General features: G+C 35.3%; 1 long non-coding RNA gene across 1 annotated transcript; it reads left to right on the top strand.

Moving 5' to 3' along the window:
* The first annotated feature begins 7203 nt into the window (after positions 1 to 7203).
* LOC134475446 (uncharacterized) lies at positions 7204 to 37141 on the top strand. The gene is made up of 4 exons (XR_010046573.1): positions 7204 to 8698; positions 31772 to 33456; positions 33611 to 33663; positions 34941 to 37141. It is a non-coding gene; the product is annotated as an uncharacterized LOC134475446 (long non-coding RNA).
* Positions 37142 to 60948: the final 23807 nt, after the last annotated feature.

The raw sequence follows: 60948 nt of genomic DNA, 5'->3' as shown, positions 1-60948 counted from the left end.
CAAAGAACCTGGAAAACACCTCTAGCAGGAGAACTCAGCACCCTAGAACCCAGTAAAATATCTTTAAAAAGCACTCAGGAGGTAAGGCCTTTGGACACAGTCTTATTTCTGTCTCTCTAAAATCTACAGCTGAGATATTCTTTCTCCGATGGGAAAGCTCCAATCCCTTTATCATCCTTTTCTCTCTTAGAACAGGCTTTCATCCATCAGAACGTTTGAGTCACTTTTTGTTACTGGAGAGAAACAGGAAACTAGAGGGTGGTAAATATTAATGGAAGCTAGAGAACTTAGGAAGTTTGCTCATGGTTCCAGGAACAGTTTCCTTGTGTGTTCCACCATGTGGGATGGCAGAGAGGAAACACATGGCCTCAGTATTTTACCAGGCAGTGGGAGGCCCAAAGATTCACCACAAGTTTATTTCCTCTTTTCTTTCTTCCCCTTTCCATTTTGGTCACTCAGTGTGAGTACAAGCTGGCCCCTGATTGAATTGCAAAAGGGAGCATTTTAGGCTCTTTTAGGCTCAAATGGGTTTTTGCAAATCATGCTGTTTCCATGTGTGTGACCTAGAGTTCAATATGGCTTTTTGTGCTCATGTTTCTGTTCTCTGCCATACTTTTCTCAGCTTTCTCAATCTTCTGAGAGAAGTTACTACTGTAACTTGATTTCCCACTTGATGATTTACCTATTTTTGTACTAAAACACTTATCTCTTTTCTCCCAATTGGCCTTTTATCTTGGGTGTATTTGGTGAGTCACTTCCTCAGGACCCTGATGCATCCCAGTCCACTTTTCTGCCACATTTGCAGCCATTTTGCCTTCTCATTTGAGTTAGTCATATGTGTCTGCTGCAATTGGTTACCATTTCAGTTCATGTTGTGATTTAGTCATCTGGGTCTGCTGTTTTTGTTGGCTACTTTGGTTCATCCTGTGGGTTTTCTACATGGATTCTTCTATATTTGTGAGCCAATTTAGTTTGTAACATCAGTCAGCCACATGTTTCCACCATGTTTGTTTGCCATTTTCTTTTCTTTTTTTAAACTGTCCTCATGGCCATCAGGAAATGTCACCTTTGTAGATAAGAGCTAGGCCTCTGATTTTAGGGAACATATTTGCCTTCTCTCCTCTTCTGATTTGGGTTAGTTTTTTTCCCTGTTTATTTTCTATGACAGAAATTTAATTTAGAAACATGTTCCTGATTACCTGAGAAGAACAATAGAACAACTGATAACAATGTCAATTCAAGTGCCTGTGAGTATGCAAAAGTATAGCCATTTTTGCATTTAGAAATTTATAAGGTTTAAGTTATTTATTTATTTATCTTTTTGATACAGGGTCTCACTATGTATTTCAGGCTGGTTTTGAGCTCACTTTGTAGCCCAGGCTGGTCTTGAACTTAAGGATCCTCCTGCCTCAGCCTTCTGATAAATTGTGTGTGTGTGTGTGTGTGTGTGTTTTAAATAAACAGGTTTCTATCACCACTCTCTTAAAGAGTACCAGAGTTTTGACTGAGGTAAATGCAAGGTACATTGTTTCTCAAATAGCTAAGGGAACTGCCAGGTGGCCTTACAACCTGATCTAAGGGAAGCCCCCAGAGGGCTTGGCCCTCATTTTTTAAACTTGCTGTTTCTAAGAGAGACCAAGAGAGGGCTCCACTTGATCTCCTGGGCTCAAGTATCTAAAATGTCCCAGAGGAGATTCCTCCCTAATCTCTTGGGAGTTTCTAGGGTAAGGCCCAATGGAGCTCCACCTTTCTCACTAAGAACTCAGTGAAGTATGAAAGCCATTCTAAGAGGGAAGTTTATGGTAGTGAATTCTGACATCAGCAAAACAGATCAAGCTCAAATAAATAACCTAATGATATACCTCAGGGTCCTAGAAAAAACAAGAAGAATCCAAATCCAAAGCTAGAAAAAATTAAAAAAAAAACTATAAAAATCAGAGCAGAAATAAATGAAATTGAAACTGTAAGGCAATGCAATGAATCAAAGTGTTAGTTATTTGAAATAATAAACAAAATAGATAAAACCTTAGCCAATCTTACCAAAATAAGGGAAGAAAAGACTCCAATCCATATAATTAAAAATGAAAATGATGAAATCACAACAGATTCTGCTGAAACCCAAAAGATCATCAACAATTACTTTGAAAACCTGTACTTTAATAAAATGGAAACTTCAGAAGAAATTAATAGATTCTTAGATACATGTGAACTACCAAAGCTGAACAAACTCTATAATGAAGTCAAAAGAAAAGCAGTACACCCAGTCATTCCTGGAAGCAAGAATTACCCTGATACCAAAACCAGAAAAGGACCCTACCACAAAAGAAATCTACAAGTTAGTATCTTCAATGATTGTAGATAACAAAACCCCTCAATAAGATACTGACAAGCAGAATGCAGCAAATTGAAAATACCATATACTTTGGGACCAAGTACAATTCATTCCAGGGACAGAGGGATGATTTGGCATATGCAAATCAAAAAAGAATATGCTACATAAACAGAAACTGGGACAAAAATCACATGATCATTTCAATAGATGTAGGAATAGTATTCAGCAAAATCCAACCTGTATTCATGATAACAATCTTGAAGAAACTAGGTATAGAATGTCTTTATCTCAATTTGATAAAAAGCATCTAAGACAAACCAAATGTCACCATCATAATAAATGAAGAGACTTGAAAGCTTTCTTTATAAACTCAGGAACAAGATGAGGCTGTCCACCATCATCACTCTTTTTCAATATAGCTCTCAAAATATTATCCAAAGCAATTTGACAAGCAAAAGGAGCCAAACATGTTCACTAAAAGAGAGGTGACCTGTTTAACAACTGGTGCTGGGACAACTTGATTTCTACATGCCATAGATTGAACTGAGAACCATATGTCTCACTAAACTGAAATCAAAATGGTTAAAAAATCTAAGTATTTAAAAAATACTTAATGTGCTGTAAGGCAAAATAGATAAAACACAAAGATATAAGCATACACAAAGTCTTTCTGAAAAGAACTCTGGTTGGACAGGAATAAAACTAAGAATTAACTAAGAGTATCACATCAAGTTAAAAAGTTTTTGCATAGCAAAGGAAACTACCAATAGTGAAACAACAACCTTCAGAATGAGAAAATATTTTGCAAGTTACTCATCAGACAAAAGGTTTATGTGTGGAATATATAAGTAACTAAAAAAAATTAGACCACCCAAATTTAAAGACCCAATCAAAAATGGGCATCTAAAATGAGACACTTCTCAGATGAATAAAAGTAAAGGGTCAATGCATGAAAAAAGGTTCACTAGGACCCGGGATTTAGCTCAGGGACATAAGTGCCTGCCTGGCAAGTGCAAGGTCATGAGTTTGATCCCCCACACCAAAAAAAAAAAAAAAAAAAAAAAAAAAAAGGTTCATCATTACTGGCCATTCATGAAATGCAAATTAAAACAACACTGAGATCACATCTAACTCCAGAAATAATAGCTGTCATCAAAGCAACCAACGACAAATGCTTGGAGAGGCTATGGGGAAAAAGGAAGACTTTTTCACTGTTGAAGAGAATGGAAACTGGTACAATTACCATAAAAATCAGTATTGAGAGTGATCAAAGGACTAAAACTAGTAGAAGTTCCATTTGACCAAGCTTTTCCCCTTCTAAGTATCATCATGAACTAAAGGCATTATATCATAGTGATGTGCACATACGCATATTGATAACAGAACAATTTATAATAACTAGATCTTGAAAGCAACTTATATGTACATAAGTATATGAATAAAAATGTATTTATAAGTAATGGAGTACTATTCTGTAACAAGGAGAAATGTGAATCATTTTTAGGTATATGAATGCATCTTGAGATGATAATGTGAAGGGAAGTAAATAAGGCACAGAAGCTTGAATATTGCATGGTTTCTTTTGTATGAGAAGCTCAACAGATAAAGTGAAAGTAAAAGACACACAATAACAAAAAAATACTATTGTAATTCACCATGCACAATTTATCTAAAAGTTTTTCTTGATTTAGTATAATATTCTTCTATGTTTTTTATGATTTTTGTTTGTTACTCTGGCTGCTACTCTTGTGTTAATGATAATTAACTTGATAAACATTCACACAATTGGATGAGTGTAATTCTTAGATCATGGCTTGCCACATAATTTGAATATTTTGCAGGATAGTTATATTTCTAAGAATATGAATGATGCTCTATTTAAAAGAAAAATAAAGTATAAAATAATGGAATTTAGATAGAAGCAATAAAATAAGGTAGAAATGAGACAAAATATATCTTTCCATTTCTTTTTCTGTTTTATAATCTTTAAATACTGTGTTTAAACACTGTTCAAACACTGTGTTGGAGCTCTGTGTGTAGGCATGTTAATGAATTAAGGAATGCCTGTGTTTATCTCCCCTACATTTACCTTGCATATTCCATCCCCTGAACCCCATCCCACTTCAAGATGAAAGATATTGAGATAAGAGTAGATGAAGGAATTTTCAGAGTTAATAGAGGCAATGAGTTGCCAGGTTTTTACAATGCTCAGTTCCAGATCCTATACAGGACATTTAAAGTCTTCAGCTATTGTCCTAAACCTGTAGTCATCTCCAATTCCAGGAAAAGCAGAGCCTACAGTAGATCACCCCATGATGATGTCACTGCCTCCAAGCAGGAGAACTTACCCCACAATAGAAACTGAGGCACCTCTCCATACATAAACAAGAACGGTATCTCACAGGAAAAAAACATTTTCCTCAAACTTAAGGTCTCCTTTAGTGCTATAAAATCATGCCTGAGATAATCAATCCAACTCTGCCTCACATCAGCTAATTCATAAATATTGACTTAATGCTTTTGTAAGCCAGCCAGTCTGAATCCTTGCATCAGAATGAGTCTCTTCTGGTTATTCAAACTGGAATCCTTTTCCTGTTCTCCCTCACTTTCCAACTCTGCCCAATAAATCTGCTTATGCTTCTAAAAGTGTGTTGTTAGGAAGTGGGACTTAGAGGCAAGTCACTGGGGCATGACTACATCTTCTCTTCCCTCCTTGCTTCCTAGTCACTACATTGTGAATAATCTTTATTTTCCCAGGCATTTCTGCCATACCCTTCTGTCTTGGAATCAGTCAATCATGAACAAAAAGTGTGAACCAAAATAAAACTCTCCTCCTTTAAGATGTGGGTGTTGGGCATTTTGTCACATTGATGAAAAAACACTCACTAAAGCTAAGATACTCACTTTCAATCAAATGTAAACATTTCTCACCTCATCCTTGTGTACTTCATTGTATTTTCCAAAGTGCTGTCACATACAGCACCTACTATTTCTTACCAGTAATTAATTTCATTTTACAGCTGGTGCAGATGCACAGAGAAATGTAGTAGTCTGCCAAAGATCACAGCACCTTGGAGGTTATGTTTAATCTTCAATCACCTCCCAGTTTATTATGTTTATTGCACATGTTCCCATTTGACCAGCAAATCCTAGCTAATATGTCAGAGTGGCTACATCGTGTTTGACATTTTTCATAACCCCTAAATTACTAACCCATTTAATACTTGTGACAATCCTGGATGGCAGATATTATCATCATTACAAGGTAAGGAAGCAGACACAAGAGTAAATGGTTTGGTCAAACTCAAAATGGAGAAAATATTTGAATAGAAGTAAAGTGGTTCTGGAGAATATGTCAACCAACTATGCTATGCTAACCTCTCAGAGTTTAGTTCCTTTCTTTAAGAAAACGTTTTGGAATAGTAGTCTGGAATTTAGACAACTGGCATCTAGGTCCTGCCACCAGAATTAAAACATGTTACATGATATTACACACTCTGGCCTTTTTCCTCTTCTGTGACATCTTGGAGCAACTAAACAAGCTGCAAGTAGCTTGCTGGCTATCCATACTGAATGATGGCCAATTGCTGCTTGAGACAAAAGTAGCATTCTTAAATTTTTAAATATGTGGGAAGTGTTTTGGAAATAACTGTGGTCTATGGACTTTATTGGAGAAGAATCCAGAATAACTACTCAAGTCTTGTATTGTCCCTTGTCCACTCTTTAGTCATGCATATTTCCAATTTCAGTCCCTGAAAACATAAAATGGCCAACCTTATCCTTCTGGAAGAAGCATAACTCTGCTAGGGAGCCAATAGTCCTTTGGCACAAAAAGAATCTTGAAAGGTGAACCAGATACATTACAATGATGTTCCATGATACTGTAGTTCCGTTTCAGTCCCTGCAATCTTCACATTCAATTGGAACTGGTAATTTTTTTTGGCCAACAGAAATTCCAGAATTATGTCACTTCCTCTGCATACTTAATGATTTCCAAAGAACATTGTGTAGTCTAGCCCTAGCTTTTGGGAGCTCTCTTCCCAATATCATGAAGTAAAATCTGTATCTTGGGTGGAATTGTTTGTGGAAGATTCATAATATTTTTATGTTTAGGCTCAGCCAAACCATTGGAAACCTTGGTAGTAAAGGTCATGTACATAATATTTTCAAATTACTTCTGCATTTTTGAAGGCTAGCATGTAATGTTATGACTGTACCAGTCCAGAAAAAATAATGCTGCATTTCTTTAAATCTCTATCTAATCCCTATCTCATTAAGGGCCAAGGAATTTTCCCACATTACAAAAAGCATGTGAGTGCCCTGGAAACTGGGCAATAATATAATTTTTTAAAAATGGAATTCCTGCATTGTATTGTTTAGCAATTATTAAAGACAATCTTTGATTGTAGATCTCCCAGCCACACAGAGTCTCTTTTCTGAACTTTAGTATGGAAAGTTTCATACCCTGGCTTAGGTTAGTAGGAAGATTATGGGTAGGCTACCTTGAAGAAGATAGAAATGGAAAAAGTTTGAGGAGAACAGAGATCAGAATTAGGAGGGAGATGAGGCTGTTTTTCCTGAAATTAAGGGCTATTTAAGGCCTTGGGTTTCCAAACACACAGGCTTCCTCTCCTCTCTCTCATTATAGTTACACAATTTTAGCTATGGTTTTCCACACTGGCAGAAAATTAACAACTCATCTTACACTTGATTATATCTGTGTTTGGTGACCTCTTCAGTGGGAAGGGGCTGACAGTCCTTGAATTGGGCAACATGGGGGAAAGAAGTAATTATTATACTCACTTCACAAGGAATGATAATAATTGGAACTCAGGATTCAACAGAAAGTTTAGTATAAAACATCTTTTTCCTGTGCTTTAGCCTGCTCCTTAGGTACTTGGGCTTGCTTCTTAGCTGCTTTGGCCTGCCTTTTTTCTGCTACCTTGGAATGAACAGTTCTTCTGTAGACTCTCCCACCATAGTCTTTCTGTCTTGAAACTAGCTGATGAAATCTAAAACCCGAGACAAAATAATCTCTTTCTCTTTAAATTGTACGTGTCAGATATTTTGTCTCAGTGACAGCAAAGTCATTTATATACCTCCATTATGTATTCAAACTCTGAGACAGCTCTTCAGGTTTCTGCAAATGCCCTTCTGATCTTCTTTCTAAAAGAGAAAACAGGAATTAAATTTTATTTCCTTCTCCACCCAATGAAGTTTAAGTACTTCTGGAAAACCTAATGCTCCTTCGGCCAGAAACTTCCAGGTATGAAGGAAGCAATTTTACTGGTGTTATATAATCATAGCCCCACAAAGTGGGAGGAGGAAAATAAGATCTCAGAAGCTTCTGAAATGTCTTAAAGGAGGTCTTTTTTGTGATGATTATCACAACTGAGGCAGCATTCTACCTTAATAATACACCAATGTGATTACTGCTCTGGAACCTCTCAACTGTATCATACCTTTCCTTCCTTCCATGACCTTTCTTCTTCCTTCCTGTCAGACAACAATTTCTTTAACAAATCCTTGGGATTGAAAAACAGTCTTGGTCTCTTGATATTTTAAGGTCCCATTTGTATTGGAATGGGTAAAGTTCCAACTGTTTTTCAATGACAGGGATGGAAGCAAGGATAGGCTTAAATAAAAGACACAAGACCTGGGGCCGAATCTCAGTGTTAAAGCATTTGTTAGCATGTGTAGTGTTCTGAGTTTTACCTCCACATGCTGGAGGTACTCTATACCCTATTTCTGTGGATTGTAATATGAGACATGTTTTTTTTTTTTTTTGTCTTTTTCATTTTTATCGGTACCAGGGATCGAACTCACGACTGCCTGCTTGTAAGGCAGGTGCTTATGCCCCTGAGCTAAATCCCCAGCCCTGAGACATGTTTTTAAGGATGGTTAGGTGTGCCACTGTTTGCTCAGAAATTTCTGACCGATTAGGGGAAGTATTATCCACAGGCTTCAGAGTTCTGTCCTGTCCACAGAATACCATGTCACTAGGAAGTGAGTCATTGGTTGTCCATGGAGTCTAAGGCTTGGTCTTGACCTGCTTCTGGAGAAGTTGTTTATCATGTAACTTGGTTCCTCATTTTAAGCAGTCATGTTTTAGCTCACTTCTTGGGCATCTGTAAATTTTTACTGTTTTCTGGATATTCTTCTTAGCTTAAGGAGTAGATAATAAGCTATAGTCAGGTAAAGCTGCTTTCAGGAAACTGTCCAAGACCACTAGTTTTGCTTCTCATTACTTCTAGTTAGTGCATGCTTCTTGGGATTCTGCATTTTCTAGTCTGTTGTAGTCTTCACACTGGCACCATTAATGCCATCTTTGACTTCCTGAAGACACAGTTCAAGCTCCATATACAGGTAAGCACTGGGGGAATTATTGGTCACTATTCCCAGGGGGAAATAGTAGCTCCATTCAGCTGAATGGGGAGCTTGGCAGTATTGAGGGGATAGGACATAAAGACTCATAGTTATGCCCAACATGAAGCACAGGATCAGCACTGCAAATGGAATAAAACAATGTGACTAAGAAACTATGAAAAGGTTGTCTCCAAAGGATTAATTGGAACACAAAAGGAGGTAAGGAGTATGGCAGGCAATGTTGCCAACTTTGTGCATTTCTCCAGAGACCCAACATGGGCTCGCTTCTAGAGAAAGTTGAGGTCCAAGCCCTTAACTTAGAGGCTTGTGTTATAGTAGAAGTCACGGAAGAACATAAAAGGTGTGTGGAATGCAAGTGAGAGCATCATAGATGAATGTAAATTAACTGTTATTTTTCCCAGGACTCAGTGCACTGGTCTCACTAATACAGTAGGTATAAAAGAGGTAAAGCAAATCTCAGATTCTGCCCATATTACTAAGCATGTCTGTACGCACCATTGTCACCTTTGTATCTGTTAGGGCCCTGCATATTTACTCATTTATTTTTTATTTTTGTCTTTTTCCTTTTTATCGGTACCAGGGATCGAACTCGCAACTGCCTGCTTGCAAGGCAGGCGCTTATGCCGCTGAGCTAAGCCCTGCATATTTAGCCCTACTCACAATGATCTCTGCTTTGTAAACTTAGCCTACACCTACAGCTAAATGTGACCTATAAATTTTAAGATACAATGTGATCCAGGTGTGTAGAAGGGAGTGGGGAAGAGATACAGACATCGTGAGGAAAGAGGCATGTTCTCCTGGGAGTCAGTGAAACATATACTGGGAATTTATGAGACAGTTCTAGACTAAATTTTCCACTATCTTACTATATGACTTCAGGCTGAAAACTACCTTTACTGAGGCCTTCCTGTAAGTTAAAGAGGGTAGACTAGAAAACTAAGTTCAAGGATCCTTTATATATAACAACATCAGTACATTGTGAGAAGATTGCAAGATGTCTCTAGGTTCCAAGGTTACCTGGGGGCATAATTATATACTTGCTCCTCAAATCTTAGTTTCCTATGTATCTCCTCTACCTATGGGATGGTGCCCTAGCTGAGTCTGTATTTTATCTATTGTTCATTGTTTTCTTTTACTAATCAGATTTTATAGATACATTTTAGATATGCATAATGATCACATTAATTATAGAGAATTTGTATCTGTACATGATATAACTTGATTCTTTTCCTCCTATTCTCCTAGCTTCCCTTTGAACCCTCCTCCCTCTCCATTTACAAAAGTTTTGTTTCCATTTTTTTCCTGGTTTTCTTGTTTTTTTCCCTTTCATCTCCTTTCCTATGCCCCCTTTTTTGTTCCCTCCCTCATTTGAACATTTTCTTCTTGTTTCACAATCTGTAGTATTCATTGTGCTCCTTTGTTTACACTTTTGGTTTCTCAGCTCTATGAAGATCTGAGAAGCTATGCATTATTTACACATGTGTGTCTGATTTGTTTCATTCAAGAATATATTCTCAAGGTACATGCATTTACCTAGAAATGTCTTGAATGTATCTTTTATGGCAGAGCAGTACACCATTGTGTAAAACAACACACTTTCTTTTATCCATTCAGCTGTTGATGGGCTGTTTTCAAGATTTGGCTGTTATAAACTGTATCACTATAAACATAGGTATACATATAATGCTGTGGTTTGATGCATTTAATTGTTTCAGGAATACTAAAGAGGAGAAGAGCTGGTTCAAATTGAATCTGTGGTCCTGGTTTTTCGAGAATCTTCCACACTGATTTCCACAGCGGTTGCACCAGTTCACACTGCTAACAACAGTGGACAAGCATTCATTTTTCTCCAGAGCCTCACCAGCATTTGTTATTTGTTGATTTCTTGGTAATAACCATTCTTTCTGGGGTGAGATGGAATCAGTATTGTTTTAATTTGCATTTCTCAAATGACTGGTGATGTTAAACAGTTTTTTTATAAATTTATTTGCCAGCTGTATTTCTTCATCTGAGAATTATATGTTCATCTCAAATGCTCATTTTTTGATTGGGTCCTTAAATTTGGGAAGGGACTGAATTTTCTGAGTTCTTTATATGTTCTTGATACTAATTTTGTCTCTAAAAGCAGCTAGTAAAATTTTTTTCCCAGTCTGTGGGTTGTCTTTTCATTATGTTGGTGGTTTCTCTTGCTTTGTAAAATCTTTTTAATAAGATGAGATCCCAGTTTTTGATTCATTATGATAGTTCCTGTGTGACCAGGGCTTTGTTCATAAGATCTTGGCTACACAAATGTAGCCAAGGGTTCTACCAATTCTATCTTTTAGCATCTTTAATGATTTTGCTTTATTTAGATCTTTGATCTGTTTTGATTTCAGTTTAGTGCATGGTGAAATATATGAGTCTAATTTGAATCTTTGGCATGTTCAAAGCCACTTTTTTTCCGGTGCTATTTATTAAAGAGGTAGTCTTTCTTCCGGTGAATGTGTCTTGCACCTTTGTCAAAGGTGAGGTATGTCTGAAGCTGCTTCTGCATCTTCTAATTAGTTCCATTGGTCTTTGGGTCTAGCTTTTTTTTTATTTATTTTTTTTTGCCAGTACAATGCTATTGTTGTCACAGTAGCCTTGTAGCATAACTTCAAGTCAGGCATCGTATAGCCCCTTGTCTTGCCTTTGTTTCACAGAGTTGTTTATGCTGTTTAGATGTCTTCTGGTCACAAAATAATTTTAGTATTGCTTTCTTTTATTCTATAAGATATGCTATTGGTATTTTGATCAGAATTGCCTTAAATCCATATAAAAATTTTGGTATTATTACCATTTTTAGTCTATTGGTTCTTCCTATCCAAGAACAAGGGATATATTTCCATTTGTTTTTATTAAATAGAGGGAAAAAACAGAAAAAAACACAAAAGAGACAATTGACAAAAAACCCCAAACAATAACAATATAGGCTTTCAAAACAAGATGATAGGAATTTAATATTAGTTGTTTTATTGCATGTCATTATCTTCAAAAGAGTTGCTTAGATTATCAGATATAGACAAGCAAAATTGATGTAATTGTATAAGTATTAACCATTCTTTTCCAAAAACCAATAGAATTAGCAGTATAATCATCTTAACTATCTTATGTGTATATATGTATATATATACAATTTATATACATAATTTGTGCATAGGCATATGTTCAAATATATACAATTTATATACATAATTGGTGTATATACATATGTACAAATTTATATCTTATTCCTTTTACCTTCCTTTTTTCCTCCTTACCCCATCTCAGTTACTTTTTCCCTTTGAGCAGTTTCTTACACCTATACAATATTTATTGTAGATTTTGGATCTTATTTGCTCTTTCAGTTTCTTACACTAAGGAGACAACAAAGTATTTACAGATGTGAGTTTGATTTATTTCACTTATGAGTATGGGCATAAGTAGCATCCATTTACTTACAAAAGCCTCTATACAACACTTCTTTATAGCTGAGTAGCACTCCATTATATAAAAATACCACATCTTTTTTTATCCCTTCCTTGATTGATGGGCACTTGGGTTGTTTCCAAGATTTGGCTATTACAAATTGTTCTCCTATAAATATGGTTGCACATACATCTCTGTAGTATGATTTTTTGAATTCTAGGAAAATACTCAGAAACAGGAAAACTGGGTTAAATGGGACCTCTAATCCTAGCTCTTTGAGGAGCTTCCACACTGATTTCCACAGTGGTTCCACCAGTTTACATTACCACCAACAGTGAAGAAGAGTTCCTTTTACCCCACAACCCCTCTACATTTGTTATTGCTTGATTTCTTGATCTTGGCCATTCTTTCTGGAATGAGATGGAATCTCAGTGTTTTTTTTTAATTTCAATTTCTCTAATGACCAATGATGCTGAATACTTTTTTCACATATTTGCCACCTGTATTTCTTCATCTGAGAAGTGTATATTCATCTCAGATGCCCATTTTTGGATTAGATCTTTGAATTTTGAGGGCTTGACTTTTCAAAATTCTTTATATGTATATGTTCTAGATAGCAGTCCTTTGTCTGAGGAACAGTAGTTGGTCAAGGTATTTTCCCAAATGGTCCGTTTTCTTTTCACTCTATTGGAGATTTCTTTTGACACTAAGAAGCTTTTTAATAAGAAGAGATCCCAGTTGTTGATTCTTTGAAGGATTTCCCACATTGTTTGATTTTTATTCATGAATTCTCTGCCTACTTCTATGACTTCAAAACTGGTACCTACTTAGTCTTCCTGCAGATTCAATGTTTCTGTTTTTAAGATTTGGATCTTTGATTTATTGTGACTTTAGGTTAGTGAATGGTGATAGATAGGGGTCTAGTTTTAGTTTTTGGCATATGGAAAACCAGCTTTTTCAGCAATGCTTTTTAAAGAGGCTATTTTTCTTGTGAACATTTTTGGTCTCTTTATCAAAGATGGTGGCTGAATATGTTTGTAGTTGTGGCTATATCTTCTTGTATTCCAGTATCATGCTAATTTTACCACAGTAGCTCTGTAGTATAATTTCACATCAGGGATTTTGATGCCTCCTGCCTTGCCTTTGTTGCCTAGAATTGGCTTTTCTCTTCTAGGTCTCCTCTGCTGACAGATGAATTTTAAGAACAATTACTCTAGATCCATGAGATATTCTAATGGTATTTTGTTTGGAATTGTGTTAAATCTATATAACTATTTTGGCAGAATGGCCATCTTCACAATGTTTGTTCTTACTATTCATGAACAGGAATGTCTTTCCATTTTCTAAAATTCTCTTTGATTACTTTTTTAGAGTACTGTAATTTTAAATGTATCAATTTTTATTTCCCTTGTTATATTAATTCTTAAGTATTTAATTTTTTTGGATGCTATTGTGAAAGATGTGTTTTCCCTTATTTCTCTCTCAGCAAGTTTCTTGTTTGTGTATAGGAATGGTATTGATTTTTGAGTGTTAGCTTTGTACCCAGCTACACTGATGAATTAGGTCATTAAATCTAAGTCTTTCAATGGAGTTGGAAGAGATCTTCTATGTAGAGTATCATGTCATCTGCAAATAGTAATAATTTACCTTCTTCCTTTTCTATCTTTATTCCTTTTATTTTTCTCTTATGTCTAATTGCTATGGCTAATATTTCCAGCACTATATTGAAGAGAAATGATGCTGATAGAGATCCTTGTCTTGTTCCTGAATTTAGGATGAAAGTTTTCAGTATTTGCCTATTTAGTACAGTGCTGGCTGTTGGTTTATCATGTATGCCTTTTATCATATTGATATAAAGATGATCTAATTCCAATTTTCCATAGGAATTTTTTTTATCATAATGAGTGTTGGATTTTGACAAAAGCTTTTTCTGCATTTATTGAGATAATCATTGGATTCTTACCTTTGACTCTATTGATATGGTGTATGATAGACATTTGTATATGTTGAACCACCCCTGCATTCCTGGGATGAATCCCACTTGATCATGGTGTTTAATCTTGATGATTTGGTGCATTCTGTTTGCCTGTATTTTATTAAGGATGTTTGCATCTATGTTCATTAGGGAGATTTTACTGTAATTTTCCTTTTTGGTTGTTCTTTCTCTGGCATTGCTATTAGAGTAATACCTTCTTAGAGGAATGAGTTAGGGTGACTTGCTTCCCTTTCAATTTCATTGAAGTGTTTAAGCAGTGTTGGCATTAAATATTCCCTAAATTACTGTAGAATTCATCAGTGAATCCATCAGGATCTGGGCTTTTCTTTATTGGTAAGGTTGTCAGTTTCAAGTGAAATTGGGTTGTTCAGCCATTTTACATGCTTTTGATCCAGCTTTGGTAATTCATGTTTCTAGCAATCTGTCCATTCCTTCTGTGTTATCAAACCTATGAGAGCAAAGGTTTTTGAAGTAGAGATTGATGATATTCTATATTTCCATAGGATCTGTAGTGATTTTACCCTTTTCATTCTTTATTTGCATGGATTTAACTTTTCTCTTTCCTCTTTTTGTTAAGGTTGGCTAAGGCTTTATAAATTTCCTTTCTTTAAGAACCAACTCTTCAATTCATTAATTCTCTGTATTGTTTTCTTAGTTTTGGTTGTATTGATTTCTTCTATGATCTTTACAATTTCCTCTTTTCTTGGGATTTGGGTTTGACTTGCTCTTCTTTTTCTAGAAGTCTGGTGTGCAGCATTAGGTTATGTTCATTTAAATTTTCTGATTTGAGAGTGTACCAGTGTAATTTTTTCTCTGAGGCCTGCTTTCATTGTGTCCCACAGGTTCCAATAAGTTCTATGTGCATTTTTTTTCAATTCTAGATATTGTTTAATTTCTTCTGTGACCCATTGGTTGCTTAGGAGAGTGTTATTTAATTTCCATGTGCTTATGTGGTTCTTGTGATTTTTTTGTCATTAATTTCCAATTTTATTGATCTGTGATCAGATAATATACATGGGATTATTCCAGTGCCTTTGCATTTACTTAAGCACATTCTGAGGGCAAGTATGTTTTATTTTAGAGAGTGACTCATGTGGAGCATAATGCATATTCTGATGTTGAGTTGAACACTTTCTACATACGTACTACACCCATTTGTTCACAAGTTTAATTCAGTTTTGTCATTTCTTTGCTGATTTTTTGTTTAGTTGATCTGTCTCTGTGAAATGCAGGGGTGGTTCAACATATACAAATGTCTATACACGTGTGTTAATTTGCAACCTGTATTACTTCTTTATTGATTTTTCATGTATATTAAGACTTATCTTACATAATTGGGTGCTTCCAAGTTTAGCGCATATACATTTATGATTCTTTTTTTATGTTAAAAAGATTAAGATAAAAGAGGTCATAACAAAACAGATCAGAAGAGAACAATTTAAGCAACACAGTGTCTCACCACAAGACAACTCAACATAGCAGTAGCTACCATAATATCTCTTTCCTTGATATATTTGAGTATACCTTCATATACTATAGTATCAAACATAACAAAATAATACAAAACCATTCAAGAGAATGAAAGTATTACAGGGCATTCAGAACCAACTAACAGAAAATGAACAATAGTTACTATATTATCTCCTTGTCCATAAAAATTTTGTTTATATTATCACATATATTAAAATAAAAAGATGCAACATGATAGAACCAATGGAAACAGAAGAACAAAAGCATGGTAAGACATCAAAGCAAGATGATATTACATCATCAATGGCTGCCATAATGTCTTGTTTTCTTCAAAATAGCAGTTCATACCATCACAGAGAATAAAATCAAACAACCCAGAATAAAAATATTCCAACTAATAAATGAAAACATTATAAGGCAATATAATGGAGACTCATGATTACCATATACTTTTATGTATTCTTACCATTTCTTACACTAGGGAGACTATACGATATTTATACATGTGAGTTTGATTTACTTTGTTATGGCTATGGTCTCAAGCTGTGTCCATTTATTTATAAATATCTCAACGTGATCATTTTTTATAGCTGATTAGTACTCCATTGTATAAAAACCCATAACATTTAATCAATTCCTCAGTTGAGGGACACTTAGGTTGTTTCCAAGATGTGGCTATTACAAATTGTACTTCTACAAACATGGGGGCACATGTATCACTGTGTGCACAGTATGATGTTTTCAGGTCTTCTGGGAATATGCCTAGAAGTGAAATAGCTGGATCAAATGGGCCTGTCAATCTCAGCTTTTTGAGAAATCTCCAGACTGATTTTCACAATGGTTGCACCAGTCTATACTCAGACCAACAGTGCAGGAGAGTTCCTTTTTCCCAACAGCCTCTCCAGCACTTGTTGTTGGTAGTTTTCTTGACCCTGGCCATTCTTTCAGGAGTGAGATGGAATCTCAGAGTGGTTTTAATTTGCATTTCTCTAATGCCTAATGATGATGAACATTTTTTCATGTATTTATTTGGCTTTTGTATTTATTCATCTGAGAACTATATTCATCTCAGATGCCCATTTGTAGATTAGATCTTTAAATTTTGGGGGTCTGATTTTTTTAATTCTTTATATGTTTTAGACAGAAGTCTTGTCTGAGGCAAAGTTCACTAAAATTTTTTCCCAGTTTGTTTGTTTTCTTTTCACTGTGCTGGAAATTTCTTTTGATGTGCAGAAACTTTTTAATAAGATGTGATCCCAGTTATTGATACTGGGAAGTATGTCCCTTGTGAATTAATTCTTGTTCATGAATTTTCTACTTACCTCTATGTCTTCAAGGTTTTTACCCAATTTGTCTTCCAATAGATTTAGTGTTTCTGTTTTAATATTCAGATCTTTGATCCATTTAAATTTTAATTTAATACATGGGGATAGGCATGGGTCTACTTTTAGTTTTTGGCATACAGAGAGCCAGTTTTCCAGCACCATTTATTAAAGAGACTGTCATTCTTTCAGTGAACATGTATGGCCCCTTTATCAAAGATAAGTTGGTTAAGTTTGTGTATAGTTGTGGTTGTATCTTCTAATCTATTTCATTGATCTTCAGCTCTGTTTTGATTCCAGTACCGTGTTGATTTTACTATAATTGCTTTGTAGTATAACTTCAAGTCAGGGATTCTGATACCTCCCACCCTGCCTTTGCTGCTTAGAATTGTCTTTGCTATTCTAGGTCTCTTCTGGTTTCAGATGAATTTTAGGAGTGATTTCTCTAGATTTATGTCATAGTTTATGTCTGTGTCACCCAGGCCTCATGAGTTTGCATTATGTATTTGTGATTGGTTCATTGTCTAGTGCTTGGATTGATGGTGTCAGTGCTCCACTCACATAGGGGTGGAGCCAGGATATGATGTAATGGCAGGAAGTAGGTGTGTCTTGCTCTTTGCTGGTTCCAACTTGCTGTTTGCAGCCGCCATAAACTGCAGCCCAGCCATGCCCGCCTGTCTTGGAGCCAACTGAGTGTGGACTGAAACCTCCAAAAACTGTAAGAAATAAACGTTTCCTTTCCCAACTTGGGCATCAGGTATTTTGTCTCAGCGATGAGCGTATGGTAACTAAGACAATCTATGAGGTATGTTTTTGGTATTTTTATTGGGATTGTATTGAATCTGTATAACAGTTTTGGGAGAATGGCCATTTTCACAATATTTATTCTTCCTATCCATGAACAAAAATGTCTTTCCACTTTCTGAGATCCTGTTCAGTTTCTTTTTTCAAGGTATTATAATTTTCCCTGCATAAATCTTTCAGTTCTTTTGTGGGATTAATTCCTAAGTATTTTATTTTTCTTGGATGCTAGTGTAAAGGATGTGTCTTCTCTTATTTCTCTCTCAGTGATTTTTGTTGATAGTGTATAGGAATGTTATTGATTTTTGAGTACTGGTTTTGTATCCAGCTACATTGCTGAATTAATGGAGTTTTGGGGGTCTTCTATGTAGAGTATCAAGTCATCTGAAAATGATAATTTAACTTCCTCTTTTCCTATCTTTACACCTTTTATTTCTCTCTCGTCTAATTGCTCTGGCTAGTATTTTCAGTACTATACTGAATAGGAGTGGTGATAAGGGACATCTTTTTCTTGTGCCTGATTTTAAGGCGAAGGCCTTTAGTTTTTGGCCATGTAATATGATACTGGTTGTTGGTTTGTCATAGACGGGTTTTATCATATTGAGGTAAAGACCATCTATTCCAATTTTCTGTAAGGTTCTTATCACAAATGAATGTTGGACCTTATCAAAAGCTTTTTCTGCATCTATAGAAATGATCATGTGATTCTTATTATTGGGTTTATTGATATGGTGGTTTACATTTATTGATTTATGTATGCTGAGCCATCCCTGAATGCCTTGGGATGAATCCCATTTGGTCATGGTGTATAATCTTCTTGATGATTTGCTGCATCTTATTTTCCAATATTTTATTGAGTATTGTGTTCAAGAGAGACTGGCCTGTAGTTCTCTTGTTTAATTGAGTCTTTTTCTGGTTTTGGTATTAGAGTAATATTTGCTTCCAGGAATGACTTAGGAAGGATTGCTTCCCTTTCAATTTCATTGAAGAGTTTGAGGAGTGTGGGCCTTAAGTCTTCTTTATACTTCTTGTAGAATTCCGCAGTGAATCTGTCTGAGCCTGGGCTCTTCTTTGTAGGTAAGGACTTAATTTTGTTTTCAGTTTCATAAATAGAAATTGGATCATTCAGCAGTTTTACATCTTATTGACCTAGCTTTGGTACTTCATATGTTCCTAAGAATCTGTATATTTCTTCTGTGTTATAGAACCTATGATAGTAAAGGTATTTGAAATAATTGTTGATGATCTTCTGTATTTATACAGAGTCTGTAGTTATTTCACCTTTTTCATTCGTTATTGCATGAATTTGAGCCCCTCCATTTTTTAAGCTAGGGGCTTATCAACTTTATTTATTCTTTCAAAGAACCAACTCTTTGATTCATTGATTCTTTGGATTGTTTTCTTAGTCTCTATTGCATTAATTTCTGCTCTGATTTTTATAATTTCCTCTCTTCTTTTGGCTTTGGGTTTGAGTTACTCTTCTTTTTCTAGCTGACTGAGGTGTAGCATCAGGTTATTTATTTGTATTCTTTGTGTTTTCCTGATGTGGGAACTTAGTGCAATAAATTTTCCTCTGATGACCACTTTCATATCATTCCACAGATTCCAGTATGTTGTATTTGTACTTTTATTTGCTTGTAGGTATTGTTTAATTTCTTCTTTAATTTCCCCTGTGACCCACTGATTGCTCAAGAGTGTGTTATTCAATTTCCATATGTTCATGAGATTTTTGCAGTTTCTTTTATCATTATTTTCTAGTTTTATGGTGCTATGATGAAGTAATGTGCATGGGATAATTTCAACTCTTTTTTCATTTATTTAAATAAATTCTGTGGGCAAGTACATGGTCTATTTTAGAGAATATTCCATGTACTGCTGAGAAGAATGTGTATTCTGATGCTGTTGGATGGTATACTCTGTATATGTCTATCAAGTCCATTTCCTCACAGGTGTGATTCAGTTCTGTTTTTTCTTTGCTGATTTTCTGCCTGGTTGACTTGTCCTTTGGTGTCAATGGTGTGTTAAGGTCCCCTGTTATAATTGTGTCATTGCTTATTTGATATTTCATTTCTATTAATACTTATTTTATATAACTGGTTGCTCTTGAATTTGGTGCATATATATTTAAGATTGTTATTTCTTCCTCTTGAAGTTTTCCCCTAACCAGTATGTAATGACCTCCTTTATCTCTTCTGAGCATTCTTGGTTTGAAGTTCACATTGTCTGCAAACAGAATAGCTACCCCCACCTTTATTTGGGTTCTTGTTGCATGAAGTATTGTTTTCCATCCTTTGACTTTCAGTCTGTGTGTTTCCTTTTGGGTTAGATGGGTTCCTTGTAGATAGCATATGGTTTAATGTCATTTCTTGATCCATTCTGCCAGTCTGTTTCATTTAATTGATGAATTGAGACCATTTATATTAATGGTTATAACTGTTATATGTTGGTTTATTGTTTACATTTTATCTTTCTGCTGTTTCATCTTTATCTTTCCATTCTGTTTAATTGTCTCCTTTGCTTAGTGTTTTTTTTCCTGAGTGTATCTAAACTGTCTTTCAGTATTATTTGCAGGGATGGGCTGGTGATCCTGAATTTCTTTAGATGTTCTTTGTCATGGAAGTATCTTATTTCTCCATCTATTTTGAAGGACGGTTTTTCAGGATATGTCAGTCTAGGTTGGAAATCATTTTCCTTTAGGTCTGAAATACTTCTCTCTCAGTGACTTTGTTATTTTAGTACAGGAGTGCTACTGATTTATGAGTGTTAACGTTATATCCATCTATGCTTCTGAATTTAGTCATTATATCTAGAAGTCTTTGGATGGAGGTTTTGGGGTTCTCTATGCAGAATATCATGCAATCTTCAAATGATGATAATTTAACTTCTTTCTTTCCTATTCATATTCTTTTATTTCTTTATTTTGTTTAATTGCTCTTGCTAATATTTCTAGAAAAATATCAGATAAGATAGGTGGCAGTTGACATCTGTGTCTTCTTGATTTTAGAGGAAAAACTTTCAGTTTTTTTATCATTTAGTAGGATGGCAGCTATTGGTTTGTCACAGATAACTTATCAGATTGACATTAAGAATACCTATTTCAATTTTCTGTAGGTTTTTCAGGCATGAATAGGGATTGGACTCTGTCAAAAGGTTTTCTACATTTACTGAGATAATCGTAGATTTTGCCCTTGCCTTGGGTAACATGGTATACTATATTTATTAATTTATTAACTTATGCATGTTGATACACCCCTGCATTTCTCAGATGATTACTACTTGATCAAAATTGTGTAATCTTCTTGATGATTTGCTAGATTCTGTTTCTCAATGTCATATTGAGGATATTTGCATCTGTGTTCATTAGGGAGATTGGCCTGTGGTTCTCTTTCTTAGTTGGGTCCATCTCTGGCTTTGATTTCAGGATGTGGTATTGTACAAGAATAAATTTGGAAATGTTGTTTCCCCTTTGAATTACATTAAAGTTTTTGAGATGTAGGGGAACTGGATCTTCTTTAAATTTCTTATAGAATTCAGCAGTAAATCCATAGGACCTGCCGGTTTCTTGTTTTTTTTTTTTAATAATTATGTCTTCAATTTTATTGATTGATATTGGTTTATTTAGAGTATTTATATCTTCTTGATTCAGCTTTGTATTTCATATGTATCTAGAAATCTGTCCAGTTATTCTGTGTTTTCCATCTTATCAGAACACAATTTCTTCAAGTATATGTGTGTGTGTGTGTGTGTGTGTGTGTATATATATATATATATATATGTCATAGATTTGCAAATACAGAGGAATATGGTAACAGAAGAGCCACAAATTCTCACAGATCTCCCAAGGCAGAGCAAGAAATACCAAAGAAGAATGAAAACAAATACCAGGTAGCAGTACTCTTTGAAAAGTTCATATAAGGCATGAAGACATTAGCTGAGTTCTAAAGGAAATGAACCAAAAGATCATAACAATTTACTCAGTATACCCACAGAAAAAGTGGGGGAAATGATTAAAAACTAAATAAGCTAACAAAAACTGTTCGAAATTTGAATGACAGTGTCAACAAGGACATAGAATCCTAGAAAAGTTGTCAGAGGGAAATATGTGAAATGAACAAGTATGTAAAATTCATAAATTGAAAAAATGACCAATGTGAAGACAGACTGAAATTGAAAGCAAAATAGTGAATTATGATGAAGTACTCAAAGAAACCACAATTAAAAATAAGAAAACAAAAAGTATTATCCAATTAGATGGCAATAAACTCAGCAATCTGAAGCTCATTGGAATGAAACAAAAATTAGAAGATAACACAGATGGAGTTTGAAACATACTTATAGCAATCATAGAAGAAAATTTTCCAAATAGAACAGTTTAAAATACATGTAAGTAACAGTTATAGAACAGTAAGCAAGTCTGACAAAAGAAGTACACCAAGACATATCCTTACTAAATAACAAGATAGTCAGCAAAGACTAGAATTTTAAACGTGAAGAAAAAAATAACATATCTTTACATATACATCAATTTGAGTCATAGCAAACTTCTTAAAACAATTCCTAAAGGCCAGGAGATCTTGGAGTATAAAACTGCAAGCCCTGAGACCAAACAACTTCCAAAACTAACTTTCAAAATGGATGGAGAAATAAGGTACATCCATGAAAAAAAGTCAGGCTCAAAAGATGTATGAGTATTATACCAGAACTCCAGAAAATTCTTTGGAGCATCTTTTACAGAAAAAATGAAATTGATACAGATAAAAACTTGGAGGTAATTAAAAACCAAAAGGGAAAAGAACAAATGGCAACAAAGATCAGGAAAAGAAAAATCAAGAAGTTAACCAGCAGACAAAGAAGATAATAACAGTAAATAATCAAGATATTTCAGTAATATCTCTCAAAATTAATGATTTTAAATCTTCAATTAAAAGATACAGATTATCAGATTGAATCAAAAAGCAAAGTCCCAAAATCTGTTGCACTCAAGAAACTCATATAATCCAAAAAGATATTCACAGACAAAAAATTAAAGGATGCAACACAATAGGCATGGACTAGAACCCTAGAGATAAGCAGTAGAAGCAATTCTAATACCAGAAATGATAAACTTCAAGTTAAAGTGATTAGAAGAAACAAAAGTCACTATATACTAGTTAATATAACAATTCCAAAGGAGATACCAAATTAAACATATGTTCACTGAATACTAGAACATCTAGTTGCAAAAAACAAAAACAACTAAAAGTAAAAGATCAAATAAACATTAACACAATCATAGTAGGGAAGTTTAGCACCTCACTTTGACAAATAGATCAATAAAAATATATATAAAAGCTTGAATATACGGACTCAATAGATATTTATAGTATGCCAGCACTCCAAAATGTAGTATGCCCTTATTTCAGCAGCACATGGAACTTTTTCAAAAACATATCACATACTAGCCCATGAAGCATGTGTAAATAAATATAAAATAATTTGAAATTACCCCATGCATATTATCAGACCACTGTATAGTGAAAATTGACATCAGCAACTGAAAAAAAAATTCCAGAAAAAGCAAAAGAGTCTGGAAAATAACATATCCAAAACAACTAATGGGTAACTGTCTTAGTTACTTTTACTCATCGCTGAGACAAAATACCTGAAGCCCAAAGTTGGGAAAAGAAAGGTTTATTTCTTACAGTTTTTGGAGGTTTCAGCCCATACTCAGTTGGCTCCAAGGCAGGCTGGCATGGCGGTGCCACAGTTCATGGAAGCTGCAAACAGCAAGGCTGAAACTGGCAAAAGATAGAGAGATAGACATACCTTCTTCCTGCCATTACATTACATCCTGGCTCCACCTCTAGGTGGGTGTAGCACTGACACCATCAATCCAAGCACTAGACAATGAACCAATCACAAGTGCACAATGCGAACTCGTGAGGCCTGGGGGCCACCAACATAAAACCATGACAGTAGCAGAAGAAATCAAAGAAGAAGTTTAAAAATTTCTGGAAGTTGATGAGAATGACTGTACAATTGACCAAAACTACTGGGACAATTTGAAACCAAGTCTAAGAGAAAAAATTAATACAATCAGCTCTCATGTTAGGAAAACAGAATAAGCCCAAACAAATAACCTTATGAAAAATCTTTAGATACTTGAGAAACAGCAACAAACCAGTCCTAAACTTAAATTAAGGAAAGAATTTATAAAGGTCTGGAGTTTGATCCCCTGTCCAGAAAGTTTCTGGTCAAACAGTCAGTTTAAAACCATACAATAGAATTTCTCTATACCTGGAATAAGCAATCCCAAATATTTAATATCATCAACAGTGCCAACACAAAAGGAAGTATAACTTAACCAACTGAAGATATCTACAATAAAAACTACAGTACTCTGAAAAAGGAGATCAAGAAAGACATCTGAAAATGAATGTATCCTGTTCCTGGATAGGCAGCAACAATGTAGTCAAAATGGATGTACTTCCAAAACATATACAGATTCAAAATATTTCAACCAAAATACTAACATTCCTCACAGTACTAGAGAAAACATTTTAAAAATTCATATGGAACCAGAAGACCAGAATAGCAAATGCAGTTCTGGCAAAGAAGAGCAAAAAAGTAGGCAACACAACCATGGATTTCAAATTGTATTACAAACTGGATGGTACTGGAACACAAACCAACACACAAATCAGTGGAACACAAAAGAAGATCCAAAAGCAGTCCCAGGCGCATATCTTTTGTGAATGAAGGGGCAAATATATATATATATATATATATATATATATATATATATATTCTTGTTTGTGGTTTCTGTACTTCTTTCTTTATCATTATTTAGATGCCATTAATATACCTTTTCATAGATTTTAGTTTCAACTGAAGACCTTGTGGGAGTAGGTCTGTATCACACATGAGAATATCCAGAGTTGAGGGGATCGTTCTTAAATACATTAACTCAATATTCAAGGGAGATGCCTCCTAACCTATAATTTGCATAATTCTCACTTGAAATGATTGCCATTATTAGACAAATTTTGGAAACTGCTTGAAAGAAGAGACTTTGAAAAAGAAAATATACACAGGTTGTTTTTCTACCTGTGTATATCCCCTATTGTGCAGACCAAACCTCAAACATAATTTAGAGCCCCAAATATACTCTGGCCTGATTGATATCATGCTTTCATCCTAGTCATTTGAAGGCCACTATTTGAAGGTTAATATTTGTCTTCCCAGCAGAACTGTGTCAATCCCCACCTCCCTCAACACCAAGTATCCCATAGGACATGACCAAGGAAAATACATTTATAAAAACTGAGATTTAGAAAATGCCAGCATTTCAGGAGATTTTTGATATCTTGTATCCCAGTGCTTTTCTTTTTCCTTACATCTCAACCAACCCTTATTGTATACATGAAGAAGATGAAGCTAAAAGAAGTGATTTGTCATTTATTAGTTAAGGGGGTAATTTGTGATGTCAATTTCTACACTGATCAACTGTCCTAGGCTAGCAAATCAGACAACCATGGGTGTCAATACCAGTTTTGTTGGTTAATAAGTGCATGCTACTGGAGTGGTCAACTTTTACCTCTAAGTTTTCATTCCTTCCTCTGTAAAGTGGGACACTAAATACACCTAACTGCATTAACCACTTAGCATAGTATAGATACTCATAAAATATTATCTCTCCTTTTGTCCTCTTCCAATTCCTTAAGTTACTTTCTAGAGCTACAAAAAAGGAAACAAAACAAAAAAGTTAATCTTTCTGAAGGAAAATAGAATACAACATTTTCTAAAGCCTAGGAAAATTATCAAATGACAAACTCAGATGCAAAGAATTTAAGTCATTTGTCTCATAGTGGCCTATTATATCAGTAGCTTTTTACCTAGAAAGGCCATAATCACCCCTCTTGTTTTACAGACAAATCCCTGAAGTTCTTACCTTTGTCTTTCACCCTAGCTGAAGCCTGTGCAAACTACTCAGAGAAAAATCTGATGATGATGTTCTCCCATCTCCTTGGTGGATTCAATAACTTTTCAATTCTGAAACCACTATAAAATTGAATCTTTCTTTCTAAGATAGAGATATAGAGAACAGGATGTGGTGATGTGGAAAAGACATGAGTTGTTCTGGAACAGAAGGGAAAGGAGGGGATGAGAAGGCGGGGGCTGATTGGCTTTTGCAGTTCCCCACCGAGGACCACAGTAGTAGGTGATGTCAGTGAAGCAATGTATAAATGATTAAAAGGAAAAGGAGAGAAGGCTGAATGTTGAAATGATCAGTTCTTTGTTCTCAGAAAGCCATGAAGGCTTAGGGTACTATTCCTAGGAGTAGCAGTGGGAGCACTACATCTTACTAAACTTACATTCTGTTTTCTCTATTCTCCTTCCCTTTGTCAATAATTCTTGTGATTTTGGGTCTGAATCTTGCCTCCTTGAGGGCATACTACTCTTAGTCTTCTCGTTTCTTCATTTAGACAGAGCTGTCAGAACCATAAGTACAGGCCTTTCTATCAGAGGCTCATTTAATGTCTCAACCTTGGGAATGTGCTGTTTGGGCAGAATTGTCAATCTATAACTCTGTCTCTTTTCAGTGGTTTTACTAGGCAATCTAATAGCACACCTGGCATGAATGCACAGCTAAGTCAGCTGAATAATGCCAAGGTATACGTGGGAGGTAGGAGTAATAAGGGATGTGTCCAAGGTAGGTGCTGGTAGGCCTTAGATCCTCTTCCCCATGGCCTGATCCCTTGGGAACAGTTGGAGAACTGAAGATGTTGGTTACTTGCCTTACCATGTGATCTTCACAGAGATAGAAGATAGCAGCTGAGGAATTGTCAATAAGAATGTTTTAGGAGTGAGTAGACATAGGGTCCAACATACAGGTTTCTCATTCAAAGCTATGGAAATAAAAAGTTGACAGCAAGCCACGTGGAATCTGAAAGTGGAGGCAGTGTTTGAAGAAGCTCATGATAAGATTGGAAAGATCTTCATTTTAATACTGAGAATACAAACAGGGAAGGGATTTTTGTTCTGCTCATGAGTATATTCCAACCACTTCTTCACTGTACTAACCTGCAGTTCTCTTCAAATCATCCTTGATAATCTAACATAGTTGTCCTTTCCTGAAAAAAAATGTATGATTTTGTTGAGTACAAAGGTAACATATTATTCTGAAAAGCTTAGGAGCCCAGTGACAAAACTGAATTATATGTAGTAATATACTCCCTTGTAAGTAACTTCTTTTTTATACCTAGATCATTGTTTGGCAGGTTAATCTTATGTCTCCCTATTCAAAAAATCCTATGTTCTAATCAAACTGCAGCACTCATCTCTCAGCGTGCCTTACATTTTGGTACTTCTCCATTTTGTCCATTTGTTTCTCTTAATCTTGTATGATTCTGCATTTGTTCTACTTATTTTTCAAGATTCTTGTTCAATTATACCATACTCATGATACATATTGACTTTTTCTCATGGGATTAATTACTTCATTTTATACTAAATGTGTCTCTTTCTGATCCAATACTCTGTGCCATTAGATGCAAGCAATTTTAAGGTTAGCTCCGTGTCTGATTTCCCCATACACTTTCCACAGTACAGCATATCAATGTGAAGTACAGAGTAAAATGCTCTATAAAATCTGAGTGGGCTCAGTCATGGTTTAAAGGCTGTATTGGTCCTACACATTGTGCAAAGAATTATGTCTAGCTTATAAGAATTAAATAATTCATTTCACACAATTCTATAAGGTAGATATGATTATTATATTTTATACAAGTAAAAGCAGGACTCAAAAGCTGAAGTAATTTTCCCAAGATCATACCATATTATACTAAGACTAACTCAGATCATTTAATACCAAACCCAATCTTAGAAGTTATGTTATGTTGCTCCTTGTCAAATTGGGACATGTATATTTTGCAGGGGGCATGATAGCAAGGAGAAAGATCAAATGCTAAGGGACAAACAAAATTTCAAGATAAATACAAAATAATTCTATGCATCAGTTTTACTTATAGACTTGGAGAAGTAACAATAAATAATGGAGTGTAGTAGTTTTCTAAAAGGATGAAACCCTGTCATTATTTAAAATATAGACAGACCTGAAGACTATTAGGATAAATGATTTAAACCACACACAATAAGACAACTACTGAATACTCTTATTTGCTGAATCTACAAAAGTTGATCTCATAGAAGTACAGAGTATAATATTGGATATCAGGTATTGGAGGCGGTATGGGGAAAAATAATGACCTTGAACAATGAGTATGAAATTAGATAAGAAGAATAAATTTTGTGCTGTATTGCACAGTGGGGGTGACTATAGCTAGAAATAATGAAAGTATATTTCAAAATAAAAAGATTTTGAATGTTTTCACTACAAAGAAATGATAAATGCTTGTGGTAATGTTTGCTAAATATCTTTATTTCACCATTATGTGATTTCTATGTGTATTAAAACATTACACTGTTCCCTACAAATATGTACAATTATTAAGTTTCAACTAAATACAATAACTAATTCAAAATAGAACCGAGACAATCTTAAGATAAGCAATGTAACACAAAAATAAAAGTTGTATGAATTTTAACATAAAATGTGCAAAATATTCACTCATTGTTACCTTCTTTGAGTTTGATCTCCAGAAGCCCTGTAGATACATTATATTTCTCTACTTCCTGAAGTATTTGAGAAACATTGGCTTAATGGCTGATGCCAAGAGATAGTGAGTTGTCAGTGGCAAATAAGGCTAATGAGCTAGTGGTTAGTATGGTGATGTACTGAAATTGTACCTATTAGGATGACATCTCAGATAGCATCAGAATTGGTCCTGGTAACAGTGTTGATGTCAGAATCAGCTGTGGCGATGGGTGAGATGAATGTGGTGCCAATCAGAAGAGCTATGATGATCATTTCATCATGGTCTATCTTCTTGACAAATTCTTGATCACCTCCAGAAATACACTGAATTAGGGGGCGGGGGAGTCTGCTTCTTCCCCCAATTCTAGGGCACCATGTAAGAAAACTTGACCATTTTGCAATCTTATGTTATTTTTCAGGACTTCATGGAATATTCTTTCTACGCACTCATTTCATATCATTTATATGTGAAGTTCATTTATCTTTCAAGATTCAGCTCTGCAATCTTTTTCTACATATGCTTCCAAATTCAAGGACTCTTCTCTCTGTGATCCCATAGCACTTTTTATTTGAGTGTTTGTCCTACATTTCGTTTAATCATTTTATTTTGCTCTAGATTGAAAGTTTCTATTTTATTTTGCTTTCTATCATCCTTGAAATATGGAAAGATAGTGGATTAATAGATAACTCTTCCAACAAAATGTTATAATCTAAACATGCATGTTGGTGCATGCCTATAATACCAGCAATTTGAGAGGCTGAGTTAGGAAAATAAAAAGTTAAACTCAGCCTGGGCAATTCAGCAAGATCCTGTCTCAAAATTTACATAAAAAAGTAAATGAATAAATAAATGAATAAGACTGGAGATAAACTCAATGTGAAATCACAAGGTTCAATCCCTAGTAACACACATGCACTCACAAATGAAAGACTATATTTTGGCCTAAATATTCTGAAAAAATGTCTATTCTGAAGAAATAGTAGCCTAGGGGTTGAATTATTATGCCTTGAAAGGTAGGTTAATAGACTGGGGTTACAGCTAAAGGGATCATTTCAGTTCAAAATTCTGTAATAGTTGTGTGTATCTATGAGAGGTCATTCATTCATTTATTTTCATGTATTTTTTTGAAACTCCAGTGCATCCAAACCAATGCTGACTGGTTCCTGAAATTACAACACATATTTATCCCTAATATTTGCCCATATATTTATAGCCATCAAACATTTACTAGATGTTCACTTAGTGTCAAAGGACTAGCTGTTTCCTATGCAGCACCAAAGTGTAGAACTGAATGTTGTAAGAGTATCAGCTTAATATAAAGAAGTGTTTTTCTAATAGTTAAGCCTGGTAGCAATTAGAATAGACTGTTTCAACCTGTCATTCAAAATATACAAACAGGAGATGAGGCATTCAAGTAAGTATCTAAGATCCATTGAGACTCTACTCTTCTGTCCCCAGAAAGACCTCTGAATCCCTTCTGTCTATACACTTTCTACCACTCTTAAATGACTATAGACCTCTAGAGAGTCACTTGACCCTAGATGTTTTTCATATTTACTATTATCTTTTCTTTTTCTTATTGTTTTTAACTTTTCTTCTTTCTATTTCCCTCCTATGCCTTAGTCTTGGGATAGGAGTAAGGGAGTATGTCAAAATTCTTTTCCATTTTGTGGTTGAATAACAGAGTGGCCTGACTGGTCTTTATCATTTTATTTGGAGCTTTATAGCATACAAATTACTGTCACATTCAACAGATATTTATTGAGCCCTCCTCTGCTCTGAGCACATGATCTTTTTGCAACATCACAATAACCTTAAGGGATAGAATGAAGAGGCCATGTTCAGTTGGAAACACTGGATTGAGATTACATGTCTTTTTTTTTTGGTCTTTTTCCTTTTTATCGGTACTGGGGATAGAACTCATGACTGCCTGCTTGCAAGGCAGGCACTTATACTGCTGAGCTAAATCCCCAGCCCAAAGATCACATGTCTTGTGAATAGTATCAGAGAAGATTGGGCCTCTATCTCCTTATTTCCAGTTTCATCAGCAAGCTCCCAGATGTAATCCTGAGGAAAAGGTAGTGTTTCTCTCAAAAGCAACAGGGAAAAATTAGATAGGCTTAGAGCAGATTGGTTGAAACACTTGCCTCAATTGTTCTTTTGTTCCTACAAATAACCATGGATCTCTCCCACCTGTACCTTCACTGACCCTCTCAAGTACTTATTGGCTACTTGGGAATAGCTTGGCCCTATCTTCTTCTTGCTGGGGCATCTGTCAAAACATCCAGTAGCCACACAGGTTGTGAGATTTGTGAACTAAGCCAAAGAGTGATTTGGAAGTCTCTTGTCCACAGTCACAAGTATGTAAGCCAAGATAGCTTTAGGCTGGCAAACTTGAAAATCCTCAATCCATTTGTACCATAGATAAGTCTCTCCCATAAATGTAAAGGGCACGGTACTTACATTGGGACAGGAGAATAAGAACTGTCCACTCTCTGTCAAGACCTTTCCCTACATGCTCCAACATCCTGCTTTATGTTCCTGATCACCATTTCCTCAAAACTGAAATGACCTAAAAAGCAGAACAAAATAAAAAATCAAACTGTGTCTGAAAATAGGACATTTAATTGAATTTCAGTGATCATGTTAGTTATTTTCTTGTTGCTGGGAACAAAATACACTACATCCAAGGTTAAAGGAAGAAAAGTTTATCTTGGCCCACAGATTCAGGAGATTTCAGTAGATAATTGGCTGGTTTAAAGGCATGAAGGAGAGCATCACAGAAGAGAAATAGTCCATGGCAATCATGGGGTTGAGGGCAATCAAGGGACCTTAGAAGTTTCTTTCTGCCCCTTTTATATTCTATCTAGGCTATTGGGATTAGGGTGTTATCAAATCAGGGAATTGATTTAGTAATCACACACCCTTAATCCCGGTATCACACACTCCAAATTTAGCCACTTTGGTAAATCTTCACCTATGATTATATGAGGTTTTGTGGGGATACTAGACACAACCTGTAACAGTGATGATCCCACTAAAAGAGAAAAATTACACACCTTCTACTGATGTCCATACTCTCATTCCTTTGTTAAATGTTCCTTCATTATTCTTATTGCAACAGAAAATTAGAACTTTTATTATATTTCATAAGTGAATTACATTTTTGTACTCATTTTCATCCTTTATTGACTGGTTTTTCATAAGTTTTAGAATGAATGTGTGACCTGTACTGTTTTTTGTTCATAATGACAATTCTTTGCCTCATTTAATATTCCTAAGACATTGCAAGGTACTCAAGATGGAAAAAATTGGTTCCATTTTGCTGATGAAGAAAATGAAGGGAAAGAAGAGAAGCAATTTGTCTAAAATCATAATTGTGTTATTTTTCTCCTTTCAGAAATTTGGTGATATGAAAACTACACTCTAAGTTTATTCTTGCTGAAATAAGAGCTCAAAAGACGAAGATGGCAATAACATTGAGGAGGATAAATTTTTGGCTGCAGAACCCTGCTCAATATCCCTGAAACTGCAAAGGGGCCTTTACCAATTCCACATGGAAGGCCAGTTTTGTCATGAGCTATTTTGAATATCCAGTGAAAGGATTTATAAATATTTTTGACTATGTGAATGCGTATAGCTGGAGTAAGACAGGGAGTAGAAACTTGGGGTGCAAGGAAGTCTTAAAGAAGGGCCCTCAACATCATAATGAAGCACATAGGAATAAGACCACTCCATATGTACTTCAGCAGTAGTCAAATGTGCTTGGCTTGATGACAATACTTTCTGATCTGAACTTGGTGGAGAAAGGGATTTCAGGATTGCTTATAGACTAGCTATCACTGGTAACTTTGATAAAAGCGTCCCTGGGCCAAGATGTTGAATCTCTCAGGGATGAATCTGGACAGGGAACATGGAGATACTGAGTTATCCTAAGAGCCAAGACAAGACTCCCCAAACTCCCAGTTAGCCCAGGCATTTTCAAAGATCTTGTATCTAAATTAAGAACTTGTTGGTACATTTTCAAAGATCTTATATCTAAATTAAGAACTTGTTGGTACATTTTCAAAAATCTTGTATCTAAATTAAGAACTTGTTGGTACTTTAAGAACCACTAAGTCAAATAAATAGCTGTACTGTACCTGTAAGAACATTCTCCTGCTAGTCACACTGGCACACTGTGTGATCATAGCTACTCAGGAGCCTAGGCAGAAGGATCACTTGAGGCCAATAGTTCCATACCTGTCTGGGCAACATGATGAGCTTCTGACTCAAAAGAAAAAAAAAAGAAAGAAAGAAAGAAAGAAAGAAAGAAAGAAAGAAAGAAAGAAAGAAAGGAGAAAGAAGTATCCTTCCAACTGATGTTTTTCATACATATATATATATATATATATATATATGAAATATATTTACATACAGACACTTTCCACAATATTTAGAGAAATGGAACAAATAAATCTCTCCTCACATTTTTCAGACAAGATACATATGTAGTACAGGCTGTTTCTGAAATTACTAACTTCCTGCCTTGTTCTCAAGGGCTGAGATTAAAGGCATGTGTTGCCACACTTGGCTCGTCCCATATCAGTTTTGTCCTTGGAAGTTTGTTTTCATTCATGCCAAAAGTAACCAGTAATGTCAACCATTCTTGTTTCACTTTAAATGTGAACACACACACACACACACACACACACACACACCCCTGTAGAATTTTCAGGTGCAAATGACCATACAGATACATTAATAACATACTCTTTTCCACTTATCACTTACATAACCTGTGTAAAAAAAAGCTAGATAGGTAATTGTTTGCTTTTCTGTTTCTGTTCCTAGGGAAATGGATTGGCAAGATGACATGTCTAATAAGCTAGGACTCAGTATCTAATGGGGATTCAGAAAGATGAGTTGCTATAAATTCCTCCCCTACTAAAAAACCCTAAGACATTTCCAAGCTTTATTATTTATTTCTTTGTCCAACCTCTGAGCCTTGTCTGGTGAAGCAGGTTACAAGGACAACCCACAGTATAATGATATCAGAGGAAAGAAACTGGATTCCAGGGAGAAAACTGAAGCCCAGAGGCCAAGGTAAGTGGCAGAATTCAATTTCCTTGAAAATTTTACCTTCCATAATAAAATATTCAGATAACCATTGCTGGTCTGAGACTCCTGAATGGAAAATGTTTATCATGTTTTTTTTTTTTTTATCATTTGACTTCTGTCTGAGGTGTTTGCCTTATAGCTGGTTTGAAGAGGATGACTTTGGAAAGGAAAAACAATGAGTCACTTATAAAGGTATGTCCATTAGACTTACAGCAGACCTTTTAACACAAAGTGTATCAAGTTCCCCCCAAAACAATGCACAAAGCAGACTACCCTACAAGACTACTTCAAAATTGATTAAGAAATGAAATATTTCTATGCCAAAGAGCTCCTTCTAAATTCATGATCACCAAACAAGCACTCCAAAACTTTCTGAACAATATCTTAGAAAAGAAAATGAAGGTAGCATTGTAAAAGGTCTAATAGAATGAATATCATTTTTAAAGTTCCCCACCACAGGGAAACACTTTGCATCCAAGTTCAAAATTTACAACTGGTTCTGTTATATAATTACAGATATTGCTTCTATGGTTTAAGGTACAAAATTAATATTTACCACAGATTATCAGATTTTAAACTGTGTTTGATGCTATTGTTATTACAAGGCATACTACTTTAACTAGGATGTCATATCTGTTGTAATTAGTTTTTCCCTTTCTGGAACAATACTGGGAAGCACAGGGATAGTATAAACTTACCACATCTGTTATGGGTTAAGAACTGGTGGTCAACTTAACGCCAGCTGGATTACATCAGCATGGCATTGAGTAAAGATGCTCCACCTGAGGAAAGTTGCCAAGATAAATAAGTGGAGAATAAGGGAGATATTGAGGGTTGAGGCATTAAGGAGGCATTGTGGGTTCTCCTATGAGTTGCTGTCTGAGCTGTTGGTTCTCCTGGAGAAGCCTTGGTCCTCACATCAAGCATTGCTTCCTGGCTCCGGAGGGGAAGACATGTGCTGCTTGGTCTCCAGGATGAGCTTGTCACGCTGCTTCCTGACATGTACCTGACTGTGCTAGTCGTCGGAGGAGCTCGTGGCCTCTGTGTCACTGAGGATGGCTGTGGTGCCTTTTGGGATAGCCCTGGTCCTTGTAGTGAGTGTGAATTCTCGGCTCCAGTGTGGAGCCCTCATCCCCTAGCACAGCTCCTTCATCCTGCTGGAATAGACTTTCTGGCTTCCACCACTGACCCTTGGGTCTTCCCGGCACGGAACTGTAAAAGAGAATGGTGTGAGTCCTTGTTGTGGGCTCTGGACCTCCAGTTGGACTCATGAGAGGCACTGTCCTGAGCTCTGGGTTTTTATCTGAATTCATGTGGGACATTGCCATGGGGTTTAGGCTCTTGACTAAATAATCTATGTCTTTGGTGTTGTGAATAGATTTCATGCATTTTCCTGTGTTAACTTCCGGTGTCCATTATAAAACTATTATAAACTCTATGTCCTAATCCTAGTTGTTCTCTATGTACAGCTCCTGACTACAACAACATCCCAGCACCAAAGGACTAGAAACTGATGCAAATAGATACTTAATCTCAAGTAGGATCTTGATACAGGCACAAACTAAGAACCTTATACAAACAGAAGATCTCAGAAGAACGGACATTTCCTAGAGAGCCTTGATACAAGTGATAATGCTGCCTACTACAAAATCCTGCAAAGATAATGCAGAAAGAAAAATAAAAACTTTTAGAATAGAAAATCACAAGATGCAGAGCACAATGCAATCTCCAAACTCCAGCATACACAGAACAAGTCTAGCCAACAAGACAGAGGAAGTAGAAAACACACACCTGAAATTTCTGAAGTGATAGCAAACAAAGTAAGAAAACAATTCCTGATCAAAAATGATACCTCAAGTTAAAAAAGAAATGGCAATGATAATGAAGGAATTACTCAGGAAATCTACAGAAGACATAGATAAAAAAGTACAAGAAAATAAAAAATGATAAGTGAATAATATAGGAAATAAATAGAATGGGTGCAAGAGACTCAATAAACAAATAAGAAACTGAAAATTCCATTGAAATCTTGCAAAACCACTTGAATGAAACTGAAGCTAGACATTCAGAACTTTAAGACAGAACTTTGCCTAGCAAGGATGAAAGAAAAGATCTAAAATTACAAAGATCAAGGAAAACAATTCAGTAGCTGCAAGACAATGCAATGAAAAAATAATATAAGACTGGTGTCAATGAAATAACAGAAGTCAACACAAATGACATAAATAGGCTATGGACTGAAGTAATAACAGAAAATTTTCTAAGCATGGGAAAAGAACATGACATACTAATAGGTGAAGCATATAGAACACCAATTAATCAAGATCCAACAAATTCAGCAAAATAATATAATATTAAAAACTGTTAGAGAAAAGAAACAGATCATGTATAAAAGAAAATCTATCAAAATCATGGCACACTTCTCAATGCAAACACTCAAGTCTAGAAAAACTTGGGTGGAAGTATTTCAAGGCCTGAAATAAAGCAACTTCCAACACAAGTTGATGTGTCCTGCAAAATTATCTTTCAAAATTAATGGAGAAAAAAGACACTCCTACGACAGAGAATAACTGAAAAAAATTCACGACCAACAAACCAACTGTACAAAGGACCCTGAAAGATATTCTAGACAGAGATAAAAATGACCACATTTCCAACAGCTACAGAAAGAAACCACCAGGCAGGGCAATCAACTTAACTGAGGGCAAATGCAAGGAACCAAGAACAAGGAAATATCATGTTAAAGATAAGCCAATATATATGAGTTATAATTATCAATGCAAATGACTTCAATTCACCAGTCAAAAGAAACTGACTGGCATAATGAATGGATCAAGAAACAAGATTCACCAATATGCTGTATACAAGAAAAATGTTTAACTTAAATAGAAGCTTAAAGACTGAAAATAAAAGAATGGACAACCATCTCACATGTAAAAAGAACTCAGAAAAATGCAGGAGTAGTTTTGGGTTTGCAGATAATGTGAACTTCAAATCAGGAATGATAAAAAAGATACAGAATGTCACTATATACTTGTTAGGGAAATATTTCAAGATGCATCAAATACCAATCCACACATCTATATAAAACAAATATTAATATACATGAAAAATCAAGTAAGGAATATAAAATTTTAGCAGGGAAATTTAATATTCCACTGTCACAAATATATAAATTTACCTTACAAAAATCAATAAAGAAGTACCAGAAATGACCCAAACATGTGAAAAAATGTACTTAGTAGACGTTTACAGAGCATTACACTCAACACCAGAACATACATTCGTTTCACTTGCACATGAGACATTATCTAAAATAGACCATATACTACTCATAGAACATGTGTAAGTAAGCGCAAAGGAATTGAAGTTATCCCGTGCATATTATATGACCACAATCAGTAAAGTTGGAAATTAACATCAAAAGAAACCATAAAAGCTCCATAAACATATGGAAATTAAACAACTCTTTCCTGAACAATGAATGGGTTGCATTGAACACAACTGTTTGCAGTCTCACTGTTTGAATGTCCACTTTATATGCTTTAATTTTGTAACTTGAACAACTATTTCTGTGATGACAATATGTAATCTATTAACTAGTGATTTCTTACTGTTTATTATTTTGAAATTCTATATTACTTGTACCCTTTTACTGTTTTTTTCTTTAAATAAATTTTTTTTAAAAAGACATAAAAGAAGAAATTAAGCAATTAATTGAAAATGTATATACACCATACTGAAATCTGGGGGATGTAATGAAAGCAATCCTAGGAGGGAAATTTGTAGTGGTAAATTCTCATACTGCAAAAACAAAATGAACACAAATAAACAATCTGATGTTACCACTGAAGAGTCTACAAAGGAGCAAGTCAAGCTGAACTCCCACACAAAGGAGCACATTATAAAGATTAGAACAGAAATTAGTGCAATTGAGACTAAAAAGCAATACAAAGAATTGATACATTGAAGAGTTTGTTCTTTGAAATATAAAATTAAAAAACACCTAGCCAGCCTTTTCAAAAAAGGAAGCAAGAATATCATTAGTAATAAAAAGGTGAGGTCACTACAGATCCTATGAAAATTCAGAAGATCATAAATACCTACTTTGAAAATGTTTATTCTAATAGGATGTTAAAACACAGAGGAAATGGGCATATTTCCAGATATATGTGAGTTAATAAGTTGAATCAATAAAATATAAAAATTCTGAGTACCCAAATATCAGCTAATGAAATAGAAAATCTAATAAAAAATACCAACAAACAAAAGCACAGGTCCTCCTGGATTTACTGCTGAATTCTAGAAGAAATTTAGAGAAGATTTAGGGTCAATATTCCTCAAACTCTTAAATGAAATTGAAAGAGAAGCAATTCTCCTTAATTGATTCTTGGAGGCAAGTATGACCTTGATACCAAAACCAGAGAAAGACCCAAACAAAAAAGAGAACTACAAGCCAGTCTCCCTAATGAACATAGAAGCAAAAATCCTCAGTAAGATACTCGAAAACAGAGTGCCAAATCATCAAGATTACACACCATGACCAAGTAGGAGTCATACCAAGAATGAAAGGATGGTTCAACATATACAAATCAATAAATGTATTGCACCATGTCAATAGTACCAAAAACATAAATCACATGATCATCTCAATAGATGTAAGAAAATATATTGAGAAATTCAAACACCAATACATGATAAAAACTCTACAGACAATCTGTTTTTTTTTTTAATTTTATTTAAAAGGAAAAACAAAACAAAACAAAACAAAACAAAGCAGTGTAAAGGTACAAGTAATACAGAACTACAAAAAAAAAAAACCAGTAAGAAATCACCAGTTAATAGATTACATATTATCATCTTAGAGATAGTTGCTCAAATCACAGTATCAAAGCATACAAAGTGGACACTCAAACAGTGAGACTACAAACAGTTGTGTTCAATGATCCAACCAAAAACATTAATATGGTCAGCTATTTAACACCCCTAAACACTCTTGCTGTTGTATCATTTAGAACTCTTTTTTTTCCCCTCTCTTTTTTACAACAAAATTTACACATTTTGGGTTTTATTACTCCTTAGTTCTTATTACTTTTGGGGGGGGGAGAGAATAAAGTCAAATATGGCAAAACAAAGCTGTCAGTCAAACCAAGGATAGACATAGCACATGATGTAAAACAGAGTACAAGGTATCAACAATGGTTATCAACAATGTCTCTTGTTTCCTTAAAAAGAATTGTCTATCTCATTACATACTATAAAGTTGAACAAAACAGTAGAGAACAAGACCAATAAAACTTAAGCATTGTAAACATTACAGGACTTCCAAAGGAGACAATAGTCAAACCAGAATGGGCATCTTAGTGAATCTTATTGCCTTCAAAGTTGCCTATACCCTCAAATTTGATATTATCATACAGAATGGAACAAAGTCTGATCTGTCAAAACAAGATAGTGGGAGTATTACAGGACTTCAAAACAAGTTAATAGGAAATCAAAAAAGTTACTATTATATACCCTGCTAATTTTTAAATTTTTCCCCTTAATTAAAAAAACATAAAAAATAACTAAATTTTTTAATGAATAAGGCAGAGATTGAGATAAAACAGGACATAACAATATAACAATACAGGTCAAAGCATGACTGTTTCAGCAACCTAGTGGTTCATCACCAAATAACCCGACTTAATAGTAGTTAGCATAGTGTCTGTCTTTTTCCTTGAAATATTTGAATAAAACTTCATATACTATAGCTTCAAGTATTTCCATATCAGGAAGCCCAGATTAAAGCCTTTCCAATTAATAAGTGAAAACTTTATAAGGCTTCAAGGCCACATAATGGGGAATCATGATTATCACATATTTTTATATATTTGAATCATTACTTACATTAGGGAGACTATTCGGTATTCACACATGCGAGATTGATTTATTTCACTTATGAGTATGGTCTCAAGCTGCGCCCATTTATTGATAAATATCTCAATGTGATCCTTCTTTATAGCTGAATAATATTCCATTGTATAGAAATACCACAACTTTTTTATCCATTCCTCAGTTGATGGACACTTGGGTTGTTTCCAAGATCTGGAGATTACAAATTGTGCTGCTATAAACATAGGTGCACATATATCACTGTGGTATGATGCTTTCAGTTCTTCTGGGAATATGCCTAGAAGTAGAATAGCTGGAATAAATGGGACTTCCAATCCCACATTTTTGAGAAATCTCCAGACTGACCTCCACAAAGGGTGCACCAGTCTACACTCCCACCAACAGTGTAGGAGAGTTCCTTTTTCCCCACAGCCTCTCCAGCATTTGTTGTTGTTGGTTTTCTTGATCCTGGCCATTCTTTCAGGAGTGAGATGGTATCTCAGTGTGGTTTTAATTTGCATTTCTCTAATGACTAATGATGATGAACATTTTTTCATGTATTTATTTGCCATTTGCATTTCTTCATCTGAGAAGTGCGTATTCATCTCACATGCCCATTTTTGGATTGGATCTTTGAATTTTGGGGGTCTGAGTTTTTTTAATTCTTTATATGTTTTAGACAAGAGCCCCTTGTCTGAGAGAGAGTTCACTAAAATCTTTTCCCAGTTTGTGGGTTTTCTTTTTACTATGCTGGAGATTTGTTTTGACATGTAGAAACTTTTTAATAAGAAGTGGTCCCAGCTATTGAGTCTGGGAAGTATTTCCCGTGCGGTTTGAGTCCTGTTCATGAATTCTCTACCTACTTCTATGTCTTCAAGGTTTCTATTCAATTTGTCTTCCAATAGATTTAGTGTTTCTGTTTTAATATTCAGATCTTTGACCCATTTAGATTTTAATTTAGTACATGGTGATAGACATGGGTCTAGCTTTAGTTTTCAGCAAATGGAGAGCCAGTTTTTCCAGCACAATTTATTAAAGAGACTGTCGTTCTTCCAGTGAACCTGCTTGGCTCCTTTATCAAAGATAAGGTGGTTGAGTGTGTTTGTAGTTGTGGCTGTATCTTCTAATCTATTCCATTGATCTTTGGCTCTGTTTTGATTCCAGTACCATGTTGATTTTACTACTGTTGCTTTGTAGTATAACCTCAAGTCAGGGATTGTGATGCCTCCTGCCTTGTCTTTGCTGCTTAGATTTGCCTTTGCTATTCTAGGACTCTTCTAGTTCCAGATGAATTTTAGGAGTGATTTCTCTAGATCTATAAAGTATGTTGATGGTATTTTTATTGGGATTGCATTGAATCTGTATAACATTTTTGGGAGTATGGCCATTTTCACAATGTTTGTTCTTCCTATCCATGAGCAAGGGATGTCTTTCCATTTTCTGAGATCATCTTCAATTTCTTTTTTCAGTGTATTATAATTTTCAGTGTATAATCTTTCACTTCTTTTGTAAGAGTAATTCCTAAATATTTCATTTTTTTGCTTGCTAATGTGAAGAGTGTAGTTTCTCTTATTTCCCTCTCTGTAATTTTGTTGTTTGTCTATAGGAATGCTATTGATTTCTGAGTATTGATTTTGTATCCAGCCACATTACTGAATTAATTTATTGTATCTAAGTGTTTTTCAATGGAGTTTAGGGGGTCTTCTTTGTAGAGTATCATGTCATCTGCAAACAATGATAATTTAACTTCTTCTTTTCCTATCTTTACCCCTTTTATTTCTCTCTCTTGCCTAATTGCTCTGGCTAGTACTTCCAGTACTATATTAAATAGGAGTGGTGATAAAGGACATCCTTGTCTTGTGCCTGATTTTAAAGTAAAGGCTTTCAATTTTTGGCCATTTAGTATGATGCTGGCTGTTGGTTTGTCATAAATGGCCTTTATTATATTGAGGTAAAGACCATCTATTCCAATTTTCTGTAAAGTTCTTATCATGAATAAATGTTGGACCTTATTGAAGGCTTTTTCTGCATCTATAGAAATGATCATGTGATTCTTACTTTTGGCTTTACTGATATGGTGGATTACATTTATTGATTTGCGTATGCTGAACCATGCTTGCATTCCTGTGATGAATCCCACTTGGTCATGGTGTATAATCTTTTTGATGATTTGCTGCATCTTATTTGCCAATATTTTATTGAGGATTTTTGCAATTGTGTTCATTAGGGAGATCGGTCTATAGTTCTCTTTTTTAGTTGGGTCTTTCTCAGGTTTTGGTACTAGAGTAATAATTGCTTCCAGGAATGACTTAGGAAGGATTGCTTCCCTTTCAATTTCATTGAATAGTTTTAGGAGTGCCGGCATTAGGTCTTCTTTGTATTTCTTGTAGAATTCTGCAGTGAATCCATCTGGGCCTGGGCTCTTCTTTGTAGTTAAGGACTTAATTACATTTTCAATTTCATTAACAGAGATTGGGTTATTCAACAGTTTTACATCCTCCTGATCTAGCTTTGGTACTTCATATGTTTCTAAGAATCTGTCTATTTCTTCTGTGTTATCAAACTTTTGAGAGTAGAGGTTTTTGAAATAGGTGTTGATGATCTTCTGTATTTCTATTGAGTCTGTAGTGATTTCACTGTTTTCATTTTTTATTGCATGAATTTGAGCTTTTTCTTCCCTTTTTTAAATAAGGTTGGCTAGGGGTTTATCGATTTTATTTATTCTTTCAAAGAACCAACTCTTTGATTCGTTGATTCTTTGGATTGTTTTCTTAGTCTCTATTACATTGATTTCTGCTCTGATTTTTATAATTTCCTCTCTTCTTTTGGCTTTGGGCTTGACTTGCTCTTCTTTTTCTAGCTGTTTGAGGTGTAGCATCAAGTTATTTATTTGTATTCGTTCTGTTTTCCTGATGTGGGAACTCAGTGCAATAAATTTTCTTCTGAGGACGGCTTTCATTGCATCCCACAAATTTCGGTAAGTTATATTTGCATTTTCATTTTCTTTTAGGTATTGTCTAATTTCTTCTTTAATTTCTTCTGTTGTCCACTGATTACTCAAGAATGTGTTATTCAGTTTCCATGTGTTTGCGAGATTTTTGCAGTTTCTTTTATCATTAATTTTTAATTTCAGAGTGCTATGATCCGATAACATGCAAGGGATGATTTTAACTCTTTTGCATTTGTTTAAATATGTTCTGTCAGCTAATATATGGTCTATTTTAGAGAATGATCCATGTACTGCTGAGAAGAATGTGTATTCTGATGTTGTGTGGAACATTCTGTATATGTCTATCAAATCCATTTGTTCGCAGGTGTGATTCAGTTCTGTTATTTCTTTGCTCATTTTCTGTCTGGTTGATCTGTCCCTTGGTGTTAATGGCGTATTGAGGTCCCCTGTTACAATTGTGTTACTGATAATTTGAGTTTTCATTTCTGTTTATAGTTGTTTTATATAACTGTGTGCTCTGGAGTTTGGTGCATGTATATTTAAGATAGTTATCTCTTCCTCTTGGGGTTTCTCCCTTACGAGTATATAGTGACCTTCTTTGTCCTTTATGGTCATTGTTGGTTTAAAGTTCATATTGTATGCACACAGAATGGCTACTCCTGCCTTTTTTTTGGTTTCCTGCTGCATGAAGTATTGTTTTCCATCCTTTGACTTTCAGTCTGTGAGTATCCTTCTGGGTTACATGGGTTTCCTGTAAACAGCATATGGTTGGATTTTGTTTCTTGATCCATTCTGCTAGTCTGTTTCTTTTGATTGGTGCATTGAGACCATTTACATTAATGGTTATTACCGTTAAATGCTGGTTTATTGTTGACATGTTATCTCTCTGCTGTTGCATCTTTATCTTTCTGTTCTGTTTAATTATCTGCTTTCCTTAGTGGTTTTTTCTTTTGTGTATCTAAACTGTCTTTCAATATTTTTTGCAGGGTTGGTTTGGTGTTCATGAAGTTCTTCAGCTGTTCTTTGTCATGGAAGTATCATATTTCACCATCAATTTTGAATGATAATTTTGCAGGATACATCAGTCTAGGTTGGAAATCATTTTGCTTTAAGATCTGGAATACTTCACTCCGTGCTCCTCTTGACTTTATTGTTTGTGCTGAGAAGTCTGCTGTGATTCTGATAGGTTTTCCTTTATAGGTGATCTGTCTTTTCTCTCTGACAGCTTTTAATAATCTATTCTTGTGTTGGATTTCTGGGATGGTGATTATTATATGTCTGGGTGTAGTTTTATTTTGGTTATGACTATTTGGAGTTCTATGTGCTTCACTGATCCTGATGTCAGTTTCTGATCTCATGCTTGCGAAATTTTCAGCTAGTACTTCTCTAAATATCCTCTTGACATCCTTTATGTTGTCTCCTTCTTTTTCATTAATCCCTATCATTCTTATGTTTTTTTTTTGCATCGTCTTGCAGTTGTTGAATTGTTGTTTCCTGATTCCTTGTTAAGTTTAAAAAGATCTTTCCTTTTCTTTTCACTAGCTCCTATCCTGTCTTCAAGGTCTGAAATTCTATCTTCACTTTCATTAAGGCAGTTTTTACAACTTTCAGTGGAGTTTTTTATTTCCTGTATATCTCTGTGCATCTGCATTATGTATTCTGTTTGTTTCTTATATTGCTCATCTAGGGATTCTATCTTTTTGTTTAGTTCCTCCAATTGTTTATCTGTGTTTTCTTTAGATATATTCAGAATCTCTTTCATTTCTTTTATCATTTCTTTTACCTGGGAGATTATTTCGAGTTTGAATTTCTTTAAAGCTTCCTGGAGTTGCTTGTTAATTTCAGTAGCTATTGTGTCTGATATTTGAGGTGAATGGCATATATTTTCTTCTATATACATTGCTCCTAGGGTTTCTTGAGATGGGCTGGAGTTTTGAGGTTGTAATTTGGTCTTTTGTTTTGTCATTTTCCTATATTTCTGTGTTTCAAGTGTTATTTGAAAGCTTCCTCAGGGTCTGTTGGAAATCCGCTTCTGTGTTTGCAGCTCCTGAGACTCTGGCACCCCGTTACCCAAAGCCTCTGGGCCTGCAGAATCAATGGCCCTCCTCTGCCTGTTCAGAACTCTGCAGTTCCAGATAAGCTGGGCCTCAGGGACACTGTGCACCCACCTGCCCTTTGGAAGCTCCACAGCTCTCCAAGTGCAGCTGGGATGCGGAGGCAGATGTAGCCTCCTGGAACCCGCCTCTCCACTTCACTGCACCGGGAAGCCTGGAGGGTTCCAAACAGTCTGGGCTTTGGGCAGAGTGTGCTGAGCACTCACCACTGGCCATGGTGCCTCTGGAACCTGCGATCCTCCCCTGATTGCTGTGATATCCCCAGTCCTCCAGACACACTGGGAGGCTGATGCAGGCGCCCCAGATCTGCCCAGCCCCTCCTCTGCACACGGATGGTGAGGTGCGGGAGTCCCAAACAGGCTGGGCTCAGGGGATAGCGTGCACCCGCCTACTTGTTGGAAGCTCCACAGTTCTCCAAGTGTAGCCGGGATGGGGAGGCAGATGTAGAGGCCTCAAACTCAGTTCTCCACTTCACTGCACCCAGAAGCCTGGAGGGTCCAAAACAGTCTGGAATTTGGGCAGAGTGTGCTGAGCACTCACCACTGGCCGCGTTGCCTCTGGACCCTGCGATCCTCCCCTGCTTGCTGAGATATCCACAGTCCTCCAGACACACGGGGAGGCTGATGCCGGCGCCCCAGATCCACCCAGCCCCTCCTCTGCACACCTATGGTGAGGTGCGGGAGTCCCAAATAGGCTGGGCTCAAGGGATAGCGTGCACCTGCCTACTTGTTGGAAGCTCCACAGTTCCCCAAGTGCAGCCAGGATGGGAAGGCAGATGTAGAGCTCTACAGACAATCTGAATTCATTGTCTTTCTATCAATCTGATAAAAGTCAAGTCACTTATGACAAACCAATGTTCATTACATTAAATGGAGAAAAAAATGAAAACTTTGGCTCTAAAATCATGTACAAGACAATGATGTGATCTGTCACTTCTATTCAGCATAAATCTGGAAAACCAAAGCACTTAGCCAAAACAATTAGGCAAGAGAGAGAAATAAAAGGAATAAGGATAAGAAATGAAAATGTTCAAATATCATTATGTTCAGATGATTAGAAACCCTTCTAGACATTCCAAAAACTCCACCAAAAGACTTGGATTTAATGTGCATATTCAGGTGGATAGCTGGATACAAAATCAACAACCAAAAGTCAATAGAATTCCAGTACACAGACAATAAATTTACTAAGAGAGAAATTAGGGAAAAACACAATTTACAATAGCATCATGAAAAATGAAATATTTAGGAATTGACCTAACAGAGGAAGTAAAATGTTTCTATATTGAAAATTGCCATTTGTAAAAAAAGAGGTCAAAGTTGATATCAAAGAATGGAAACTTACATCTTGCTCATGGAGAGGAAGAAACAATCTAGTGAAAAGTTCTATAGTTACAAAATTGTTATTCATGTTTAATACAATCCTTTAATCCAATTATCATACCTTGCAAGACCAGGTAAAGCATTCCTAAAATGTGGAAACAGAAGAGTTCTAGAATAGCAAAAGCAGCCAGAAAACAAAGGCAAGGCAAAAAGCATCACAATTCCTGACTGGAAATTGTACTACAAAGCTGCAGTGCTAAAATTAGCATGATGTAGGCAAAAAGCAGACATAAGGATCAATGGAATAGATCAGAAAACACAGTGCCAACTACAAACATACTCAGTCGCCTTATCTTTGACAAAGGGGCCAAATATGTTGACTGGAAGAAAGATAGTCTCTCTAATAAATGGTGTTGGAGGCTGTTTTGCAGCCACCATGAACTGCGGCCCAGCCATGCTGGCCTGCCTTGGAGCCAACTGAATGTGGACTGAAACCCCCAAAAACTGACTTCTGGGAGAACATGGTAGATAGATAACAGCAGCTATGGAGGCTCTTTGAGATACCCAGCTTAGAATCCAGGAATGGTGCGGTGTGAGGAGTCCTAAGCAAGGGGAGATATGCCCTGTTGACCTAGGAACAAACTAAGCTGAGAGAAACCAACTGGAAATGAATCCCGGTGCTATAACGGGAATAGATAAAATCTCAGCACAGAAGCTGGAACCCGTGCCACTGGAAGCCGTGATTTGAATTTCCTGCTGCCCCTGCTGCATCCAAATCGGCATTGCAGGGAGAGAGATGTGCAAAAGCTCTGCGAGTGGGAATCGGCGAATGGAGTTGAGAGCTGGACTGGCAGGGAGCCCTGCATTGACCTGCAGTGAGTGAGAGGAACGGGGAACCTTCCATAGAGTAGGAGGCACCAGCAAAGGACATTCTGGGACTGGGAAGACTAGCTGGAACAGGATGCTCCAGTGACTTTAGTCGCATATTCCCCTCTCAAGCGGGACCAGTTCGGAGCATGTGGCCTGGGTGACACTGCTCACTAAGACCCAGTATGCTAGCCCAAACCAGGCCCCAGTGCCTGGCAGTGCACCCTAGCAGTGAAGCCTTCGGTAGGTTGACCTGGAGGGCCGGGCCCAGCAGAAGCTGCCCAGGACTGTGTTTCCCTAGTGCACTGCAGTGCGTGGAAACACCTATCCGGCGGATTCAAAGAAACTGTAACTGACAAAGAAAAAAACTGGGCCTCCTATATACGCTTGTATGGAAGGACAAAGAGTATGGGAAGAGGGAGCAACAAGAAAGGGTCCTCAGTCCCCAATCCTGAGAACACTGATCCAGGAAAGGTAAATGCAAAGGAGAATGAGGACAGAAAACATGCAATATCAGACATGCCACCAATAGACATAAAGAGATATCTTTGGAGCCTCATAGATGAGTTCAAAAGTGAAGTATTTAATAGAATAGAGCAAGATATAAGTAGAATAGTTAGAGAAATGCTAAGCACTGCCCAAGAAAACACAGATGGTGAAATGGAAGAAAAGAAAAAAAAAGGGGAGAATAGTTTGATAGAGAAAATAGAGAAAACATAGAATATGTGAAGCAGGTTCAAAGATATTACCAGGAAACTAAAAACTCTATCAAAAGCTGGCATAACAGCTTGAAAGAAACTAAGGATAGATTATCTGAACTGGAAGACAGATTTGTAATGTGGGGGCATGAAATGAAAAACTTCTTAAAAATAACAAGAAAACAAACAGCAATAATACAAATGCTAGAAGATGATAAGAGGATCTATAACTTAAGAATTAAGAACATAAAAGAAGTAGGGACACAAACAAATGGACTACAAAAGCTATTCACAGAAATAATCCAGGAGAATTTCCCTAATTTAGCAAAAGGTAAAGATACTCAGACGTATGAGGCATACAAGACCCCAGCGACCTACAACCCAAACAAAACTACACCCAGGCAAATAATAATCAAAATTCTAGAAATCCAATATAAGAACAGAATATTAAAAGCCATCAGAGACAAGAAACAGATCATTTACAAGGGAACACCCATCAGAATTACAGCAGACCTCTTGGCACAAACCATCAAATCACAGAGTGTGGGGGGAATAATTCAAGCTTTGAAAGATAATAACCTACAGCCAAGATTGATATATCCTGCACAACTGTCCCTAGAAATTGATGGAAAAACAAGGTGCTTCCAGGATAAAGAGGAACTAGGGGAATTTGCATCCACCAATTCAAATCTACAGAGAACATTGCAGGATATTCTAAAAAAGAAAAATACCAAGATTCCAGAAAAAGTGGCAGAGAAGCCATAATGAATGGAGCAGAAAGCGAAATGAAGAAGACAAACTGACAACTAATGACAGAAAAAGAGCTCAACCGAAATGAGGCAGAGAAGGCTGGATGGTAGGAATAGCTGTTTTGGAGAAAACAAGACATCATAATAGCTAGTGCTGATTTAATATCATCTTGTTTTGAAGTCCCATCAAGCTTTTATTCTTCTGTCTCCATCAGTTTTAACAGGTTGTATCTTATTGGATTTTATTATATGTGATAATATAAACAAAAAATTTATAGACAGGGAGATTATACAGAAACCATTGTTCATTTTCTGTTAGTTGGTTCTAAATACTCTGTAATACTGTCATTCTCTTGAATGGTTTTACATTGTCTTGATATGTTTGATGCTACAGTATATGAAGTTATACTCAAAGATTTCAAGGAAAGAGACTCTATGGTAATTACTTTTATGTCAGTATATCTTGTGGTGAAACACTATTTTGCTTAAATTGTTATGTTCTGACCTGTGCTGTTTTGTTGTTATGCCCTCTTTTATCTCAATCTCCTTTTTCTATTATTTACTTGTTTATTTTTATCTTTTTAATTAAGGGAAAATAAATAAAAAAGAGCGGGATATATTATAGTAATCCACTTTGATTTCCCATTAACTTGATTTGAAATCCTGTATTGCTCTCACCATCTTGTTTTGACTGATTTTCCTCTATTGTGTTTTGCTTGATATTACCAAGTTTGAGAGTATAGGCAACAACTGTGAAGACAGTGAGATTCACTATGACGCCCATTCTGGTTTGACTATTATCTTTGAAGTCCCGTAATGTCTCCAATGTTTTGGTTTTATTGGTTTTGTTCTGTACTGTTTTGTTCAATTTTATTATAACTGATGATATAGGCAATTCTTTTTAAGATAGCAAGAGGCATTATGGTAACCATTGTTGATCACCTTGTATTCTGTTTTTACATTATGTATTATGTCCATCCTTTTGATTTGACTGACTCTGTTCTGTTATATCACATTTGGTTCTATTCTCTTCAAAAAAGTAATAAGAACTGTGGGAGTAATAAAACCCAAAATGTGTAATTGTCATTGTAAGAAACAGAGGGAAAGAAAGTGCTCTAAATGATATAACTGCATGTATATTTAAGTGTATAAGATAGATAACCATATTACTGAGTTTTGTTGGATCATTGCACAGAACAGTTTGCAGTTTCACTGTTTGAATGTCCACTCTATATGTTTTAATTTTGTAACTAAACAACGATTTCTAAGATGACAATATGTAATCTATTAACTAGTGATTTCCTACTGTTTATTTTTTTCTGAAATTCTGTATAACTTGTACCCTTTTTCTGTTTTTTTTTCTCCTTAAATAAAATTTTTAAAAAAACACTATGATTTCATGGTGCAACCTTTTTCCCACAAATGACTCAAATTTATCTTTCTTTCTGGCACAGCAGTGGTCAATCTTGTGCAAATAGTACATTTTCTTTATCCATTCATCTCTTGATGGGTATATATGTTGATTCCAAGATTTAGCTATTATGAGTTTTGCAGTTGTAAACATAGGCATGCATGGATCAATGTAATGCAATGTCTTTAAATCTTTTGGGAAGATATATGGAAAGGGAAGAGCTGAGTCAAATGCAATTTCTAGTTTCAGAGTTTTGCAGAATCTTCACACCAATTTCTACAATGGTTGTACTAGCTTAGTATTGTATGAACTATGCATAAATATTTCTATTTCCCCATCAACTCTCTAACATTTGTTATTATTTGATTTCCTGATGATGATCATTATTTCTGGGGTAAGATAGACTCTCAGTGTTGTCTTTCTGGGTAAGATAGATTTTCAGTGTCTTTGGTAAGGTAGAATTTCAGTGTGGGAGAATTTCAGTTTGCATTTTTCTAATGGCCAATGACATTAAGCACCACTTCACGTATGTACCAGCCATTTGTAATTTTCTTCTGTGAACTGTGTATTGAGTTTGCTTGTCCATGTTTTTGATTGGATATATTATTTTAGGATGTCTAAATTTTTTAGTTCTTTATATATTTTAGGCATGAGGCCTCTGTCTGAGAAATAACTTGCTAAACTTTTGCACGATGTGTAGATTATCTTTTCACACTTCTTATTTCTTTTGCAGCACATATGCCTTTTAATTTGATATGATGCCATTTGTTGATCCTCAGAACTGTTTTCTGTACAACAAGGACTCTGTGAAGAAAATTCCTGCCTACATCTATGTCCTCAAGATTTTTGTCTGTTTTGTCTTTCAGCAGGTCAAGTGTTTCTGCTTTAAAATTTGGTTCTTTGATCCACTTTGATTTTGGTTTAATATATGGTGAAAAATACAGATCTACATTAATCTCCATTTGGATAGCCAGTTTTCATAACACTGTTTATTAAAAATCTACCTCTTCTTCTCCTGGCTATGCTTTTAACCCTCTTGACAAAAATCACATTGTTGAGTGCATTTGGTGTTTTTTCTGTTCTGTCTACTCTGGTCTATTGATCCTCACGTCTGTTTGGAATCTCTTCTGATTCCACACAAATTTTAGGATTTTTTTCTCCAGTTCTATGAAGAATGCTAGTGGAATTTTGATTGAGGTTGCATGAAAGCTGTATATCAACTTTGAGCTCATGGCCATTTTGACAATATTGGTTCTGCTTATTCAGGAACAGGGAATAACTTTCCATTTATGGTTATCTTCTTTGATTTCCTTTATCTGAGTGCTGTAGTTTTCACTGTAGATGTATTTAACTTATTTATGTTAATTTGTAAGTATTTAATTTTTTAGTGCTATTGTGAATGGTACTGAGTTTTTCTAATTTTTTTATCTGCAGATTATTAGTGCATATGAATGCTATTGACTTTTGTGTGGTAATTTTGTTTCTTGCTATAATACTCAATTTTAAAGTTTTAAATAGAATAAAACAAAACAAAACAGAACAAAGGTGATCAGAACAGAATAATGCAAATAACACAGGATTTCAAAATAAGACACAGGAAATCAACAGTGATTATCATAGTGTCTCTGGTTTTCATTAAAATATTTGTCCATAACTTCACATATAGTAACTCAATTTGTTTGTTAATGCTATGGAAAATAGAATAACAGCAATCTTCAGGTGGTGCAAGAAGCCAAGAAGGCATTTGAAGAGATGGAAAAACCAGATTCTTTATTGGCTAGCCATGTTCAGAAGAGCTCATGCTAAAAAAATTCTGAGCACTTGACAAAGAGTTACAGGGGTTTTTGTACAGTTTGTGGTGTGAAATGTAAGTTAAACAAAACCAGTTACATAAAGGTGACAGGTTTACAACTTTGGCCATCTGGTTAGCTTCAGTCAGCTAAGAAGTCAAATCAGGGGCAATGGGGGAGGAAAAGGTGCGGCAGATTAGAGTGAAGTCTTACATGGGAGGGAGCAGGAGGAATGAGATAACAGTGTTGTGAAACCCCTTCACTATCACTTCAAAGTGTAGCCTGTACAAGTGGAGGACAGAGGAATGTGTTCAGGGAGGGCAGAAACTGCTAGAAACATTAAGTCAGTAAGTTGGAAGATAGGAAACTGTGTCCTAAAGTAGACTGCTTTGTTGACTCATTAACTTTTAAAAGTATTTTCATGGACTTGGGGGGTTATATAAAGGAACATGTCATGTGGAATGACAATTTGAAATCCTTTCTTCTACATATTCTTTTATTTCTTTATCTTGCCTAATTGTTGTTGCTAATGTTTCTGATGCTATATTGAACAGGAATGGCGGCATAGTGGCTGTCCTTAATTCATTCTTGAATTTAGAGGTAAAGCTTTCACTTTTCCCCCATTTAATATGATGCTAACAGTAGGTTTGTTATACATGGTTTTAATAAGATAGAAATAAGATCCTTCCATACTTGCTTTCTTCAGTATTTTATCATGAAAATATTTTATATTTTGTCAAAGGCTTTTTTTGAATTTATTGAGATAATCATCTGTTTTTCCCTTTGGTTACGTTCATGTGAATTGCTATATGAATTGTGTGTATGTTGCATCATCCTTGCATCTCTGCATGAATACTTTTTGATGATGTGTTCTACTGTATTGTTTTCCAGTATCTTCATGATGATTTTCCCATCCATATTAATTAAAAATATTAGTCTACACTTCTTTCTTTCTTTCTTTCTTTCTTTCTTTCTTTCTTTCTTTCTTTCTTTCTTTTTCTTTCTTTCTTCTTTCTTTCTTTCCTTTTCTTTTGAGACAGGGTTTGCCTATGCAGTTTAGCCTGGCCTTGAGCTCACTTTGTAGCTCACACTGGTCTCAAACTTGCAAGGTTCTTCCTGCCTAAGCCTTCTGAGTGCTGAGATTACAGGCATGTGCCACCACACCTGGCATTGGTCTATCACTCTTTTTGCTTGGATCCTTTTCCACTTTTGGAACCACAGCAAGAGTAGCTTCCAGGAATTACTTTGCAAGTAGTCTTTCCCTTTCAATTTCATTAAAAATCATAAGGAGTATTGGTGTTATACTTCTCCTGAAGTTTTGGTAGAATTCAGTAGTGATATTATCTAGATTCATGTTTTTCTTAGTTGGAAAGTTACATATTACTACTTCAGTTTCATTTTCTGTTATTGGATTATTCAGAGTTGTGAAGTCTTTCTTCAGATTTTTTTAGTTTTTCTTTCTTCAGTTTTGATGATTTGCAAGTGTTCAGAAGTTTATCCTATTCTTCTGAATTTGACAATTTAGTGGCATTTGGGTTTTCAAAGCAGTTGTTAATAGTATTCTTGATTTTGCCAGCATTCATTGTGACTTCATCTTTTTCAGACCTATTGGTGTCTTTTCTCCCATTTCTTTGTTTAGATCTGCTGTGTTTATTCTGTCAAAGTACCAACTATATGATTCACTAACCTTTGTATCAATTATATTGATTTCTGCTTTTATATTTATAGTGTCATTTTTATTACATTTGGTTGGGATCATTTTTGTTTTTCAAGGACCCTGCAGTCTATTATTAGGTTATTGAAACTTGCTCCGTTTTTGTGATATAATCATTCACAGCTGTAGAATTCCCTTTTAGGCCTGCTTTCATTGTTTTCCATAATCTAGTATGTTGTATTGCCATTATAACTTAGTTCTAGAAATTCTTATTTCTTCTGAGTGTATAATTTAATTTTCATGCATTTCCATACTTTCAGTTTTCTTTTGTCATTAATTCTAACTTTATTGCAATGTGATCTGTTAGTATGCATGATATAATTTCAATTCTTTTACATTTACTTAAGTTTGCTTTATTGATTAGTGTATGGTTTATTTTGGATAAAGTTGAATGTATGTTTATATTTATCTTTTGCAGTACTGGGGACCTTCACATTGAAGGCTAACCTTTTTCTATGCCCTACTATTCTTCCATCTATGTCTTCTTGAGAGGTGCTTAGCATTTATTTTTTTCTTATATCTTTCTTTACTTGCACTAGTATTTCCATTTTAAGTTCTTTTATAGTTTCATGAATTGTTTCTTTATTTCAGATGCTGTTGATACAGAAATTGCAGGTGTGCAACTCCCTATCTCTTCTGTATTTACCTCTCCTGAGCCAGTACTGCTTGATTTTGAGGCTGGAGACTGCCTTTTACTTCTTCCTCTTGTCATATTCCTGCATTTTTCCAGACAAATGGGTAGTCGGGTCCCTGGCACTTCTTGTACTAGTTGTAATTACTCTGAAGTGTGATGGCTAGGAATTGCTGCTTTTCCCAATCAGCTGGTGACTACTGGAGTATAAACAGGGGTAGGGCAGACTGACCCTTATCTTCTAAGCTTCACCACATAAGTGTGCACCATGCCATTGGGGTTGGTCAGGGATAGCTTTAGGAAAACCCCTGCCTTGGGAATTGGATCACACATAGGGGTGGGACTCAGTTCACGCAATTTTCACGGATCTGCTCTGCTCTAAGAGTGGCTGAATGCAGCCATCTGCAGTTCTGGTTCCAGGCTTATCCTGCCCATCTCCAAATTGGTGCCTGGCCAATTTCCCACTCCCATGGGAGGACTGAATCCCCCACATGCACTGTGAGCCAGTGCAGTTCTCCAGTCTGCTGCCCCCTATGAAGCTACCTCTTCCTGCTGAGTACTTCGGGTTTGCAAGCCCTCAACTTCAACTGTAACCCTGCATCTCCAGATTCCAGTGGCACCTCACACACAGTCTGATTGACTCCGGTGAGTGCACATCTGGCTACCACCTTCTGTTTAAGTTTTTCTTTTCTTTCCTTTTTTTTTCCATTTTAGTTTCTTCTTGGGTTGAAAGGATCTATTTCTTTCCTTCTGGTCTTCTCCAGAATGCTATATTCCAGCATCTAGCCTGTTTCTCTCAGAGAGGCTTTTTACTTTGTTGCTTATTGTTCTGTCACCCTCCCAGAATCTCTTTCCTTTTTTTATTCCTTCGTCCGTTCCTGTTGTTCTTACCTTTTGAGCAGTTTCTTTCACTTCCATCAGTAGTATAAATATCTTAGCTGTATAGTTTTCCTTTTCTCTTCCTTCTTTTCTTTTTTGTTTATCCCAGTTTTTCTTATCTTTTGAGCATTTTGCTTCACTTCCTTAATATTCATTGTGCATGTTGGATCTTATTTACTCTTTCAGTTTCTTACACTAGGAAGACAATCTAATGTTCACACATATGAGTCTGATTTATTTCACATATGAGTATGGTCTCTAGATGTATACACTTGCCTATAAAAGGCTAGAGTTTATCCTTCTTTATAGCTGAATATTATTCCAGTGGGTAAATACACATCATTTTTATCCATTCCTCAGTTGATGGGTATTTGGATTGTTTCCAAGATTGTGCTGTTGTAAACATAGGAGCACATATATAATTGTGGTATGATGTTTTTAATTCTTTTGGGAAAATTCCCTAAAGAGAAATAACTGGGTGAAATGGGATCTCTAATTTTTGTTTTTAAAGAATTTCCAAACTGATTTCCATAGTGCTTATACCAGTTTATGCTTCCACCAACAGTAGAGAAGTACTCCATTTTCCTCACAGTTCCGCAAGTATTTTTTGTTTGAATTCTTGATGAAATTCATTGTTTCTTTAGTGAAATGAAATCTGTCTTGTTTTATTTGCATATGTCCAATGTTGTAGAACATTTTTCATATATTTATTTGCTATTTGTTTTTTTTATCTGAAAAGTGTGTATTTGTTTCAGATGCCCATTTTTAGACTGCATCTTTGACTTTGAGTGTTATGATAATTTTCAATTCTTTTTGTGCTCTAAATAGAAGTCCTTTGTCTAAGGGATGGTTGGGTAAAAGTTTTCCCACTCTGCACATTTTCTTTTCACTCTTGATGATTTCCTTTGATGTCAAATAACATTTTAATTAGATGAGATTCCAGGTGTTGATTCTTTGAAGTACATTTTATGCAGTGTGGATTTTGTTCATATACTCTCTTCCTACACTTGTGTTCAATATTTCTACCTACTTTGCTTCCAGTAGATTTAGCGTTTCTCTTTTAATATTTAGAAATTCAATTCATTTTGACTTTAGTTTAGAGCATGGTGATAGATGTGGTTCTTGTCATGTAGAGAGCCAATGTTTCCAGCACCATTTTTTAAAGAGGCTTATCTTTCTTTCAATTACCATGTTTGGCCCCTTTTTCAAAGATAAGGTGACTGAGTGTGTTTGTAGTTTTATCAGCATCTTTTAATCTGTTCCAATGGTCCTTATGTCTGCTTTATATTGTTATTTTTGTTGATCTTGTTGTTTTGATTCTTTTCCAGAATCATGCTGATTTTGTCACAGTAGCTTTATAGTATAATTTCAAAGCTGGTTTGTAATGCCTCCTGCCTTGCCTTTGATGACCAGGATTTCTTTTGCTATTCTAGGTTTCCTGTTTCCAAATGAATGCTAAGAATATTTTCTCTATACCTGTGAGATATACTATGATATTTTGACCAATTTTGCGTTAAACTGCATAACAGTTTTGAGAGTATGGTCATTTTCACTATGTTGTTTCTTCCTATCCATGAACAATGAATATCTTTTCATTTTCTGATACCCTCTTTGATTTCTTTTTTCAGAGAATCTTAACATTAAATATATAGACTTTGTATTACCTTTTTTAGATTGATTCCTAAGTATTTCAGTTTTGGGATTCTGTTGTGAAGGATGTGGTTTCCCAAGTTTCTCTTTCAATGATGTTCTTGTTTGTGTATAGGAGTTCTATTGTTTTTGGAGTGGTGCTTTTGTATCCAGTTATGCTGCTAATAAATTTACTTTTTAGAGTAGGCTAGACTAGACTTCTATTGGTAGAGTTTTGGTGGTCTTCTATGTAGTATCAGGTCATCTGTGAATATTGATTATGTAACTTTTTCCATCTATGATATTCCTTTTATTTTTCTCTCTTGTCTTATTGCTCTGGCTAATGTTTCCAGAACTATACTGAACAGGAGTGGTGATAGTGGATATCCTTGACTTGTTCTTGATTTTAGAGGGAATAGCTTCAGATTTTGTCCATTTATTATGCTTTTGCCTGTTGGTTTGTCATAGCAGTCTTTTATCAAATTGAGATAAAGAACATCTTTTCTTCTTCTCTGTAGTTTTCTTTAAATCAAGAGTTCAGTGTTGTACCTTATCAAAAACTTTTTCTGCATCTATTAAGATGATCATGTGATTTTTTTGTCTTTGGCTCTGTTGATAGCTTTATTTGTTTGTGTATGTTGAACCATCCATGCTTTCCTGTGATGAATCTCACTTGGTCATGGTATAGAATCTCCTTGATGATTTGCTGCATCCTGTTTGCTAGTATTTTATTGAGGTTTTTGCATCAATGTTCATTAGGGAGATTGACCTTTAGTTATTTTGGTTGATTCTTCTCTGATTTTGATGTAAGCATAATACTTGCCTCTAAGAATGAGTTAGGGAGAATTGCTTCCCTTTCAATTTTATTAAAAAGTTTGAGGAATATTGGCATTAAAGCTTCTCTAATTTTCTTTTAGAATTCATCTGTGAATCCATCAAGAATTGGACTTTTTTTGTTAGTAAGTTTTTATCAAATTTCAATTTCATTAATTGAAATATGGATTTTCAGAATTTTATATCTTCTTGATTCTGCTTTGTTATTCATTTATCTCTGGGAATCTGCCCATTTCGTTTGTGTTTTGTATCCTGTGTGAGTAATGATTTTTGAAATAAATATTGATGATCTTCTGAATTTCCACAAAGTCTATCGTGATTTCACCTTTTCATTCCCTATTGCATGAATTTGAGATTTTTCTTTCCTTCTTAAAATAAGGTTGACTAGGGGTTTATCAATTTTATGTATTCTTTCAAAGAACCATCTTTTTGATTCATTGATTCTTTGCATTGTTTTCTTAGTCTCTCCTGCATTGATTTCTGCTCTGATATTTGTAATATACTCTCCTCTTTTGGCTTTGATATTGAATTGCTCTTCTTTTTCTAGATGTTTGAGGTGTAGCATCAAATTGTTTAAATGTGGTCATTCTGTTTACTTGATGTGGGAATTCACCACAATAAATTTTCCTCTGGAGACTGCTTTTTTGCATCCCACAGGTCCCTGTACGTTGTATTTGTATTTTCATTTGCTTGTAAATATTGTTTAATTTCTTCTGTGATCCACTGATTGCTCAGGAGTGTATTATTCAATTTCTGTGTGTTTGTGGGGTTTTGCAGTTTCTTTTGTCATTAATTTCTACTTTCATGTCACTGTGATTTGATAACATGCAAGGGATAATTTCAATTACTTTGCACTCACTTAAATATATATACATGGCTAGCACAAGGTCTGTTTTAGAGAATGTACCATACGAATCTGAGAAGAATTTGTATTCTGATGTTGAGTGGAGCACTCTGTATCTATCTACTAAGTCTATCTTTTGAAAGACTTGATTCAGTTGTTTTATTTCTTTGCTTTTTTTGTCTAATTGATCTATGTCTTTATGACAATGGAGTATTAAGGCCTCTCATTAGGACTGTGTTATTGCTTATTTGATTTTACACACCTGTTAATATTTGTCTTTTGTACTTAGGTGCTCCTGCATTTGTTGCATATGTATTCATGATCATTATCTTTTCCTCTTGAAGTATATCCCTAACAAGTATGTAGTTACCTTCTTTATCTCTTTTGATCATTCTTGGGTTGAAATTCACATTGTTTACAAACAGAATAGCTATTCCTGCCTTTTTCTGTGTTCCTGTTCATGGAAGATTATTTTCTGTCCTTTGACTTTCAGAATATGAATTTGTTTTTGAGTTAAATGTGTTTCTTGTATATAGCAAAATTGTGGGTCTTGTTTCTTGATACATTCTTCCAGACTGTTTTTTAAATTAGTGAATGGAGACTATTTACATTGATAGTTATAACTCATATGTATTGGCTTATCTTTGCCATGTTACTTTTCCACTGTTGGTTCCCCACTTTTTCACTGCTTGTCCTGACTGGTGATTGCTTTCTGAAGTTGTTCTTGGAATGGTGATAATTTTTATCTGTGTCTAGAATATCTTTCAGTAGCCTTTGTACAGTTGGTTTGGTGGTCATGAGCATCTTCAGTTATTCTTTGTCACAGAAATATCTTATTTCTCCATTAATTTTGAAAGACAGTTTTTCAGGGTACATCAATCTAAGTTGGAAGATGTTTTCTTTCAGGACTTGAAATACTTCACTCAAGCTTTTCTTGATTTAAGGGATTGTGTTGAAAAGGCTTACATGATTCTTATGGGCTTTCCTTTAGAGTTGATTTGTTCTTTTTCACACAACTTTTAATATTTGGTTCTTGTGCTGAACTTTTGGGATCTTGATCATTGTATGTCTGAGTGTTGCATTATTTTGGTTATAGTAAATGGAGTTTTATGTGTCTCACTTATCTGTGCGTCAGATTCTTTTCCCATGCTTGGGAAATTTTCTGTTACTTCTTCTGCAAATAGTGATTTTATTTCATGTGTATTAATACCTTGTGTGTTATTGACAATAATTTTTCTTATATTAATGTTTTGATTCATCTTGCAGCTGTTGAATTGTTTTTTTTTTTTTTTTTTTGGTCTTTTTCCTTTTTATCGGTACCAGGGATCGAACTCACGACTGCCTGCTTGCAAGGCAGGCGCTTATGCCGCTGAGCTAAATCCCCAGCCCCTGTTGAACTGCTATTTATTGATCTTTTGTTATTTTCAAAAGATCATTGCTTTCATTATCACTAGCCATGATCATGTCTTCAAGGTCTGAAAATCTGTTTTTAGTTTTGTTGCAGTGTTTTTTTTTAAATTTTATTTAAGGAGAAAAAGAAAAAAAGAAAGCAGAGAAAGGGTACAAGTTATACAGATTTACAGAAAAAAATAAACAGTAGGAAATCACTAGGTAATGGATTACATATTGTCATCTTAGAAATAATTGTTCAAGTTATAAAATTAAAGCCTACAAAGTGGACATTCCAACAGTGAGACTGCAAACAGCTCTGTTCAATGATCCAACAAAACTCAGTAATATCATTATCTATCTTATACACTTAAATATACATGCAGTTATATCATTTAGAGCACTTTCTTTTCCTCTCTTTTGTACAATGACAATTACACATTTTGGGTTTTGTTGCTCCCACAGTTCTTATTACTTTTTTGGTAGAGCATAGAACCAAATGTGACATAACAGAACAGAGTCAGTCAAATCAAAAGGATGGACATAATAGATAATGTAAAAGCATAATACAAGGTGATCAACAATGGCTACCATAATGCCTCCCACTATCTCTAATAGAATTGCCTATATCATCAGATGTAATAAAATTGAACAAAACAGTAAAGAACAAAACCAAAAAAACCGAAACATTGGAGACATTACAGGTCTTCAAAAGTAGATAATAGTCAACCAGAATGGGCCTCATAATGAATCCCACTATCTTCACAGCTGTTGCCTAAACTTTCGAAGCTGGTACCATCAAGCAAAACAGAATAGAGGAACATCAGTCAAAACAAGATGGTGAGAGCAATACAGGGCTTTAAATCAAGATAATGGAAAGTCAAAGTGGGTTACTATAATATATTCTGCTATTTTTATTTATTTTTCCCTTAATTAAAAGGATAAAAATAAAAAGGTAAATAATAAAATGGAGATTGAGATAAAAGAGGGCATAACAGCAAAACAGCGCAGATCAAAACATAACCATTTAAGCAAAATAGTGTTTCACAAGATAATCCCGACATAAAAGGAGTTACCATATTGTCTCTTTCCTTGAAATCTTTGAGGATAACTTCGTATACTGTAGCATCAAATACATCAAAACAATGTAAAACCAGTTAAGAGAATGCCAGTATTACAGGGTATTTAGAATCAACTAACAGAAAATGAACAATGGTTTCTGTAATCTCCTTGTCTATAAAAGTTTTTGCTTATACTATCATATATAATAAAATCCAATAAGATACTACCTGTTTAGACCAATTGAGATAGAAGAACAAAAGCTTGATGGGTCTTCAAAACAAGATGAAACTAACTCAGTATTACCTATAAAGACGTCATTTTCTCCAAAATAGCTGTTCCTATCATCCAATCTTCTCTGCCTCATTTCTGTTGAGCTCTTTTTCTGTCATCAGTTGTCAGTTTGTCTGCTTCATTTTATTTTCTGCTCCATTCATTGTGGCCTCTCTGCCACTATTTCTGGATTCTTCATATTTTTCTTTTTTAGAATATCCTAACCCTAAGGATGATCACACAAATTTGGGAAACTATAGAAGAGGACACAAAACAAAGAATGAAGGAATATTCAAGGAATTATCTGAATTTGATCTCTGGATTTGGGTCTCTGTGTTTCTGTGTTTGGAGTTCTCCCCAGCTGATTAGAAAAGAGAGGGAAAAAAGAAAAGAAGAAAGAAATTAATAAAAAAGGAAGAAGAAGAAGAAACATCAATGAAAACAATAATA

The sequence above is a fragment of the Cavia porcellus genome, unplaced genomic scaffold (assembly GCF_034190915.1).
Source record: "Cavia porcellus strain 051 isolate PalLab524CR breed Dunkin Hartley unplaced genomic scaffold, mCavPor4.1 scaffold_3, whole genome shotgun sequence".
Lineage (NCBI taxonomy): Eukaryota > Metazoa > Chordata > Mammalia > Rodentia > Caviidae > Cavia > Cavia porcellus.
Note: the sequence above shows the minus strand (reverse complement) of the source record. Positions and strands in the feature narration are given on the sequence as shown.